Consider the following 54,024-nt stretch of genomic DNA (forward strand, 5'->3'; position numbering starts at 1 on the left):
CTGAAAAGTACATATATAAATTAAAGGATTACAAAGACATAAATACATTAAAAATTTCATTTATTCAATGTATTACCCATAGATTCAGGTGTGATCCCGAACAAACTGGAAGCACATGTAGCTTGAGGTGTTTGTTCTTCATAGATCATTGAACAAGAAAATAACTTAAATTATTACAAAGTCATATAACCATTACCCATATAAATTGTAATCACAAGAGGCATGGGTCAGGCAAATATTACAAAGCCATATAACCATTAAACATATAAAATTCTAAATTATTGAAAAGACATATAATCATATTATACATACTTTTATTTTTTAATTTGTTTCTCACAGATTCAGGTGTGATCTCAAATAAATTATTGGAAGCACATATAGCTTGAGGTGTTTGTTCTTCACATGTCACTGAACATGAAAATAACTTAAATTATTACATAGCCATATAACCATTACACATATAACATGGAATCAAAAGATGTTTCGATCAGTCTATTACTAAGAAGCTATGTAATTTTTACACATATAAAATCATCAATTATTGAAAAGCCATATACTCATATATATATATATATATATATATATATATGTACTTTTTTTCATTTTGTCTCCCATATTATCAGGTGTGAATGCCAAAGATTGACTGCTCGCAAAATTAGAATTATTATCATAATTGCTATTCATATCGTTATCATTTTCATGAATTGCCGAAGGCTGCATCAAACCTGATGACACAAAAAACAAAACCACAAACAAGTGTTCTGTAATTTTTTCTTGTCTTATACTATATGAATATATCCAAGATACTTACCTGATGATGGGTCATCATTGACAAGAATTGTATCTACCATGCAGGACACTTTCTGGACGGGCATTTCTGGATGGGCACAGATATGAGAAATAAATCTTCATCATCTTCATGGATCGGAAAAAGTTGTGTCAATCCTATCAGCACAGAAAAATAAATCAATACAAATCAATCATATTAATGGACACTTGTTCGTTGGACTAAATATTTATTTGGTACAAACAGCACGCACCTAGATGCACAAAGCTAAAGTAAAGAACCAATTATGGAGCGATATACCTTTTGATCCACAGATTTTCCATCTTCATTGAGATCAAGATGTCCATTCACGGCCATAGGTGTTTTGATTGGTTTAGCATCGGCCATATCAAACTTCTTGAGCATATCACTTATATACTTGGTTTGACATATAAAAGTCCCTTTCTTCAATTGCTTGATTTGAAAATTAAGAAAGAACTTCAATTCACCCATCATGGACATCTCAAATCTCTTGGTCATGATCCTACCAAACTCTTCACAAAACTTTTCATTAGTAGAACCAAAGATAATATCATCAACATAAATTTAACAAGCAAAGAGATCTTTTTCTACTTTTTGAGTAAAGAGAGTAGAATCGGCTTTGCCCATTACAAAGTCATTCTTGAGAAGAAATTCCTTAAGGCATTCATACCATGCTCTAGGAGCTTGCTTAAGCACATAGAGCGCCTTATGGAGCTTGTACACATGGTTGGGATGCTTGGGATCTTCAAAACCCGGGGGTTGCTCAACATATACTAGCTCGAATAGAGGTCCACTCAATAAAGCACTCTTGACATTCATTTGATATAGCTTGAAATCATGATGAGCGGCATATGCTAATAAAATCCTTATTGACTCAAGCCTAGCCACCGGAGCATATGTTTCTCCAAAATCCAAGCCTTCAATTTGTGTGTAACCTTGAGCAACCAATCTAGCCTTGTCTCTTGTGACAACTCCATGTTCATCTTGTTTGTTCCGAAAAACCCACTTGGTTCCAATCACATTTTGCTTGGGTCTTGGCACTAATTCCCAAACTTCATTTCTTGTGAAGTTGTTCAACTCTTCTTGCATTGCCATGACCCAATCCGGATCACCATGCGCTTCATCTACCTTAAGAGGTTCCAAAGAGGAAACAAACGAGTAATGTCCACAAAAAGTTGCTAAACGAGAATGAGTAGTTACCCCTTTTCGAATACTCCCAAGGATGTTGTCAACAGGGTGATCCCGTTGAATACTTTGATGAACTCTTGAATGAGACACTTTGTGTTGTGGTTGAATAGGATCACCATCATCATCATTTTGAGGTTGAGGTGCTTCTTCTTGAGTTTCTTCACCTTGTGCTCCCCCTTGATCCATGCCATGATCATGATCATCACCATGAGCATGACCTTGATCTTGAGAGACTTGAGAACTTCATGCTTCAACTCTAGTCGATGATGATGGATCCTCATTTCTTGCTTCAACCGTAGCATGATCCCCTTCTTCTCTTGGCTTCACTTCACCTAAGCCCATTCTTATGATTGATATACTTGGTTCTTCATCATCTACAAGGTTCATATCAACTTGTTCTACTTGAGAGCCGTTGGATTCATCAAATTTCACAGCTACCGTGGTCTCAACAACACCGGTGATTTTGTTGAAAACACGATAGGCGTGCTCGTTAGTACCATAACCAAATAGAAAACCTTCATCAACCTTTGGTGCAAACTTTGAGCCTTTGATTTTCTTGTTAAGTATGTAATATTTACCTTGTTTCCTCTTGTAAGGCCAAATCCATCACCAATACTTGGAAACCATCTAGTCGTGTCATAAGCCGAGTGTGACTTAAAGTCACTTTTTGGCCTAAGATTACTCTTACCAAGTAGCATGTTAACTTGTGGATTTGATCATCCTTGCTCTTGATTGCTTCCTCTAGCTTGAAAAAGTTAGTGACACAAGCATTTATATCATGATCATAACATTTTGAGCACCATTTACTAGTGGAGGCATTAGAGTCAAGCTTAGCCTTAGAACTAGATTTCCCAAAGAGTGTTATAGCTCACTTCAAGATCTTTGTTTATATCTTCAAGGCATGAATGCCTCTCTTGAAGTTCACTATGATCATTTTTTAGGCTAGCTAGTGAGTCCTTTGCTAAGGTATGATCCTTTGACATCCTCATATTTGAGTCATTGGTAAGAGACAAGTCCGTTGTCAACTTCTCAACCTTATCTTTTTCCTTAGCTAAAGATTCTTCTAGAGAAAGGTTTCTCTCCTTCTCAAAGACGAACAAGTCTTCTTTCTCTCTAAGAATCTCTTTCTTTTTCTCTAATTTCTCCACAAGCTTTTTAATTTGTTTATAACTTTCTTTGCCAAACTTCTTTATCATGTTTTCTTTGTGTTGGGCCTCTTCTTTATCTAAGTCATCTTCTACTTCACTAGATGTGGAGGCAGGAGAGGATGGAGGATTTGAATAGTTTGATACCTTATTCCCCTTAGCCATGAGGCACATGGGGTGATCATCATCATCATCATCGGAGAGGTTGTTGAAGAGTTTTGGTGTTGATGAAGTGGTGAACAAGGCAAGTGATGACGTGCCCTTATTGTCGGAGTCGTCACTTAACTCCCATCCTTCACCAATATGAGCCTTGCCATTCTTCTTCTTGTACTCCTTGCTCTTCTCCTTGTACCTCTTCTCCTTGTCATAGCTCTTGTCCTTGCCCTTGTCCTTGTACTTCTTGTCTTGATCTTCATTGTTGTTGTTTTGAGGACAATCCGCTACGAAGTGGTCTTTTTTACCACACTTGTAGCATCTTCTTTGTGAGGTTCCTTTCTTGATGTTTCTCTTCTTCATGAATCTCTTCAAGTTCTTTACCATCAAGGCAAGTTTCTCATAGGTGCTTTCTCCATCACTTGCTCAACTTTCTTCTTTTGCTTTGTTTTCTTCTCATTTGTTTCTACCGTCTTGCTTGGTTCGGCCTTGAGAGCAATGGTCTTGACTTCTTCTTCTTTAGCAATTGACTTGGCAACATCTAGGGCATTCATCTCATGGAATTGCAATGTGTTCAATAAGTTGATTGGCTTCATCTTCTTATAGTTATCTTTGCCTCTAATGAAGGTTGCCAACATAGAATTCTTGAGTGCATAAGCTCTAAGCATCTTCTTTTTGACCTTGAAGTCATCCCAATCCTTACTATCAAGAGCCTTGATGTCGGTGACAAGAAGAGTGAGCCTATCATGCATTTGTTGAACGGTTTCATCCTTCTTCATGACAAATGCTTCCAACTCTCCTTGGAGAAGATCCATCTTTCCCTCCTTGACTTCCTCATTTCCTTCATGTGACATCTTGAGGGTGTCCCAAATCTCCTTTGCACTAGCAATGCCTCTAACTTTGTTGTACTTCATTGTGCAAAGAGAGCTTCTAATGACTCTCACGGCTTGAGCATTGTGAAACATGTCATGTTCATATTCTGGAGTAGCCACTTCATCTTCTCCAAGTTGAGGCACACCTACACACACAACCGTCCAAAGATGTGGGTTAAGTCCATATATATGCACTTGCATATCTTCGCTCCAACGGGCATAGTCGGTTCCATCAAATGGAGGTGGTTTGCCCATTGGAACGGTAGAGAAAGAAATATTAGAAGAGTTAGAGGATTGTGTAGTCTCATATGCATGAGACACCGAGTTATATCCTTGTTGAATCTTCTTTTCTTTCTCCAATCTCATCTTCTCTTCAAAAAGCATTTGAGCTTTCTTCTCAAGTCTTTCGTTCATTTTCTTCTTAATCTTTTCTCTTCGCTTGGCCATCTTCTCTTGTTCTTCCATCTCTCCTTCAACATCGCTCACTTCAAAGTCACTATCATTGACTTCGAAGGTAGCGGAGGTGCCACTTGCACTTTCATCATTTTCTCCGGCCATAGTGCTTTTCTCTTAGCGGTTAAGTCTTAGTCAAGAGATTAGGCTCTGATACCAATTAAAATGATCGACACTAGGCATAAAGGGGGGCTGAATAGGCTTGTTCAAAAATTTCCTGAAAAATTTGGCAGTAAAAATGTCAGACCCGGATGATCCGGCCCTAAGTCGGATCTTCCGGACTTCCCAGGTCCGGATGATCCGGCAGGCGAAAGGAATCTTGTACGAGATTTGAAATCTACTTACCTTTTGACAATTCCCTTTGAATATAAAGTTGACAAATGAAGTAAACAAGCCTGCAAACAAGTTCTACACAAGAGGTATACTACTAAAAAGTAGATCGGGTCAAAACGAGCTCAAGAACAATATGAAAAACAATATGAAGAACAAAAGTAAAGGAGACACAAGATTTATCCCGAAGTTCACTCCACGAAGGAGCTACGTCTCCGTTGAGGGGCTCACAAAGAGCAGGATTTCCCTATAACCCTTTTTCCTCGCCCAATCAACCACGTAGGAGGATTGAGTCACTTACTAATGTTCTCACAAAGAGAGGGGAAATACAAACTTCTGGAGGATCAACCACAAAGGAATGGGAGCTCACCGGCACCTCTAACCGTCTAGGAGCAAAGCTCCAAGAGTAAAGAACACGAATCGACAAATCGAGGTTGCTTCAAGTGCTTCTTGAGATGAACAAGTAAAGGCTCGTGAGATGCTCACAAACCAACTCCCAAATCTCACTTCCTCTCAATCCCTAGGTGAATCCTTGCAAGAATCTAGCTTTTGGATGGAGGAGAGTGGGGGAATGAAAGCTTTTGGGGCTGGCTTGGTCGGGAGAGAAGAGAGAGGTAAAAGAGGGGGGTGAAGGGGTATTTATAGCCCCACCCCCGCAGGTGACCGTTATGTGTGTTTTCTGTGAGTTTCGGATCATCCGAGGTGCACTCGGATCATCCGGGAGGGTAAAAGAATAGGCTAAAACACACTTGAAAACTCCCAGGTCCGGATCATCCGGCATAGGTCGTGATCATCAGGTCTCACTCACAAAAACCTTTTATTTTGACTAGAAAATATGTCCAGAAAGTTCCAGGTCCGGCTCATCCGGGTAAGGGCCAGATCATCCGAAAATGGACAGAGAGTTTTAGGCGTAGGGGCCGGATCATCCGGTTGTGGACAGAGGGGAACTGGCTGGGGGGCTGGATCATCCGGTCTAGGGCCGGATCATCCGACCCAGTGCTGAGTTTTGTGCACAAGTGAAATGTGAGCGAAACATGTGACTCTCAAGTGTAAATTTCATCTCAATAAAGCACTTTAACGACCTAGAACAATCGAACGCACCCCCCTTGATAGTATGGTGGTCCTATACTCAATTTCAAGCCGAAAATAAGAATTAAAACTTCGATATGATCCACCAGGTATTGAATTTGAATTGGGGGCCTTCCTTTCATCTTTTTCTTAATTATTTTCATTCATTCCTGCACACATCTTATTGAAAGCATCATATCCCAAATTGTGATTGTCAAGAATCACCAAAATCAATTTAGGGGCCTAGATGCACTTTCAATGAGGTATTGATTTTCCGGTTCCAATTGGAATTTGGATTGATTTTTTCGGGTTCCAATTGGGATTAGGATTCCGATTGACAAATCAAAGAATCATTGCTTGCTTTGGAAATATATAGATGTAGAGAAGAGATAGAGATAGAGATTGATCGATCAATTTTGTATTCTTGTACGTTGCAATCTGACTATCAGAGCGAGCAAACACGGCTCAGGCTCTGATAAACTATCTACGCAGAAGTATTTGCATTCTACTTTTCACTTTGTAGCCAGTTGTGTTGCGTAGCATCATCTCTTTTCCCAAGTGAGCTCAAGAATGCCACTCGGTCCATCTCATATCCATACATGGCAAGCCACGGCCTACCACCATCGCTGTTTTTCCGTTCCCAACAATTGATACGTGCAGCCTAACCTCACCGAGGTTGCAGCTAATAATTCTGGCACGAGCACCGACAGGGGTCGTTGGTAGATAAGCCAGGGACGACCATGGTGTTCGCCCTAGGACCCAGGGCAGTCGCTACACGAGGGGGTTTGGGCCTGCTTTTCTTCTCTTTCATAGAGGGATGACTATGAATTAATCAATCCTAACTAATGACTTCTCTCCCTAACCTAAGAATGGCTCCCCGCTCGTCTCCTCTTCTCCCCACTGCCCTCCCCACGGCGCTCACCGCCAACCCATGCTGGAACTCGCCCCGAGCACGGCGGCCACCCCTAAACCCCCACCTCTCCGACGTCCTCAGTGGTGCGGGCCTCCACTCCAGCCCTTTCCTCCATCAACTTCGAAGCCACTGTGCCGCCACCACTGGGTCCGCTCGGAGGTCCACCACATGGCTCCCTCTCCCACGGAGGAGAAGGGGTGGCACAAGGTCATGAGCCGGAGGGAGCAAAAGAGACGCTCTTCTCCACGGCGCACCGTCAGTTCGATTCTTGACGAGCTGCGCGACCGATGATTCAACTACCTCGTGCGTGGCCATCGTCGTGCCCATTGCCGACGCTCATTCAGATGCAATCGCTGCCACAAGCTAGGGCGCATGACCTACAGCTGCAGTCGGCCGCGTCAACTGCCCTCCAAGGCGACGCCTTCCATGGCGAAGGTGCCCAGGTGACCCGACCGGCCGTCCACAGAGGGAGTTGTGCATCTTCGACCGGTCGACAAGCATCGTCCAGGCGGAGACAGAGCTGCACCGACAGAGGCGGAGACAGAGCGCATACCTGGGACTTGTCCACGGCGAAGCAACTCTTGGCACCCTACTGCTGGGTGCAGGTGGTCCATTCGGACACAGCGGAGTGCGCGAATATGTCGAGGTTCAACCTCACAGCATGGATGTCGCGCTCGGAGCCCATCCCCTGGAACAAGGACCTGCTCATCATGGAGTTGTACGACTACAACGACCCTTCAAACAAACTGGGTCTAGTCTACGATGTCAATATCGACATTTCCAGCATTGAGGATCATCGTCCTCCCTCGCAAGTGCTGCCAGACTCCCCTCGGCTAGACGGGGAGTTGCCAGACCCGTCGGAGGAGGACCACAATGACAGCGATGAGCGGCCGCGCACTTCTGTGGCAGCACCGCCCAAATTAATTCGGCTCAAGTGCGCTAACCATCACCCTAAGGGTAATCCTGGCTAACACGCACTTCAAACAGAGTAATTCGGCATGGCTGTCGGGTAAAGTCCCGAAGAATCCACCTGAGCGTCGATCGAACTCAAAGCTTACATGTAACCCACACGAGGGTGAGTCCAGAGAGTACAACATTTCACCAATACATTACATTACAGAGTCTTAACTTAATTATTACAAACCAAGTTCGAAATCTCATAAAGGTACTTGAAGTTCAATTTGAAAGTAGTTCAAAGTTCAACTGCAGCGGAAATAAAGCGAGATCTAAACGACGATACACGATGTCATGATGAAGCCCGTACATGACATCACTCGGCATTGACATCGTTGGCCGGAGTCGAATCCCACTCCACCGACCAACCAGGGGGTAAAGTACACGGCCAAGTCAAGCTAGCTATCTAATCTTCAAACACATCACCTGAAACAAAGTTGAGCCACAAGCAAGGCTGAGTATACTAATACTCAGCAAGGCTTACCCGACTAGGATATACTTAGCCCTCTAACTAGACATGCAAGGCTTTTGGCTTGTGGGGTTTGTTTTTACCGAAAAGCAATAAAGAGTAAGTCCTTATTTTCAGGTTTTAGCTTTCAAGTTCTAGTTCGATTAACCATTCTACATTAGCATCTATCCAATATCATACATGTGAAAAATAATTATTTTTCATCATTCAACCATATTCCTCATCATCATTGTTCTACTTTTTACTCTATGTGGCAAAAGGGTTAAGCAGTCCCAATATCCGTGAGAGGCGGACGATTCGAATCGAATTTGTTAACCTGGCCAGGCAGACCTAAACACACGCATGGGAACCGAGTCCCCACGCAACATTTCCCCTTTCTTTCCGGCTTGTGGATCAGGGTCACCCCTTCGACTACAAGAGCCCCACGCCACGGTCGACGCCGGATCATGACCACGCTTGCACCCGCATGTGGCCGCATGAGAAACAACGTTCAAAGAGGGTGAGGGAAAAGTCCACTCCCCGGGCCGATCAGGTACTTAAGCTTACCGGTTATCATATTTCTCGGCATGTGGTTAGTACGTTCAAACGCTTAACCACCACTACCACACACTGCGGCCTTATCCATTTTCACTAAACAGACGGGGTATCACAAGTACCACAACCCTGCCCGTGAACCTTATAGTTGCAGTATGTAGTAAACATTCAACTCCTATAATTCTCGCGAGTGACAGGAAATCACTCGACTTCTACCGAACCCTTAGCATAGCCAACTAGCGACCTATACATACTAGTGTTCAAGCATAGGTACCTAGGATTATGCAACTAAGGTTCCAATCAACTCTTGTAAACATAAATGCACAAGCATATAGAAATATAAGCAGTTGCATAAATCTACAATAGATAGGACATGCTCCGGGGCTAGCCTTCCTGGGCGGAGCTAGCCTTGGGCTCTTCTGAACCTTGGTTCAGGTCTTCACTAATTTCAGTTAGGTTAACTTGAGGTTCACGCTGCTCACTCTCGGACTCCGGCACCAGCTCGTACGTACCGTCAGCGAGAGTAGTCAAATCTATATGGTGAGACGTTGATTCTTCTAGTGATTCGCCATCTTGATCTTGAGCTTGGGCTTGTTCACTTGTGATGTGCGTGTCATCAAATGGAAGTTGTTCTTCAACCACTTGTTCATCTTGGGCATCATGGAAAGGAGGTGAGGCATCATCTTCTTTATCGGATGACTCATCATGGTGATGTGATGGTGTAGACTTGTCTTCATCCTTTGAGTCATCCTTGGAAGTGCCTTCAACTTGAGTGGATGAGGCTTGTAGCTCTTCTACCTCCTAATTTGGCTTGACTTGCCCAATAGTGATGTTCTTCCTGACTTCTCGAAGAGATTCATCACGTACATCATCACAAGAGAAAACTTTCCCTTGGGAGCCATTAGTCTCATCAAACTCCACATCACAAGTTTCTTCAATCTTGCTAGTAGCACTATTGAATACTCGATATGCTTTGGAGTTTGATGAATAACCAACAAGAAAACCAACATCACATCTACTTTCAAACTTACCTAGGTGCTTCCTTTTCTTGAATATGTAGCATTTGCAACCAAACACCCAAAAGTAGGAGATGTTGGGCTTCCTCCCAATGAGAAACTCATAGGGTGTCTTTCCCAAGAAGCGGTGGAGATATATTCGGTTGGATGCATGGCATGCGGTGTTGATGGCTTCCGCCCAAAATCTTTGTGAGATGCCATAGTCATCCAACATTGCTCTTACAAGAGTGATTAAAGTCTTGTTCTTTCTTTCCACCACTCCATTTTGTTGGGGTGTGTATGTTGATGAAAACTCATGCTTGATCTCTATGTCGTTGCAAAGCTCTTCTACTTGAGTGTTCCTAAACTCTGTGCCATTGTCACTCCGGACCTTCACAACACTTGACTCAAATTCATTTTGAGCTTGCTTGACAAAAATCTTGAAGATTCCCAAAGTCTTGCTCTTGTCCTCTAAAAAGAAAGTACAAGTATATCTAGAGTAATCATCAACAATTACAAAACAATAGAGATTACCGCCAAGACTTTTGTAGGTGGTTGGCCCAAAGAGATCCATGTGTAGTAGCTCCAAGCTTCTTGATGTTGACAAATAAGCCTTCATGGGATGTGATGATGCAAATTGCTTCCCGGCTTGACAAGCACTACACAATTTATTTTTGTCAAAAGTAACATCGTTGACACCAACAACCATACCTCGTTTGAAGGCCTTCTTGAGTTGGCTCATGCCAATATGAGCAATGCGGTGATGCCAAAGCCAACCCATGGAGTTCTTGGAGAAGAGACATTTTGCTAAACTTGCATCATTAGATGAGAAATCAACAAAGTAAATGTTACCATGTCGAAATCCTTTGAATATTAAGCTCTTGTCCTCCTTGCTTGTTACTACAACCTCTCTATCACTAAAGGTGCATATTAGTCCTAAATCACAAAGTTGAGCAATAGATAACAAATTGAAACTAACCGACTCAACAAGCAACACATTAGAGATAGAAAGATCCTTGGTGATGGCTACCTTACCCAAACCTACCACTTTTCCTTTTGAGTTATCACCAAAGGTGACATGTTCATAATCGCCCACATCTTCATCTAGTGAGGTGAACATCTTTACATAGCCGGTCATGTGTTGTGTACATCCGCTATCAAGCACCCAATGCTTGCCACCGGCTTTGTAGTTCACCAACACACAAATGAATCACTTTTGAGGTTTGGGAACCCAAGCAAGTTTGGGTCCTTTGACATGAGTCACTAAAGCTTTAGGAACCCATAGTTGGCGTGGTAGTTTTCCCTTCATGTGAGTGACAATAAATTTTGCCTTAAGCTTGCTTAACAAGAAATGATGTTCATTGAATTGAGACTTGTAATTAGGAGGCAAGGTAGGAGGTGAACGAGTAGGAATTGGACACTCCCTTGTGTGATGCCCGGTGATTTGACAATGTTGACAATATGAGCCAACTTCCTTGTTGAAGCATGCCTTGAGCTCCGGCGACTTAGAACAATTTTCCGAAGGCTTGGGAAATGATCCAAGTCCATTTGTCCCAAAGTGCCTTCCATTGTGGAAGAGAATCTCCTTATGCAAGTATTCTCCTCTTGTCACATTGAACATGCATTTGATCATACTTTCAAGTTCCTCCTCAAGTTGTTTCTCCCTATCATGGTTAGTCTTTGAACAAGAAGGAGAAGCATGATGACAAGTAGTAGGGTGAGGCAACTCCATAAGATCATCGCAAGAAGTAGCTATATTGACTTTGATGACTTTCTTTTGTGTTTCTTTTAGTTCTTCATCCAAATCATCAAAGGCAAGGTCAAGTTCTTGATACTTTATATTTAAGTTAGCATAATCAAGCTTAAGCTTCTTGTTGCATGAAGTAAGTGACTTGTTAAGCACAACAACTTCCTCATATTTAACACTCAATTCATCTTGCTTAACAAGTAACTTGTCATGCTCCTCTCTAAGTTGCTTGCTAGGAACAATGCTTGTATCATGAGTTTCTACTACCTCATTGTGCCTAACAATCAACTCATCATTTGAGACCTTAAGCTTGGCATATTCAATTTCAAGAACTTTACATTTTGATTTGTACTTCTTGATCACATGTTGGTACTCATCTAGGATGTTTTGCACTTCATGAGGAGATAAGCAATGTTCACTTTCATCACTAGAGGAGTCGTCATTATCACTCACCTTTGAGTTACCTCTTGCCATGAAGCACATGGGTGGTGGAGGTAGAGGTGTCTCATCACCATCATCTTCATCATCATGCATGGCAATCCCAACAATCTTTTTCTTGGATTCTTCATCACTTGAGTCATCATTTGAGGATTCACCATCCGTGATCAATTCTCCAAGGAAAGCCTTGACCTTCTCTATTCTTGTGAAAGACCCTTTCTTCTTGTGGTCCTTCTTCTCATTACTTTTCTTTGAAGTCTTGTATTGATTGTCATCATCTTCTTGTTTCTTGTTAAGCTTTGAAGGCTCCGGACAATCATATGAGAGGTGACCATATTTGCCGCAATTGTAATACATTTTCCTTGCTTTTCCGGGTACGAAATTTGTTTTTTCTTGGGGTCATAGTTGTACCCTCTCTTGTTCAACCTTGACATCATCTTGGAGGTCTTCCTCATGAGAAGTGCTAGCTCAACATCACCATCTTCATCACTTGAATCTTCATTAGCTTCATCTTCGCTTGAGCTTGGTGATGGAACTTTGCACTTGTTCTTTTTCTTGGACTTATGATCACTCTTAGCTTTGAGTGCAAGATCTCTCTTGTCTTGCGCTGGATCAACTTCTCCCAAGAGGAACATCTCATGAGACCGAATCTTTCCAACAACATCACTCACTTCAAGTGTTTCAAGATCCTTCTCATAGAGCAATGAGGTGACGATGTTGTACTTGGGCTTCTGTAGACAATGAAGGATCATCCGGATGATATCACTAGTAGACAAAGGAGAAATTTCAAGAGTGTTAATGTCCTCAATAAGCACATTCAATCGAGCATACATTTGTTCAACCAATTCATTTGGAAGCATTTTGAATTCATTTAGTTTTTCCTTAAGCACTTGATATTTTTCTTCACGAAGCTTTTTAGAACCAACATAAATAGCTTCAAGTGATTCCCAAATTTCATGAGAGGTCTTTTTGCTGTGAACACGAGCAAAGATCTCCTCACTAAGAGCATCAAACAAAGCATTCTTCGCTCTAGCACCATATTTGACTTGATCTTCATTCCATGGACCAACAATAGGTTTTTCCGTGAGCGCCCAAGTGATGGGATTAATAGTCTCAAGGTAACCCGCCATGCGAGCTTTCCAATAAACATAGTTTCTCCCATCGAGCTTGGGTGGACCACCACTTCCCCCGGCCATTCTCTAGGATTTTAAGCCTAAAAAGAGAGTCCTAGCTCTGATACCAATTGAAAGGAACGTGGCCCAAGAAGGAGGGTTGAATTGGGACTTTTTCAATTTCTATCTAGTCATTAACCTAGACTAATATTGCCCAATCTATAAATTTGAAACCCAGTCACTAGAGCATGCTGGCACAAGGTCCTTAGGTAGGTAAACACACTATCATGATCATTTTGTCTAAAAGGTTTCACACTAGCAAGATCAAAACCTAAGCAAAAGATCACACTACCAGGCAAGTTGTCCTAGTCAAACTACAAGCAATCAAAAGCAAGAATAACAACAAAAGGATTTAATTGCTTGAAATAAAAGTAAGGGACACGAGACAACCGGATTTTTTCCCGTGGTATCGAGGAGTTGACGCTCCCCCCTAATCCACGTTGGAGCACCCACACAAGGGTATAGCTCCCTTGCTTCACCAAGGAGCAAGTGATCACTAAGAATGCTCCTTCTCCATCTCCGGAATGGCGAGCTTCACACCGTGTACAATCTTCTTGTCTTGGGGCTCCCACAAACTCCAAGAGCTCACCAAGAACCTCCCGATCACCAAGACCGGCTAGGTGCCGTCAAACACCAAGAGTAACAAGCTCCTAAGCCTTCACTTGACCTACACTCAGTTGGCCCTAGCTCAAGCACACTTGCTACACTTGCAAAGGATGAATTCTTCAAGGTTGAATCACAAACAATGTACTAGATCTTCTCTCTTTTGCTCAAAGCACTTTCTCTTCTTCTCAAGGGTGGCCTCAAGTATTCAGGGTGTCAAAGGCAACTGAAATGAGCCAGGGGGTGCCCTTATATAGAGTGGAAAGAGTTACATAGCCGTTGGAAGTCAACTGCAGAAAAAACCGTGACCACCGGAAGAACCGACGAGATAGAAAGTGTAAGCATCGGTTCAACCGGTCTCTCTATGTCCAATTAGTAGCCGTTGGAGTTCTGACACAGTATCCAGGCTTGCGTCATTACACCGGTGCATGCTCCGTAGGGGCATCGGTTCAACCGGTGCTGAAGAGATTCACTCGTCAACTCAAACAAGCGTTCTGGAACATAATACATCCAATACACCGGTGCTTGATTCTGAAGCGTCAGTTCAACCGGTGCTGAAGGGGAGTTGAGGTCTACCAAAACATACTCTCTGGAACAAAATACTTCCATTGCACCGGTGCTTATCTTTTGAGCATCGATTCAACCGGTGCTATAGAGTTTTTGACTTGATTCCTGCCTGCATCCAGAGAAGATAGACCGACAGGGCATCGGTCCTTCCGCCAAGCATCGGATGCTCCGATGCTAGGGCATCGGTCCTTCCGCCAAGCATCGGATGCTCCGATGCTAGGGCATCGGTTCAACCGGTGCTGCTGATTTTCTTTGTTTTCAGCTGAATTGACTTGGATTTGAATGTAACTTCGATTGTTTCTTCTTCCAAGTGTTTTTGTTGATTTCTATTGACCATCTTGGGTTGTTTTTGAGTGAGTGTGCAAGATTTCTAAGGCCAACTCAATTTTAGTCAAGCTACTAACTCATGAACCCCTCTTAATAGTATGGTCAAGAACTAGAAACTATAAAACCTAGCTAAATCAAGTGTCCTTCATCTCCTTGTGACACTTGAGACTAGAAATGTCCTTAATCTTTCAAAATGAGTCCTTGGCACGTATGATTGTTTCGAATTGAGGGGGCTTCTTTCATATTTCATATGAGAATAATCCAGTCATTGATTTTTCCTTTAAAACACATGTTAGTCGCATACAGTTGTCATTAATCACCGAAACTTACCATTAGCATCTATCGGTCTAGATGCGCTTCAGTATGCATCCCGCTTCAAATCTTGGTTTGGGCTTCCAGTACAACAAGTCCATGGCTCCATGCCTCAGTTCACTACAACAAGTCCATGGCTCCATGCCTCAGTTCACTCTAAAATCTCACATTAAAATATATCAGTAGAAGACATATATCAATATATGCCCAGCTAGAAGCCTAGGACTAGAAGCATGGCTGCAGTGGCTGCAGAGTTGCAGAAACATTATTGCCGATTTGTCGCCTGGCATCTTGCTAGATGCATATTTATTAGGAGGATCCGTACGTCTGGTTGGGAGCCTTGTGCGCAAGATGAGTTTCTCATGACTGTACTTTGATTGATCATGGGAATGGTGCGGCAAGCAGATCTATCTGATCTTACAATTTTTTTTAAGCATGATTGTTCATGCGTTTTGCTAGCTAGCTAGTCTTTGTAATATACTATAAATTGTAATTAAAGAGACAACAGATTCTGCTAATATATATGATTTGCTTTTCCACATCATAATAATCCAGATATATACAGAGAAAATTAAAACCCTTCCTATCCCTCCCTTAACCACGCCATGAATTAAAACCCCACACCACTGTTCAGCTTCCTCCTCGCGACAGACATCCACTAGGTTCGGGGAGGGGGGGCTGCTAGTGCTGGGTGCGGAATCCGGCACCATCGGACATATATCCTAAAACGTATGCCTTCTGTATCTTTTTGGTGATCTCAATCTCAATTGTGCTATTTTTGAACTAACCTTTAGAGTTAGATGATGGATCTCATAGGGTAATTAAATTAGCTAACTTTCTTGCAAAGCAAAATGGGCAAAGAGTTATTGTGCCATAAAAACTACACTTTTTTAAGCCTGATTTACAAATAACTTTTGTTTAAGTATAACGGACTCATCAAAAACATCGGCCAAATTAAAGCTGTATTTGCTTCGATTTCGGAGAGGAACTTTTTTTCTTCTATTCGTACAACATTTTAGTGAAGGCACGAGAACTTTTTTTATCATTTAAGCATCAACCTCAGTCCTTTGCGTTGATAAGTACAGCTGCTGCACTGGCGTAGGGCATATATAAATTAACATAATTAATTAAGTTTCTTACAAAAGATCTACAGATTCTAATAAGATGGAATCCTCGGCATGCATGATCGGATCTAACAGCATCGTCAACGAGCAAAAAGGATATTTTTCTAGCAAGAAAAAGTACAAGGAGCCAGAAGTCAAAATAATTAACCAAAGATATTAATGACAGTAGTACATATGGAGTACGGCATAGTGTACCAAAGTCTCTAGAATTCCATTGTACCAGCGAACAAGTAGTATGCAAATGCGCGTTCTGTCAAGAAATGCCAGCCCCACAAACCGTTGAACACACGCCAATTGTGTGGCACTTGGTTTTTGTAAGTAGAAAGATCATCTAGGTTGGATGGATTTTGTATTTATGTGAGCGGGATTTTCACTATGATGTCTATGTGCTGCAAATCTTTTCATACGATTTGTTGAGTTGTTGAACCATTTCTGCACTCCCTCATAGGAAAACAGAAACAGAATAGCAAATGAATGCATGTGTCTTGTTTGGATCCATGAGTTATTTTTTAGTCCACCTCCAAATAGCACCAAATAGTCCAAAAGGAGCCAAACAGAAGGGCTATTTGTAAATAGCCTACCCAAAAAAATATCTCCCCCAAGGGGTGCTATTTGGGGCTATTTCGTGTGGGGCCATTGGTTCTCTCACTCTCACTTTTGAAAAAGTAACATCCTAATGATTGGAAAAGTGATTTATGAGCCAAATAGCCCTTGGATCCAAACACCTCAAGGATTATTTCATTGAAGGGCTATTTTCTTGAGCTAAACTTTAGCTCTCAAAATAACTCTTTGTTATTTCTCCAAACATAGCCATGGTACCGCCATGCTATATGGTCATGCTTGTTGAGGAATTAGGCAATTAGAGTATTAAATTTCCAATATAAATTAAATAAAATGAATTTAGCATGCAATTCTTTAACATAGTAGGCAGCAGAAATAGTAACATAACCATCTCAGAAGAATATGATTAAAGATCGGATATGAACACGGCATACATGCTAAGAGTTTGCAGATGGAGGTGTCGTGGCTGGTGTTGTTTCGATGACGTTGACAAAATTGATGACAACATGTCGTAGGAGCCGGCGTTGAATATATCCCTTGAATATAACCGGGTAGTGCGGCGCATGAGTTGACCGGAAGACATACGGCGGTGTGAAGATCTTGAGCAGTCTTGTGCAGCGTTTCCTAAAAATCTTATTTGTTCTACTTGTGTAGGATCACAAAGATGGAGGGTTCCGGTGCCTGCCGGCGCTCGAGATGGAATAGACTATAGTGGCAACACAACAACGAGAAAAGAAAACCCCTAACTCAAATCGATTTCTTTTAGCAGCAGCCAACAATGTGTATGTCTTGCTGCGTCAGATCACCCCTCGGTGCAGACGGGCTATGGACCAAGCCCCCATGTGGTCGCCCTTTGGGCCCCAGGTGATCGTCTTCCCTCTCCACGCACACACCTTGATGAAGTGGAGACAGCCTCCAAATTTATGATGGTCATCCTCCACCTTCACTGACAAGGTTTGCGTGTAAAGGTTCCACGACTCCCACCATTCTCTCGTCATACATGGGCTTTTTATATTTTTATTAGGAATTTTTAGATTAATAAATGGGCCAAGCCCATATTCCAACAACTACCTGATAGAGTTAGCTACACATGTAAATATATGGCATGCAAATATTGAATGTGTAAATTAGAAAACTTTACAGTGGACTATAGGCATGCAAATATTCACCTTAATAGCTTCATTAATTTTGCACCATTAACATTTTCTAAGGACAATCACAACACATAAGCGATGTTCTTTATTATTTTTGTGCATCATGGAGAGACCCAATATATAAACTATTTGAGCTGTTGCCTATAAATAAGTCCAGCATTGGGCCGTGCTATTATTGGACGGACTGCGACATGATATTTTAGCACGACTCAAAGCACGGTACGACACGTAAAATTTAGGCCCGTGCCGGCACAACACGAACGCGAGGATCGTGTTGTGCCTAGGACTTTAGCATGATGGGTTGTATGGCACGATCTGCATTTGGGGGCATGATTGGGCTAGCAGGGCACGAAAATAGCTCATCGGCCCGAGCATAGCCCACTGTTCTACTATAATAGTTAATATTGCTTCCTAATTAATTGAAGCGTCCCCTCATAAGAGAAGACTTAAATGTGATACAAAACATCAGTCCCAGGAGGCTGATGCCACATTTATTACATCAGATGGTTCAAAACCTTACAAACCTTGGCGGACACTCGATACAGATGATAACAAGGATTAACCAAGCTACGACAATACACCAGAGTGCTACTAATACGGGATCTAATTCAGGCTCAGAGTACTGCGACAGCGGAGGCATCCCGACAGGGCTGGTACCACAGGCAAGGTTGGGTGTAGAACGATAACCCTACTCGGCGTCGCCTGGCACGAAGTCTGGGTCTTCTTCTGTAAAAAGTAAGAGTGGGGTGAGTACAAACGTACTCAGCAAGTCCAACCACACCCACGGAGGGGGGGTTATAACAGAATAATATGCATAGGTAAATCAAGGGTAAGGTTACGGTTTAATTTGCAGGAAAACGACATTTTATGCAGGGGTTCATTTTTCAAAAAAAACCTTTTAGAAATCAGTTTTTGTAGTAAAACAGAGTTCAGGTTTTAAACTGCTACCGGACTCCCCGTCCGTCGTAGCACGCGGCACAACTGCCGGAACCAATTCCAAAACAACTCACACCAGCCCATCCCAAAGAAACACTAGTTATGTGACCACACCATAACTCGCCCAATACCGTGGGCACGGACTATTCGAATAGATTCTTAACTCTGCAGAGATGTGCAACTTTACCCACAAGCAGGATACCACAACTCGAACACCGTCGTGTCGGTGTAGATCCCGACATAGCCATTACCCACCATAGCTAAGCCTGACTAGCCATCACGGGTTGTACCAAGGGGTCATTGACCGTTCACTCAGGTATAACCGGGCATAAGTCGCTCTGGGCTTATCCCTTATCCTTAGTCACCCGTTGCTCTCAGCTCTCCTGATGGCTATCACACCAACTAGTGGGATTTATGCTACGCCGTTGCCCATACAACGGTCGAGTGGTTTGCACGATAGTGGAGTTAGGTGAGATGACACACCAACTCGGTCCTTACATGCGACAAGATGGATATCTCCCTTCTTTGCCCTGCCACACAGGCATAAGCACACCAATCGGCAATTCGCACAGAAATGCCGTCCATCCCGTCCATACTTATCTTTCGAAAATCCACAATTTATCCCTTCCCAAACACACACATTCTCTTTATAAAACAAATAGTATTTATGAATAAAGTTCTAGCGCTCTAATAACGATTAACGTCCAAGCAAAATCAGACATTAATCTAGGTGGTCAAGGAATGGTCATCACAAATCAAGGGGGTGGCTATCCAACCGTGTTTTCATGCAAGCAAAACATATGCAATTTTATAAAGCAGGCCATTGGGTTGTGTTTATAAAAACTAGGACAGAAACATGCATCAAAGGATGGGATTGAACTTGCCGTCTTCAAAGCCTTCAGGGAAGTCCTGTCCTTCGGGCTCGGGGTCGCGGATCGGGTCCTCGTTCACCTGCTCACCGTACTGCTCGTCAACGGGTTCTCCTTCGTTCACTCCGTGGTCTACAGCGCACACAAACAAACACACAATCAGAACAAGGATTTGTCGTCGAGCTTGAAACGGGAACACATGAAATATAGAGCATAGAGTATTATTTTTGGGCGGTTTCTGAATAGTATGGCCAGAACTGAGTTAGGAGAGGCGAGGTAAAATTTTAGGTTAAGCTGGGGTCGTTAGGCACATAAAATGATAGGTCAGGGGAGCGTTTAGGCCCTAAACAGGGGTCCAGGGACCTAATTGTAATTAAGATTAAGCAGGCAGGGGCTTGGTTTATACTTTAGAAGTTTCTTGGGTTAATCTGAAAGAGTCAGGGGCTTAGTTGTAAATAACTTTATATGGTGGGGGTTTATTTTGGAAACATAACAAGGGTAAGGGTTTAATTGCAAAAGGGTTTAAAAGGGCGGGGTCTCTTTACTGATTAAAGGAAAGTGGAGGGGGGTATGGGCAAAAACGCCCTTCTTCTTCCCCCTCCTCGCGGCAGAACAGGGGAAGGGCCGAGCGGCGCCGGCGGCGGCCGATTCGGCCGTCCTGGGCCTCGACGGCGGCCCGGGGTAGAGGGGAAAGGAGGTGGGGGCCCTGCGGGGTCGATTCCCGGCCTCACCTTGGGCCGGGGCGGCGCTCAGAGGCGGGGCGACGCGGGCTGGCGGCGGCGGCGCTACTGAAGCGGGGCGGCGGCGCTAGCGCTGGGAGGGGGAGGCAGTGGTGGCCAGGGGGGGTTTGAGTGTGAGGGTGTGGCGCCGGTGGGGAGGCTTTTATAGCCGTGGAGAGGCGGTGGCGGCTTGGCGGGATGCGGCGGAGGCCGGCGGCCGGAGTAATGGCGGTGGGGGCCGGCGTCAACGGTGGTCGGGGCTCGGCGAGGCGACGTGACGCCTCAGGCAGGCGGCGACCACTGCAGGCGTCACTGTGCCGAGGTCGCCGCCGCCTGTACGGCGTCAACGGCGGCGGTGTGCGCGCGGCAGGCGGGCCGGTGCAGTGGCCCGACGCGTCGCGACTCGGCGAGCGCGTGCACGCGCGCGCGCGCACGTCCGGCCCGGGCGCGGGCACGCGGCCGGGGAGTGGCTCGGGTGCAGTAGGGCGCAGGCGAGCGGGTCCGGGCGGCGGTGTGCGCGGCGCGGCGGGCGCGGGCTGGGCACGGCCGGGGCGCGGGCTGGTGCGCGCCGAGCCGCTGCAGGGCGGCGCGTGCGCTGGGGGTTTGGGGAAGGCGCGCGCGCGGGGCGCCCGGTGGCAGGCCGAGCGGGGTAGGGGTGGCGTGCCCGGGGGAAGGCGCGCGTTGCGTGCGGCGGCGTGGCACGGTCGCGCGGCTGGCGTCGCGGCGTGCACGGCCCGACGCGCCGCGGCGCGGCTAGCGCGTCCACGCACGCGTGGGGAGGTGTGATGCGTGTGCACGGGCGGCGGTGAGCTGCTGCAGCTGCGAAGGGGGGGGCTCGGTGCGGCGAGCGGCCAGCGCAGAGGGGTGGTGGCGCGTCCGTGCCGTGCGGAGCAGGGGAAGGGGGGGCCGGGCCGGTGCTCTGCCGCGATCGGGAAGGAGGGAGGAGAAGGGAGGAAGGAGAGAGAGGGAGAGGGAAAAGAAAAAAAAAGAAAAAGAAAAAAAATGGGAAAAAGGAGATAAAGAGAAAAGAAGAAAGGAAGGAAAATGGAGAGAGGGAGGGGCGGGAATCGCGCTGACGCGATGCGGCCCCGGCCGGCCACGCGCGGCGGTCGCGTGCGACGAGAGCAGGCGGGATTCGCGGCGTGGTCTACGGCTGGTCGGCCACGCGCGTGTCGCGCGCAGAGGAGGATGGGACAACGGGTGTTCGGGAAGGAGAAATTATCTCGGGATTTGGGTTTAGGGTTTTGGAAGGATCTCGAGCTCAACGACGAAACACAACATTAGCGCATGATTTATTTTAGTCAATTTTCGGGATGTTACAAACCTACCCCACTTAAAATGAATCTCGTCCTCGAGATTCGACTGGTTCCTAAATAGGTGGGGAAATTCCTTCTTCAAAGCATCTTCGCGTTCCCACGTAGCTTCTTTTACTCCGTGTCTGCTCCACTGAACTCTGCAAATTCGTACTTCGGAGTTTCTGGTCCTCCTGGTGACGGTGTCTAGGATCTTCACCGGTATCTCCTGATATCGCAGGTCTGGCTGCAGATCTATCGTCTCAACCGGCACATGCTCTACTTCGGGTATCCTCAAACACCTTCTCAACTGCGAGACATGGAATACTGGGTGGATATCCGACATTTCTTCTGGTAGCCCCAAACGGTATGCTACCGCTCCAACTTTCTTCAAAACTCGGTATGGTCCAATATACCGAGGGGCCAATTTTCCTTGTACTTGGAATCTTCGGGTTCCCCGAATAGGCGATACCTTGAGATACACGAAATCTCCTGGGTTAAAACTTATTTCCCGTCTTTTCTTGTCCGCATAGCTCTTTTGTCGGGACTGGGCTGCTTTTAGCTTTTCTCGAATCTCGGCGACTCTTTCTTCGGCTTCTTTTATGAGGGCGGGGCCGACTAGGGCTCGTTCTCCAACTTCTGACCACATCAGAGGGGTTCTGCATTTTCTTCCGTAGAGGGCTTCAAACGGTGACATACCCAAGCTTGCTTGGTACCCGTTGTTGTATGAGAACTCGGCATAGGGTAAGCTTTGTTCCCAATCCTTGCCATAAGTGAGGACACATGCCCTCAACATATCTTCCAAAATCTGATTTACCCTTTCTGTCTGACCATCAGTCTGCGGGTGATAGGCGGAACTAAAGTCCAGCTTGGTGCCCATGGCTTTATGCAAACTTTTCCAAAATCTAGAGGTGAACTGGGTTCCTCTATCTGAGACGATTCGGCTGGGCACACCATGCAATTTCACTATGTTCTCTATATAGAGCTTAGCTAGCTTCTCCCCGTCATAGTTGGTCCGTACGGGTATGAAGTGAGCTGATTTAGTAAGGCGATCCACTATTACCCATATGGAGTCATGTCCTTTCTGAGTTCTGGGCAAGCCCACCACAAAGTCCATTCCTACTTCATCCCATTTCCACACCGGGATGGGTAGGGGTTGCAGTAATCCTGCCGGCTTCTGGTGTTCAGCTTTGATTCTCTGGCAAGTATCACAACGGGCGACAAATCGTGCAATATCTGCCTTCATCCCATTCCACCAATACTTTTGTTTTATGTCCATGTACATTTTGGTGGATCCTGGGTGAATTGAGTAGGCCGAGTTATGAGCTTCATCCATGATCATCTGCCTGAAATCTCCTTTCTGAGGCACACAAATTCTGTCTTTATACCACAACGTTCCCTTATTATCAACTCGAAAGTCTGGGGCCTTATTTTCTCCGGTTTGCCTCCGGATTTCCATCAGTCCTTTGTCCGATCTCTGGGCTTTCCTGATTCTTTCCTCCAGAGTGGATTGAACGTTCAGCACTTGGCTGGAGCCTCGAGGAACAATGTGCACATTTAATCGTGCCATTTCCTCTTGTAGATGGTCATTCTTGGGCCCGTAGGATTTCCGACTCAGGGCGTCGGCCACTACGTTTGCCTTTCCCGGGTGGTAATGGATTTCCAAATTATAATCTTTGACTAATTCCAGCCATCTTCTCTGTCTCAAGTTTAGGTCTGGTTGGGTGAAGATATACTTCAGACTTTTATGATCGGTAAAGATTTCACACTTATTCCCAATCAAATAATGCCTCCAGATCTTAAGTGCGTGCACTACGGCTGCAAGTTCCAAGTCATGGGTCGGGTAGTTTTGCTCATGAGTCCTGAGCTGTCGGGAAGCATATGCAACGACTTTCCCATCTTGCATCAGCACACAACCCAATCCTTGTCGGGACGCATCACAATAGATGACAAAATCCCGATGAATATCCGGCAGGGTTAGCACTGGGGCTGTTGTCAATCTTCGCTTCAACTCCTGGAAGCTCCTTTCGCACGACTCCGTCCAGGTGAACTTCTTTTCTTTCTTGAGCAGCTCTGTCATGGGCCGGGCTATTTTAGAAAACCCTTCAATGAATCTCCGATAATACCCAGCTAATCCAAGAAAACTCCTGATCTCACTCACATTGGTCGGCGGCTGCCAGTTGGATACTGCTTCGACCTTCTCGGGGTCTACTGCCACTCCTTCTGCGGTCAAAATGTGACCAAGGAAGGCTACTTTCTCCAGCCAAAATTCACACTTGCTGAATTTGGCGTACAGCCTATGCACTCTCAGTTTTTCCAAAACTACCCTCAGGTGCTGCTCGTGCTCCTGAATGCTCTTCGAGTAAATAAGTATGTCGTCAATGAAGACTACGACAAACTTATCTAGCTCGTCCATAAACACTTTGTTCATGAGGTTCATGAAATAGGCAGGTGCATTTGTCAGTCCAAAAGGCATCACTGTGAACTCAAACTGTCCGTATCGGGTGACAAAGGCTGTCTTCGGGACGTCGCTTTCCCTAATCTTGAGCTGAAAATATCCGGACCTTAGGTCAATCTTGGAAAAGTACTTGGCTCCTTTTAATTGATCGAAAAGATCATCGATCCTGGGAAGGGGGTACTTATTCTTGATAGTGACCTCGTTTAGTGCCCGGTAATCTACACATAGTCTCATACTTCCGTCCTTCTTCTTGACGAATAGAACCGGGGCTCCCCAAGGAGACGAACTCGGCCTGATGAAGCCAATTCGTTGTAGTTCCTCTAATTGTTTCTTTAATTCTGCCAACTCGGTGGCTGCCATCCTATAAGGTCTCTTGGCTATAGGGGCAGTCCCAGGGACAAGGTCAATGACAAATTCTATGTCCCTATCTGGTGGCATACCGGGAAGTTCTTCGGGAAAGACATCGGGATATTCATTCACTACTGGGACTTCTTCCAAGGACTTGGCTTCCATGCTGAATACCATCGGGTTTGCTCCACATTCCCGGGTATGACAGGTCACTTGGACTCCCTCTGGGTTTGTCAGATGTACTACTTTGTCCGTACAACCTATGAGGCCATTGTGTTTGCTTAGCCAGTCCATTCCGAGGATCACATCTATCCCTTCTGACTTAAGTACTACTAGGTCTGCTAAAAACTCTACCCCACTTAAATTGATCCTTACCCGTAGACAACCCAGTTGACACTTGATGTCTCCGCCGGGCGTCCGGGTTAATAGGGGTGTTTTTAGTAGTACTGTAGGTATTTTATGTTTCTCCACAAAACTTGAGGATATGAACGAGTGTGATGCTCCAGAATCAAACAGTACTGTTGCAAGAGTTGAGCTGACTAGGTACTCACCGAGTACTACGCCCTGGGCTCCTTGAGCTTCCTGTGCGTCGATGTGGTTGACACGGGCTCGTCCAAAAGACTGTTGGGATTGCCTCTGCTGGTTGTTGTTGTTGTTGCTGTTGCCACGGAGGGGCACTCGGTTGGCACCGGTCAGAACTGGCTTGGGTCCGTTCACTGTGTTGGAGAAAGCCGAAGTAGCAGGCTTGTTCTTGGCGTAGGGGCAGTCGGCGATGAAGTGACCCGTCTCACGGCAGTTGAAGCAGGCTCTCACGTTGCTGTTGTTGTTGGTGACCTGGCTCGCATTATTCTGTGAGGCCCTCATGGTGTTCTGGCTTCTGGGCTGTGTGTTAGGGGCCCGTGGTCCTATCACTTGAGACTGAGTTTTGTACTGCATTGGGGCTTGGGACCTTGGCGCGTTGTAGCTGAGACTTCTGGTTTTCTGGAAACGATCCTGCTGGCGTGACTTACTCTCCAGGAACTTGCGCTTGTTCTCTTTTCTTTCCTCAATCTTAGCCCTCTCGGTGAGGATTGCCTTGTTCATCAAGGTGTTGAAATCAGGATAGATCTGAGGAGTGAGCAGGGTCCTGAGTTCTGGGTTTAGTCCCTTCTTGAACATGTCCTGCTTCTTCTCGTCGTCGTTCACTTCGTCTGGCACATATCGAGACAGCTCCATAAACTGGTGAGTATATTCTTCCACCGACATACTCCCCTGCTGAAGTGCGCGGAACTCATCTGCCTTGCGCTTCATGGTGGCCGAGGGGATGTGATAACGGCGGAACTCCCTCACGAATTCATTCCAGGTGATGGTGGAGGCATCTCTGGCAGCAGCGCAATAATTCTCCCACCAGGCTAAGGCAGTCCCGGTGAGTTGATGTGCAGCCAGACGAACTTTGTCTCGATCCTGGCACCCAAATGGCTCGAGCTTCCTCTGGATCACGCGGAGCCAGTCATCTGCATCCAAGGGATTGCTAGATCCAGCAAAAGTGGGTGGCTTGGCCCTCAGAAAAGCTGTCAGCTTGTCATTAAAGGTCTGCTCTCGTGGCTGCCTGTTCACTAGAGCATTGGCCAGTGTCTCCAGTATGAGAGTCTGGTTATGGATTACTTGTGCCAGGTCCACGAAAGGTGGTGGTGGTGGTGGTGGCAGCTGTGCACCATGATTTTCTCCTCTGCCCTGACTCACTTCTTGTTCCTCCTGAGGATGGTTTTGCCCGTCAGGGTGTATTCCTGCATCAGCAGCTGCAGGGTCCCTGACGCGGGAGGCCCTTGTGACGCTCCGGGAAACCATCTGCAGAACGAGTGGATTGGGACTAAGATTAGGTGATGTTTAAGTTGGTTAAGTCGTATTTTCGAAAAGGCAGTATCTATTTACTGCCGGCAAGCACACAATCAACACGCAATCATCACAAACAACAAGCAACTTGATTACAGCAAGGGGGTACAACACAGGGGACACGACTAGAACGCGTACTACACGTCCGGGTACACACTTCAAAAGAAAAGGGCACAGAACTTCTTCGGACCACACGGCTTCATCCCTTGACGGTCGCCAGCACTTTAGGCTGTCTCATCGGCTTGAGTGGGTTCCTCCCTCGGAAAGGAACTCACGATCTCCGGGGAAATGAGTGGTCCCGGTTCGCCATTCTCTAGACCTCCGTTTTCCCGGGGTGGTGCCGTGGCTTCTCTTGCGGCAGCGGCCGTAGACCTTCCAGGGTTCTCGGGTGGGGCTAGTGGGTTTCCCACGAGCGGTCCCCATCCTAAGACAGGCGTTCCGAGTAGCACATGGTCTTCTCCTATTGCCGGGACTGGGGTCCCACTACTAGTCCATTCTTGCATACGCCGGTCTCGGGCTTGCCTGAGGCTCTCCTGAGCAACTGCTTCACTGCTGACCGCTGCTGCGGCTCTTGCCTCGGCTTGGACTGCTCGGATCTGCTGCAGTCTTAGCGCGAGCTCTGCTTGCTCGGCTCGATGGGTCTGTTCCCTCAGCAAGTTGGCTTGCTCGTCAAAGAGCTGATCCAAGGAGGCTAGGTAGGTGGCTACATGGTACAGGAGGACTTCTTCATGGCGGCGCCGTTCCAGGCTTCTCATTCGAGCTTCCCAAACTGGAGTCCTGATGGCTGGTGGGAAGAACCTCATTGGTGTGGGGGTGAGGTGTCCTTCGAAAATCCGGCACAGGTAACGAAGTGCCTTCCTGACGGCTAGGGGATAGGTGTCCTGGTGCCTAAACCCTGTAGCAGTCACTCGCCATGACAGGATGTCGGGGTAGCGGTTACTTCTGGCGACGACTAGGATTACCCTGCAGCAGAGAGTACCATGATGCTCATACTCTCGGCTGTAGTACCTTGGGCGTTCCGTGACGCCAAGGCTCTCCAGGGCGTTGATCAAGAGGCTGGGGAAGCCAGGTGCATCTTGGCAGTCGCCCTGGGTCCATCCTTCCTCAGCCATCTGAAAACAAAGATATGGTGAAAAACTTGCACAATTATTTGAGGTACACAAAGGGGTAGGTGATTTTTATTCATGGCATCATGGTGGGGTACAACTTCATGGGTACATGATTATTATTAGAGCAAGGGTTCTAGTTTGGAGACAACTCCTATCATGGAGACTCTTCCTCGAACCTACGAGAGCGCTTCTTCAGTGGGAGATACTGATCCGTGGTGTCATCGGTCTGGGTACCCTTATCCCAATGGGTTTCCTCGGGCTCTTCCTCCTCTGTCTGAGTACCTACGTCCCAATGGGTTTCCATGGGTTCTTCTTCTTCAGGTTCTTCTTCTGCGTCTTCTTCTATCCATCCGCCTATTCCCCAGCGAGCCTCATACCTCCGCATGCGAGCTTGGAGAGCGGCTAGCGAGTCCTCGGCGCGTGTGGCTCTTGCCCGTTGTTCTTCCAGTTCTTCTTCCTTTTCATCCATTTGAACTTGGAGGGCGGCTAGGGAATACTCGGCATGGAAAGTCCTCGACCGTTGTTCCTCCATCTCCTGGGTTGCTTTTTCTGCCCTGTGGACCTGCTGTTTCAGTTGTGCTGCTTGCTCGCGATAGAGCTCATCCAGGCCGGTGAGATAGATGGATAGGTGAGAGACCGTGTCTTCCAGGTCTTCTTCTTCTCTTCCAAGTCTTCTCATCCTGGCAATCCATGTGCGTCCTCTTCCTTCAGTCGGCGGGAAAAATCCCATAGGAGTACGCTGGAGGTGATGCCTATAGATCACACGCAGACGCCGCAGGGCTTTGCGGGCGGCTTTCCGATAGGTATCCGGGAAACGGAATCCAGTGGTGGAGATGAACCAAGGGTCCACATCTGGGTAGCGGGTGCTCCTAGCTATGAAGATCATCAAGTCACACCGAAGAGTGCCCTTGGAGTCGTACTCCCGGTAAAGAAATTCTGGCGGATCCACAACTCCAATGCGTTCCAGGCTGAGTATCAACAACTTAGGAAGGCCGGGCTCTGCGAAACAGATTCCGCCGATCCATCCATTGTCAGCCATCTGGAACAGGGCAAGAATCAAGGGTAAGTATTTGTGTGAGAAAAGGATTAAGGATAGAAAAGTCTTAAGGTGAAAGGTCCTGAAAACGGGTTTCGCTCCTAGGGTCACGTCCTACGGCCAACCTACGGCTCTGATACCACCTGAAGCGTCCCCTCATAAGAGAAGACTTAAATGTGATACAAAACATCAGTCCCAGGAGGCTGATGCCACATTTATTACATCAGATGGTTCAAAACCTTACAAACCTTGGCGGACACTCGATACAGATGATAACAAGGATTAACCAAGCTACGACAATACACCAGAGTGCTACTAATACGGGATCTAATTCAGGCTCAGAGTACTGCGACAGCGGAGGCATCCCGACAGGGCTGGTACCACAGGCAAGGTTGGGTGTAGAACGATAACCCTACTCGGCGTCGCCTGGCACGAAGTCTGGGTCTTCTTCTGTAAAAAGTAAGAGTGGGGTGAGTACAAACGTACTCAGCAAGTCCAACCACACCCACGGAGGGGGGGGGTTATAACAGAATAATATGCATAGGTAAATCAAGGGTAAGGTTACGGTTTAATTTGCAGGAAAACGACATTTTATGCAGGGGTTCATTTTTCAAAAAAACCTTTTAGAAATCAGTTTTTGTAGTAAAACAGAGTTCAGGTTTTAAACTGCTACCGGACTCCCCGTCCGTCGTAGCACGCGGCACAACTGCCGGAACCAATTCCAAAACAACTCACACCAGCCCATCCCAAAGAAACACTAGTTATGTGACCACACCATAACTCGCCCAATACCGTGGGCACGGACTATTCGAATAGATTCTTAACTCTGCAGAGATGTGCAACTTTACCCACAAGCAGGATACCACAACTCGAACACCGTCGTGTCGGTGTAGATCCCGACATAGCCATTACCCACCATAGCTAAGCCTGACTAGCCATCACGGGTTGTACCAAGGGGTCATTGACCGTTCACTCAGGTATAACCGGGCATAAGTCGCTCTGGGCTTATCCCTTATCCTTAGTCACCCGTTGCTCTCAGCTCTCCTGATGGCTATCACACCAACTAGTGGGATTTATGCTACGCCGTTGCCCATACAACGGTCGAGTGGTTTGCACGATAGTGGAGTTAGGTGAGATGACACACCAACTCGGTCCTTACATGCGACAAGATGGATATCTCCCTTCTTTGCCCTGCCACACAGGCATAAGCACACCAATCGGCAATTCGCACAGAAATGCCGTCCATCCCGTCCATACTTATCTTTCGAAAATCCACAATTTATCCCTTCCCAAACACACACATTCTCTTTATAAAACAAATAGTATTTATGAATAAAGTTCTAGCGCTCTAATAACGATTAACGTCCAAGCAAAATCAGACATTAATCTAGGTGGTCAAGGAATGGTCATCACAAATCAAGGGGGTGGCTATCCAACCGTGTTTTCATGCAAGCAAAACATATGCAATTTTATAAAGCAGGCCATTGGGTTGTGTTTATAAAAACTAGGACAGAAACATGCATCAAAGGATGGGATTGAACTTGCCGTCTTCAAAGCCTTCAGGGAAGTCCTGTCCTTCGGGCTCGGGGTCGCGGATCGGGTCCTCGTTCACCTGCTCACCGTACTGCTCGTCAACGGGTTCTCCTTCGTTCACTCCGTGGTCTACAGCGCACACAAACAAACACACAATCAGAACAAGGATTTGTCGTCGAGCTTGAAACGGGAACACATGAAATATAGAGCATAGAGTATTATTTTTGGGCGGTTTCTGAATAGTATGGCCAGAACTGAGTTAGGAGAGGCGAGGTAAAATTTTAGGTTAAGCTGGGGTCGTTAGGCACATAAAATGATAGGTCAGGGGAGCGTTTAGGCCCTAAACAGGGGTCCAGGGACCTAATTGTAATTAAGATTAAGCAGGCAGGGGCTTGGTTTATACTTTAGAAGTTTCTTGGGTTAATCTGAAAGAGTCAGGGGCTTAGTTGTAAATAACTTTATATGGTGGGGGTTTATTTTGGAAACATAACAAGGGTAAGGGTTTAATTGCAAAAGGGTTTAAAAGGGCGGGGTCTCTTTACTGATTAAAGGAAAGTGGAGGGGGGTATGGGCAAAAACGCCCTTCTTCTTCCCCCTCCTCGCGGCAGAACAGGGGAAGGGCCGAGCGGCGCCGGCGGCGGCCGATTCGGCCGTCCTGGGCCTCGACGGCGGCCCGGGGTAGAGGGGAAAGGAGGTGGGGGCCCTGCGGGGTCGATTCCCGGCCTCACCTTGGGCCGGGGCGGCGCTCAGAGGCGGGGCGACGCGGGCTGGCGGCGGCGGCGCTACTGAAGCGGGGCGGCGGCGCTAGCGCTGGGAGGGGGAGGCAGTGGTGGCCAGGGGGGGGTTTGAGTGTGAGGGTGTGGCGCCGGTGGGGAGGCTTTTATAGCCGTGGAGAGGCGGTGGCGGCTTGGCGGGATGCGGCGGAGGCCGGCGGCCGGAGTAATGGCGGTGGGGGCCGGCGTCAACGGTGGTCGGGGCTCGGCGAGGCGACGTGACGCCTCAGGCAGGCGGCGACCACTGCAGGCGTCACTGTGCCGAGGTCGCCGCCGCCTGTACGGCGTCAACGGCGGCGGTGTGCGCGCGGCAGGCGGGCCGGTGCAGTGGCCCGACGCGTCGCGACTCGGCGAGCGCGTGCACGCGCGCGCGCGCACGTCCGGCCCGGGCGCGGGCACGCGGCCGGGGAGTGGCTCGGGTGCAGTAGGGCGCAGGCGAGCGGGTCCGGGCGGCGGTGTGCGCGGCGCGGCGGGCGCGGGCTGGGCACGGCCGGGGCGCGGGCTGGTGCGCGCCGAGCCGCTGCAGGGCGGCGCGTGCGCTGGGGGTTTGGGGAAGGCGCGCGCGCGGGGCGCCCGGTGGCAGGCCGAGCGGGGTAGGGGTGGCGTGCCCGGGGGAAGGCGCGCGTTGCGTGCGGCGGCGTGGCACGGTCGCGCGGCTGGCGTCGCGGCGTGCACGGCCCGACGCGCCGCGGCGCGGCTAGCGCGTCCACGCACGCGTGGGGAGGTGTGATGCGTGTGCACGGGCGGCGGTGAGCTGCTGCAGCTGCGAAGGGGGGGGCTCGGTGCGGCGAGCGGCCAGCGCAGAGGGGTGGTGGCGCGTCCGTGCCGTGCGGAGCAGGGGAAGGGGGGGGCCGGGCCGGTGCTCTGCCGCGATCGGGAAGGAGGGAGGAGAAGGGAGGAAGGAGAGAGAGGGAGAGGGAAAAGAAAAAAAAAGAAAAAGAAAAAAAATGGGAAAAAGGAGATAAAGAGAAAAGAAGAAAGGAAGGAAAATGGAGAGAGGGAGGGGCGGGAATCGCGCTGACGCGATGCGGCCCCGGCCGGCCACGCGCGGCGGTCGCGTGCGACGAGAGCAGGCGGGATTCGCGGCGTGGTCTACGGCTGGTCGGCCACGCGCGTGTCGCGCGCAGAGGAGAATGGGACAACGGGTGTTCGGGAAGGAGAAATTATCTCGGGATTTGGGTTTAGGGTTTTGGAAGGATCTCGAGCTCAACGACGAAACACAACATTAGCGCATGATTTATTTTAGTCAATTTTCGGGATGTTACATTAATACTTAATAGCCATCATGGAAGTAGTAGAGATTACCTTTGTAACGGTACATTATTGTACTTTTATCTTTACCGTGGAGCCCTATTATGAGGTGTAGTGTTTTTAACGAGGCAATATACTAATGCAAAATTAATTAATAAATCATATTTTCCTCAATTTTATCTTTTCTCATTTTGTTCATATTAGTTTGACTTTTTCTCATCGTTGGTAGTATAGCGACCCATAGGCATGGTTGGTTAGTTGTGACAATCTCTTCTCATACGACAAGTACAACTGCAAGTATTTGGAGAGCTGTGCTTTGGCCAACCCGGCACGAAGGTGTGCCGGCGTGCCATGGACCATGCTTAGGCCTGGTAAAAGACTTGTCGTGCCGTGTCCACGGCACGATGTGTCGAGCGTGCTTGGAAGTCTAGACCTGACATGGCACGAGGCACGAGAGAGTCGGGCTGAGCCAGCATGGCACGACCCAAGTCCCACGCCCTTCACCTAGCCCGAGCTCATTGAGATGAGCGAGCACGCATGGGAGCTTTCCTTCCCTTTCCTCCCACACACACCTTGACGAAGTGGAGACAACCTCTTTATTTATGTTAAATCTTCACTAACAAAGTTGTCTTTATTTATGTTAAATCTTCACTAACAAAGTTGTATATAAAGTCAGCCTCAACGAGAGTTTTATGGTATTAAATTTTATGTCACATCATCAATTTTACTGACATGGCAAGGAGAGAGAAGGGAGTTTCATAGGATGTGAGAGGAGTTTCGTCACCATAAAACTCATCTGGCACAGTTATCTAGTTTTCAGTCTTGGTAATTGGGCCATAAAACTATGCACTGAGACAGCCTAAAGGTTCCACCACTTCCACTATCCTCTTGTCATTAATGAGCCTTCGAGATTTATTAGAAATTTCTGGATTTATTAAACGGGCCAAGCTCATATTCCAACAACTGGATAGAGTTAGCTACACATGTACTCCCTCCGTATAGGAAAACAATGTCGTTTTGAACAAAATTTGGGTCAAACATTGGGAATATAAATCATGAATAACTTTTAAGTTATTGAGTTTGAAAAAGTGAAAGTAGATTTGTCTTAAAAAGCACTTTCATAAGAAATATATATATATATATCACTTTTTAACAAGTATTTTTATAAAAATAAGCAGTTAAAGTTATGCTTTGGAGACCGTGTCGCTATCCTAAACGTCTTCTATTTCCTATATGGAGGGAGTATATGGCATGCAAATATTAAATGTGTGAACTAGAAAACCAATTGAAACTCCCCAAAAAATCTATCTATGTCCTAATTGAAAATCAGCAGTGTTAGGTCCTAATAAGTTGCTAGTGCCTTATGAGTCCATAAAAAACAAATACATCAACTTCCAAATGAGCACATGAGAACAAATTTATAAATCAAACAAGTTAGGTAACATGTTTCCTATAGAAAACAACAGGAGGAAGGAGGACTGACCTAGCCAGCGACGCGTGATTTGTACTTTAATTTCCATAATCTCGGTGGTTGTAATCACAAATTGATACAACCGCTGCATTTACTTTTGAATGCAACATACACGCCACGCAGCGATTAAGACTTCTGCCATGGCCCCCACTCGCTAAGACGCTAATCCTAGTATTTACGCACTGCTATTAGTTAAAGCACAAAGGTTTGATCAATTGTAGAAGGCGAAGAATAATATATTTGAATTGTACATATGGTGTAAATAAAAGTAACCAACTAACTTGCAAGCTGCACACATAGTGGAAATGGTGGTAGAGTTAGATGACAATGACTTCATCGTAAAAACAATACGACGAGGGCCAATATGTTGTTTGTGCGATGTGCTGCTAATAATAAACAAGGACTGAACACTAAATGTTTAATAACCTATTTTTTGAAACATCAATGTGTGCAACTGTGCATATATTCCTCCTGATTTATGCTAATTATCATATTTTTTACAATATAGATATTTTATTTAAAGTAATATAATTATATTTTTAGAGATTGGAATTAAAACAGTTCCACATATAACATTGATGTTTTTCTCAACGCAATCTTCTCTTCTTTAAATCCTTATCTACTATAGCACATAAAAATTATATATGCGCGCATGCTTTTCCATGGGCTCCCTCCATAATATGTTATAGTCAATTATTAAACTGGAAACTTGCCCCCCAAATCTGATACATCTTGGGGCAAAATGGCCTTTGGGTGGTTGAAGAGCCGGTTTTGTAAGTTGAGATAGGAACTACCCTACTAAGATTCTCATTTTGGATTTATTTTAGTCATACACACATTATTATTATCTTTTAGTTTGGAATACATATTATCCTTATAGATGTTGATCACTTCATGAACTTCCCCAGCTGCAACCTCAAAGGTATTACACAAAATAGTATTATTATTTTTTGTCCATGCATATCCTAATTAATTGGTAGACAAAGAAACGTTTGTCCAACATGCTTGTAATGAGCTCTCACAATGACATTAGGGCAAGGAAGCAAGATTATATTTTTCTCAACAACATGCCTTACTGACGTGGCTTTATATTTATCTGTTTATTTCGTAAATGTACACGTCATCAATGACACGATGCAACTCAAATACAAAATCCTTTTAAGGCAATATTCCGACAGATATGGAACCCTGAGATTCTTGATTACCATTTCATATTGAGCCTGGCTATATGAAACGGTTGTCCCAATTCTCTGATATATATATTACTTCGAGCACTTTGATTTTATATATTAAAGTTTGTGCAGCGCATGGCTTGTCGAATTATGTCGTTTATTTTGTAAATTTGGTTATCACCATTGTTTTCACGCTTCATCTACGTATATGTTGTATAGACGCTGATCGATCAGATACGTAGATCCATCAGTTAGCCCAGCCCCAAGTGCATGTACAGAAAAAAAAATGAAAAAACTTTGATCCAGTAAACATGCATGATCAGGCCACATGTGATTAGTTTTCTCTTAAACTTGCTGGACAGGACTGTGACACTGCACAGTGTGTCTACACTAGTAATAGAGAACCTTACCTTCAGAGAGAGAGAGAGAGAGAGGCTACTTATTATGTTATTGGTAGTGGTAAGTACTGTGGACAGGATCTAGATAGCATATTCATTTGACCCACGAACAAGTGGATCACGAGTTAATTCAGATAGAAGCTAAGAAAAGTATATATATATTAGCATTAGAGGAGGGACAATACCAGCTAAGATAGGAAGCGGCGGCGGATCAACCCATGTTATGTCATCGGGTCAATTTATCGGCTAAGGGTCCCAATATATGGTAAAAACATTATGTTAATCCTTAGTTTTTTTAACTTAGGCACATGCATATATATAGTCATCATCTGGTTAAACCACATAATAAAGATTGCATGAAAATGAAGAAACAAAGCGGTTTGATTTATTAGCAAATCTTTGGCTCTCAAAAAGTGAACCAAAACTAATCTAAAAAAAAGTGAACCAAAACTTTGTGTGATAAATGTACATTGTTTGTTTCCTTTTTTCGTCTGAAATGGGACATATGGAGGGAAGGGATGGTTACTCTCAAGAGTTGGGACTGCTCGTCCTCACGGGTCCAAGCCAGGGAAGGTGTCATCACCACGAAGACCTGCTAACCCAGCTAACCAAACTAACAACACCGTGTTTACTATTTTCAATTAATTAGGAGAGAATCTTCTGTATTTATTATCCTATACTTACTGCTTGGCTAATGTCCTTTTGGTCAAAAAAAATAACTGTTTGCCACTATAATGTATAGCATATTTTTTACTATATTCATATAGGTAGCTTGGTACTTTGGGGCATGCATTTCTTAGAAACTTTTAAACCCCTACATCACATATTCACTTTTTTTCTTTTCAAAACACATATTCAGATGACCTACCTATCAATATAATGCACCTATACCTACCATGCCCTTCATGGTATTTGTACGATCATACTCTGTATCGAAGTTTGTCGAGACGTCATTCTCAACCGAGTTGTGGCTGGTGGTGAGCATCACCACCGTGTAGACATGGTACGGTGGGGTTTTTTTTTTTGATGGCATGGTACGGTGGCTTTGCCTGCATTGGAGTTGGAGCTGTCAATGGAGCCAAACAGGGAAAAGGGGGGCAGTTTTGACCTTTTGTCTCGACCGTGTGTGTGTTTTTTGCGTGGTTGAGTGCAGATCAAGGCCACCTTTTTGTTGTTTGTGTGCGTAATGAGGTGAAACAGATTTCTTTTTTTTTGTTGGCATGGTTTGCACGTTTTGCTTTGATTTTGCAGTATATATCCACCTTCTAGATATAGAGGCCGGGTTAATTCTTCATTTAAAAAAAGCAAGAACGACTACAAGAGAGAATCCCGTCAACATATTTTAATCACGGCTAGCTTCCGTTTCTTTTTTCTACAGAATTTGTGTGATTTTTTTTGGTTTATTTATGCGTTTTCAGAACAGATTAATTAGCTCTGAAAATTGAGGAATTATTACATGTTTTCTTCCATGCTGCAACAGCTTTGACAAGGAATGTTTGAGGAAATTAATAAGGGGTAGAATCGTGGTAACTCTACCGTAATTTATAGCGTCATGCAAGGGGTAAATTAGTTGTCATGTGCCATCTCTTACAGAAATAGAGGCATGGATATCATTAATAATTTATTTGATTCCATGCCATACTGGACCGTCATGTGAGAGCTTGGGCTTGGGAGCAGGTGATGAACAGGTTATTATGCAAACAAAGAACTCAACAAAGTCAAAGACAAAATCTGAATCTCTGAAATAAAAAAGAAATTGTAGAACACAGACTACACACTGCAAAGATATATAAAATAATGTTAATAAACGGTACTGTATCTCAGAAGTTGGATCCCAAAGATCTCAACCAAAAAAAAAGGGGGTGGAAAGTAATTTAGGAGGAAGGCAGGACCAGGGGACCTGCCAGCTCATCCTCTGCATCAGCAGGACCAGTGTGTAACAGACTTGCTGTTAAATTTAGCACCGGCTCTCTTTTGATTCAAAACCCGCAAGCAAAAATATTTACTCCTGTTGGAATTTCCAGTTGAAATGCCAATTCCAATTTGTTCTTCTTCTGGGCTCCCCACCTACCTCCTCCCGCAGTCTGAGGTCCAATTTTCAGCATCTAGCCATATGCTCCTGCACCTTCTTTCGTGAACGTGCAGAGAGCAGGCTGTTCTCTCTCTCTCTCTCTACCATAAATCATTCCTCCTCAGCCTAGACCCTGCTGTATTGCCGTGCTTTTGACAATTGGAAGGCGACCCACATAGCTGCTTGTCCCCCGGGTGGCGACTGTAGCAACAAAACTTTGATCTTGGGGGGTTTTGGGGCGGCGGGAGATTGGGTTTTCTTGGCTCTGGAAATCTGTCCAGGTTAGTCTCTGAAGCGTTTGAGGTTGGTTGGAGTGAAGATTTTCGGTTCGGTGGGCACAAATCCTCGGTTTGTGGCTCGGATTTGGGTTATTCTCGCCCCGATTCTTGGTTATTGGCTCTTGCACTGAAGGTTCCATTCTGGCTCTTGCCGAAATCAAAGGGGAAAGGTTCGATCTTGGGAGCAAGTTCTGTCTGAAGATTTGAGGTGGCATTCGGATTTGGGTTATCTGTCTCGCGTTCTTGGTTGTTCTTGAAGGACTTGCTGTTTGCTTTGACCAAGCTGACGGTCGGTCTTGGCCTCCGCAGATGTGCGGATTTGGGGTGGAACTGCAGTGAGAAGGCCAAAGAGTTGTTCCTGATCCTGGTTTTGGTGATTTAATTTCCGGCGCTAAATTTGGGAAGTTCAGGGATTCCATTTTCGGTTGATGCGAATGGGGAGTCACTTTCGGCCGATGGGAAGCTCTCGGGTGTGAGGTTTTGTGGTGGGATTACGACCTGAAGGTTGAAGGAGATGCTAATGGCGTCGATATCGGATAGCGAGGCGACCAACCGGGGAAGCATGTGGGAGCTGGATCAGAACCTTGATCAGCCCATGGATGAGGAGGCAAGTCAGCTGAAGAACATGTACAGAGAAAAGGTATGACTGTGATCCTTGCATGTCGGACTCTGAATGTTTGTTGCACAAAAGTCTGTTCCTCTCTGTAGCTATCATCATTTCCAGCTTAGCCTCTGTGTTCATCTGAAAGAAACATGCTGGTCCTTTGATGTGAAATTGTGAATGGTGCAGTATTGGATTGATGGCTCAGGGGACCATTTTGATATAAAAGGGTGGGAGGAACCATATTTTAGATGTGCTGTTACTATTATTTTCCAATTGTAGGAACAGATTCTTACATCTTGTTCAGTTCTCTCATCTTAAAGTTGCTACAATATATGTGCTCTATGCACCTTGTATAGGCTAGTTCGTTATCGTGTTATTAGCTCAAAGAACTGGCATGATCTTTGCTTTTATTCATGCAGAAGTTTTCATCAATTTTGTTACTGCGGCTCGCGTTTCAGAGCCTTGGCGTAGTATTTGGTGACTTAGGTACATCACCATTGTATGTTTTCTACAATATCTTTCCACATGGGGTTGATGATGATGAAGATGTTATTGGAGCTCTGTCCTTGATCATTTACACACTTACTCTCATCCCTCTGATGAAGTATGTTTTTGTCGTTTTGCGAGCCAATGATAATGGTCAAGGTAAGATATCACATTCTTGTAATCTTACTGTTATTTGTTGGCTATTATGATTCATTTGGCGTTTGCAAGAATTATGAGTGCTGTTGTCAATGGTAAAAGTATGAGCTGATAGTTCGCATAGGTTCTGCAATTCACCATTTGGTTTGGTTGTGTGATGGATTTGTATCAACACGTTTTAATATGAGACGCCAGAGTGGTTGCTAGACAACAATTTACTAATCATGAAATTTGTAGAAGATGAAGCTTCGAAATCATTTTGCTTTGTGCTCAGACAAGAAATACTCTTGCAATTGGAATTTGTTTCCACGAATGTTCAGACAATATATTTTTATCTTTATTGACAGGTGGCACATTTGCTCTTTATTCTCTACTGTGCCGGCATGCTAAGGTCAGCACTATACCCAACCAACATAAGACCGATGAAGAATTAACCACATATAGTCGGCAAACTTATGAGGAGAATTCACTTGCAGCAAAAGTGAAGAGATGGCTAGAGGGACATGCATATAAAAAGAACTGTCTTCTTATTCTCGTTCTCATTGGTACATGTACCGCCATTGGAGATGGAATCCTTACTCCTGCTATATCAGGTATCCAGAATCATAGTTTTATGAGTAAATCTAAAATAACTGTGATCTAACCTGCATATTTATGTGTTATGTAGTTCTCTCTGCATCAGGTGGAATAAGGGTTCAGAATCAGAACATGAGCACAGGTGCCCCCCCCCCTCCTGTATGGTCTTTTGAAGTTTGTTCTGAACTCCAGCGCGCTGCATTATTCATTTTCCTTGATCTATTGAGGATCATAACATCTTTTGCATATGCTGCTTTTTCTAATATCTTGTAAATCTGGCAGATGTGGTTGTAATTGTTGCTGTGATCATATTAATTGGCTTATTCTGCATGCAACACTATGGGACAGATAAAGTTGGGTGGCTCTTTGCACCTCTAGTGCTCCTTTGGTTTATTCTAATTGGGGGTGTTGGGGTAGTGAACATACACAAGTACAACAGTTCTGTTCTAAAAGCATATAATCCGGTCTACCTCTTCCGGTATTTCAAACGAGGGAAGTCTGAGATTTGGACATCTCTTGGAGGGGTCATGCTTAGCATCACAGGTCATTGGCTATTCAACTGTAACTTTAGCATCAATTGTTAGATGAAACAGAGTTAACTATATGTCTTTTTCTACTCAGGAACTGAAGCATTGTATGCTGATCTATGTCACTTCCCTGTATTGGCTATTCAGGTCAGTGGTTTCAACCAAAAAGATCATGAAGTATGATATATTTGCCTCAATGAATTAATCATGTCTATGTCCAGATTGCCTTCACCTTAGTGGTGTTTCCATGCCTTCTACTGGCATACACTGGGCAGGCTGCTTACATTATCGACCACAAGGACCATGTAGCTGATGCTTTCTATCGCTCCATCCCAGGTTACTGAACTCTAAACAAATTTGATCCTTCGTATCTCAAGATACCATACCACCATATCATGTCCAATATGTACGAATTGGCATAGTGCTTGTTGCACTACTCTTATTGTACATTAGTGCTGTGTGCACTTTGGTATACTCAAGTTGAGATGCTCTATCACTGCAGGTGCCATATACTGGCCAGCCTTCATCATAGCAACTCTTGCGGCTGTAGTTGCAAGTCAAGCAACCATATCTGCTACCTACTCAATAATAAAGCAAGCTCTTGCACTGGGTTGTTTCCCCCGTGTCAATATTGTCCATACCTCAAAGAAATTTCTGGGGCAGATTTACATCCCTGACATCAACTGGGTACTTATGATTCTTTGCATTGCTGTGACTGCTGGATTCAAGAACCAAAGCCAGATAGGAAATGCATACGGTGAGCTTTTCTTATTGAATTCCCTTGCTTCTTCCGATGCAAAATGATACTCCCTCCGTCTCAAATTAGAATTCATTTTGACTTTTCTAAATACATAGCTTTTGCTATGCATCTAGATATAAGGTATGTCTAGCTGCATAGGAAAAGCTATGAATCTATAAAAAGTCAAAACGAATTATAATTTGGAATGGAGGGAGTACTAAATAAGGAGGAACCAATATGTGGATGTCGTGCTTTATTGCACTTTCAGCTTTAAAGTTTACACAATAGTGCTAAGTAGAAGGTGGCTACCAATAGTTCAGTACTTGTAGTTAATTGCTAAAAACAGAGTCATCTTTATCTAATAGGCAGCATTAGCATACCCTAACAGAACACTCAAATTGTTCAGTGGCATACCTCAAATCGTAGACTAAGATTCTAAATACAATTTACACTGTACCTTCAGGAAGCACTTTGCAGTCGCAGTCCTTGACATGATACTTATTTTTATATAATTTACATTGAACCTTCAGGAAGCACTTTGCAGTCCTCGACATGACACTTATTTTTATATAATGTTGTCTGAGCAGGCACTGCGGTGGTGATTGTTATGCTAGTTACAACATTCCTTATGGTCCCAGTTATGCTGCTTGTATGGAAGAGCCATTGGATCCTTGTTGTCATCTTCCTTGTGCTCTCCTTGACGGTTGAGCTCCCATACTTCACAGCCTGCATTAATAAAGTGGACCAAGGTGGATGGGTTCCCCTAGTCATCGCCATAACCTTCTTCATCATCATGTACGTGTGGCATTTCTGCACTGTGAAGCGCTATGAATTTGAGATGCACAGCAAGGTCTCTATGGCCTGGATTCTGGGACTAGGGCCAAGCCTTGGCCTTGTCAGGGTCCCTGGGATAGGCTTTGTGTACACTGAGCTTGCAAGTGGTGTCCCACATATCTTCTCTCATTTCATTACCAACCTCCCTGCCATCCATTCGGTGGTTGTCTTTGTCTGTGTGAAGTACCTGCCGGTATATACAGTCCCTGTTGAAGAACGGTTCATCATGAAGAGGATTGGGCCAAAGAACTACCACATGTTCCGCTGCGTCGCAAGGTATGGATACAAGGACATCCACAAGAAAGACGAAGACTTTGAGAAGATGCTCCTCGACAGGCTCTTGGTCTTTGTCAGACTAGAGAGCATGATGGATGGCTACTCCGACTCTGAGGATTTCACCATGATGGAGCAAAAGGGTGAGAGGTCCACCAGAGCACTGCTGACTGAGAAGGCTGGAAGCAACACAATGAGCTCGATTGGTGACATGAGCTACTCATCACATGACTCCATCATGCCGGCCAAATCACCTTTGACAGGGAACAGCCTGACAAGGTACTCGAGCCAGACATTCGGTGACGAGCAGGAGTTCCTGAACCGGTGCAAGGATGCTGGCATTGTGCACATCCTCGGGAACACGGTCGTGCTGGCACGCAGGGATTCGGGGATCGTCAAGAAGGTGGCTGTGAATTATGTGTACGCCTTCCTTAGGAAGCTGTGCAGGGAGAACAGTGTGATCTTCAATGTCCCTCATGAAAGCCTTCTGAATGTAGGCCAGATATATTACATATGAACAATTTTTTCTTCTTCTTTTGATTGGGTTCAGAAGTGAGTAGTTCTGAGCTGCTGCAATCTGTAGGGCAGGTGAACATTGTACATGATCAGTCCTAGAGTAAATGTTCATTTGTCAGTTTCGTTCCTTTCTCAGGTAGTATTACTGATGTTGCTGGTGGCACGTTCTGCATGAGGTTTGTGGGCTGCATCCAAACAATTGCCATTTTTCCTTAGTAAGGCGAACGGGTTTTGCTTAACATGATGTCAACAATTGCTGCTGCATACATCATGTAACTGTTAGTCTTAGAAAAATGTAATCTGCTGGTATTTCTTCAGATCATCTTATCTGTCACACGCGGATGGTTCGTCAATACAATTTTTCTAATGAAAACAGGAAAAGAGTATGCTCCTGCAAAAGCTTGAGAAAATGATACATAACACAAAAGTAGCATTACTGGGTTCATATCATGAAAACAGCAAAACAGTATGCCCCTACAAGAGCTTGAGAAAACAATACATAACACAAGGGTAACATTACTGGGTTCATAGCCCAACAACAAACATGTCAAATCTGATAACGACCCGCTCAAAAAGGTCTAATTGAGTTCACATCCCTAAAATCACACAGGAATTCAGGAAATGCAGCACAATAAGCTCAAAGGGGCACCCCATCCATTTTACAAAATGTTCCATCCAAATCCAAATTAAACGACCTAGCTCAAAGGCTAAACCCAGTAACCCCTGACCTCGCTAGGAAACTAGTCATACCGCTCGATCTCACTCGGCTTGTCGACCATCAGAATTCTGCTGTTGGCGTTGCTGCTGCTGCTGCTGCTGGTACTCCGTCGGCGGCCACATGAACGACGCCGCAGGCTGCTGGTTTGCATACATCGGAAAGGCCGGGACGTGCTGCATCGGGAAGGTGGCCGGCATGGTTGCCGTCTGAGGTGGCGGCGGCGCGCCCCCGTTCTGCTCCTCTGTCGGAGAGACATCCATGAGGAAATCAAACATCTCGTTGGCGATGATCGCCGCGGCGACGTCGCTCCGCTGCAGCGTCCGGCGCTTGGACCACTCGGCTTGGAGCCAGGATCGCAGCGTGAGCTCCAGGATGAACATCTCGCAGGCCTTGGCGAACACCACGGGCACCTCGGCCGCGATCATCTTGACGTCCTCGTCGGCCTTCATGATCTTCTTGATCCGCGCCAGGGGCAGGTTGTGGACCTTGAGGTCCGTGGCCTGCTCGGCCTCCACCAGCTGCCCCGTCCACAGAGCCTGGAGCTGCTGCTGCTGGTACTGCTGCTGGTGCTGCTGGAGCTGCTGGAACCTCTGGAACGCGGCCTGGTTCTGGCTCGACAGCGGCACCGGGATGGAAGCTTGGTAGGCGGCGCCGGCACCATGGGAGCCTGCAGCTGGTGGAAGGAAGAAGCTGGAGCCAGCTGATGACGACGACGGAGGCACTGACGCCAATGCTTCGGGTTGGTGATTGTATGGTGTTAGGGCAAATGCTGCAGGGGTGCCAACATTTGTAGCTGCTTGAAAAGCGTTAGTATGTGAGGATTGCTGGTTCGAGAACGACGACAACATGGTGGCTGGTGGGTAGGATGCAGCGCCCTGGGAAGCTGGTGGAACTGGAAGGAAGGCGGCACCGGCTGCTGACGATGGAGGCACTGATTCCAGTGCTGCAGGCTGTAGGTATGTGGTTAGAGGATATGATCCAGGGGTAACACCACTTGTGGCACCTTCATCATTGTTGATCATCCGTGAGTATTGATCCATGTCCGAAATGCACTTTTGGTCTGCCTACTGTTGGACCTGTGATTAAAAATAACATCTTAATTAGACCATTAACTTTCAAATATGGCATAGAATTAAAGGTCAAAAGAGATAAAAAGAAACATTTTATTCACAAGGTCCAGGCGTCCAGCAAAGAGAACTGAGAAAAAGGAAATAAACATTTTTAAAAAAATAGGCCAGCAAGATGTGTACTGCATGAATCGCGATATACATACGTTCTTTTTCTTCTTCTTCATTGTGTTATTTTAAGAAAAACGTTTTGCAGCTTTATTTTGTGGTAAAGGGAAGTAAAGAGCTTGTGGTCAGTTAAGCTAAGTAGAACATATACAAGTAGAAAATAGGACAATGATTTACCCCCTTCACTAACAAGTGCTAGAAAGAACATAATACATTGTAGTAGATTGTTCAATTATAACGACGAATCCCTGAAGTTAGTAGAACGATTTCCTAACTCGAGACTTCTTTGGCTAGTATATTGCCCACCAGCAGATATGAAGTTGATCAGCAAGTGGCAGGACAGGCCATTGCATAATCTGCAAGATCTAAAACATAGGCTGCCACTGCCACAAGACAATTCCCAAAACCTAAGAATACTCTAAGAGAATCAGTAGCACGAAAGAACTAACAAGAGGACAAGTTCTACTGCCAAGACGACAGATTCATCAGAAAACATCACTGGCCGGCCAGTCGTCGTGTCCATCAGCAACACGCGGCCACCGCAGCGGCCATGTCGTCTTTGGCTATAGCTAGTATTTTGTCCACCAGCTAGCAGATACGCGAAGTTGATCCGCAAGTGGCAGGACAGCCAGTAGCACTCAGGCCGATAATCTGGAAGATCTAAAAACATAGGCTGCCACTGCCACAAGATCAAGACAATTCCCTAAACCCAGTAATGCTCTAAGAGAATCACTACGGCACGAAAGAACTGACAAAGACGACAGTTTTACTGCCAAAGAAGACACAGATTCATCAGAAAACATCACTGGCTGGCCAGTCGGCCATCAGGATTCAGGAACGCACGGCCGCCGCAGCGGCCATGTCCGACCGTCGGATCCACCAGTCAGGACTGACGGATCGGAGGTTTCAAAGGCAAAACCCATCGATCCAGTCGACCCCGCGGTCGCTCATCCTCTACAAAGAAACCAACGAAAACCCGATCGAGCAGGGATCTCTATCAGCCGGCAGCGCCGAAACAGGAGCAGGAAGAGCGCGTAACGAAGAGAAAAAAAAATCGCGATCTTTGCGGGGCAAATAAATAGATCGCGCGAAAGGGGGAGCCATCGTCGCTGCTGCATGGATACCTCGGAGGGAGGGAGGGAGGGAGGGCAACACCTGTCGGGTCGGAGGGGAGGAGCCCGGCCTCGGGGGGATCGGAGGAGACGACGGCGGCGGAGTAGGAGGGGAACCGAGGGGTGTGGATGCCTAGCCCTAGTCTCGCCTGCGCCGTGCGCGTGTTTTATGGCGGCGCCGCGGGGCACCTGAGGGCATCGAAGACCGTGCCCGTGGGCCCGGCTGGGGTGGGGTCGGCGGTTCCGGCCGGGGCGCTGGCAGGTGGGCCGGGGGGAAGCAAGTCCATCCGACGATGGAGACATGTAGGCCACCAAATGGTTGGTTTTGGAATGGAGCAACTTTCATGGTCATTGTTTATGTTTGTTTTTGAGCATGGTCATTGTTTATGTTGTGAGTGGTCAGGCACTAGTTTTTTTTTAGATCAAGAGTGGTCAGGCGCTAGTTTGTAGCAAAGGGAGAAGATTTTGTGGAGGGAAGAAAAGGAAAGAGGGAGGGTTGAGTTTAGGGTTTCTAAGGGTGGTATAGCTGCCGGCTGTAGAAGAATCGTCGGGGACCTTGCCGAACGGGCGCGGTGGTGAGGCACCGTGCACGGGGCGCGCGGATATATGACAGTCACACTTGGTGTAAGATTGGATGGTGCTGGCAGCGAGGGAAAATGATGAAGAGAAAGGCGGCAATGGCGATGTTGGCGCGGGGTAGGATGGTGGCGACAACGAGGGTGTTGTCGTTGCTGAGTAGGGTGAGGGCGGCGGTCATGAGGAAAAACGTCAAAGAGATGGGATATGGAAGGGACCACGGAGTAGGGTGGCGGCAGCAGCAGCAAGGAAAAACAACGAATATATAGGAGTAGCCCGTTGTCCTGCATTCACGTGGCACCGTGAGTGGCGGTCTATATACGAGTCCAAAGAAAAGTGATTGCGTGTGCCTCAAGAAAAGGCACGGAGTAGGGTGGCAGCTGCAGAAAGGGAAAATGGTGAATATATAGGAGTAGCCCGATGTCCTGCATGCATGTAGTACCGCGAGTGGCAGGCTACGACCTGATGCCGTGTAGCTATATCCGAGTCCAAAGAAAAGTGATTGCGTGTGCCTCAAGAAATAATGTTAAGGTAGCAAAAGAATGTAATGACTTCTATCTGGCCGTCCACGTATGATTGGAGAGACTTTTCGTTTTCACCGCTGGCTCACCCCATGTGTGGGCCTGGCAGACTGTAGAACACTATCCCCTTTTCTCCTTCACTCTATCAACGGCCTTTTCTCTCTCCGATGCGCAACGACACGTCCTGGTGGTGATGGCAGCATGGGGCATGCTGCCTCACCGACGACAAAATCCACCAACACTCCCGCACACCTCAGCTCCCCGCATCGCCTCCCTCGAAACCTCCATCTCGACGCGTTGGGCACAGCTTGCAACGCTAATGCCTTGCCAGCCTCGATCTGCTCCAACTCCAGTGGCTGATTGTTGAGGTGCGGCGGTGATTGCGCTCGTGCTCGGGCAATGGGGCCTACATGGCTGCAAGGCTGGGGTGTGAAAGGTAGCCGCTTGTGCGGTGGATCTGGGCGGTCTCGAAGATAAGGCTCGTAGCCGCCGCGTTGCGGACGAGGGCATCAATGGGAGCAGCGTAGCGCCAGTGCCCCGCAGATGGCTACATACATATATGGTGGTCATGACACATCTCTCCCGCAAGTCTATGTGTGTGTTATGCTCTCTCTCTCTCTGATTTCCGCCAATTTGATTTGGTCCCTAGAACCTTTTCTAGGGTCTAGGTTGGGACTGGGTGACATTGATGGTTTTGATTAGGCAATGATATTATTATGGAATTAGCCAATCAGTATATTTTTTTAATATTCTATCTTTTTTGTTCTAGTGATCAAATTTGTGGAATTCGTTTGAAGGCAAGTTACACAAATAAAAAGCAAAATACTCATTTATTAGGTTAACTTTTTCGTTCGAATTTCAACACAAGTTTGCGAATTTCTAGCAGTACTTAGTTGCATATTTAATAGGCAAAGAATTTATCTCTGCAAGGAAATATGACTTTCAAAATATAGATAAATGGACCTTGTTTTTCTGGTAAAAATCTATTCTAAATGGGAGATATAAGCGTATCAAGATAATTTAATCTGATAATTTTTTCTTAGTTGTTGGGGGTGAGAGCAGACTCATGCAACCCAATGTTGCAACCAATCTATGTTTTTTAGTTTAACAAATAATTTTTTTATGTTAGAGAAGTATGCAGTTTTGGCAAAACTTATAAGCAAAATTGGGTTGGCTATATCTTTTTCCAATCCCGTATAGATATTTTAATGTTGGTTCTCAATAAAACTATTATAGAGAGTATAATATTGTTCCCAGTAAGCAATAATATTATTCTATCTCGATATAACAGCACAATTTATTAAGCAATTTTACTGAATATCTTACAACTCATTTTTTATATAATTTATGTTGTTTTAAGCAGTTGCAGTGAATCGTATAGGAAGTGGCGGGACATTGTGCAGATATTGAGTAGGAGAAAAGGATGATGCCACACAGGGAAAGAAAATACAAAAAAGTAAATTTACTAGAATTGAAAAACGGTTCTAAAAAAGTGTGCTACTAACATAGATTAGTTTCTTGATTGAGAGCGGCCTTAAAAAGGCCTATAACTTATGACCAGCTGTAGTTAGCTGGGTTCATCCATCCAATAGATGTTTGGAGGTTGAGCATTGACAGAGTGTGATGATCTTAGCGGATGAGAGTGGGCGTGCCATTTATGTATAATATTCGTTCATGGCATCTTTAGATATTATTTGTTAAGATTTTCTCCAAGAACGGATTTATATTCTCCTCTCTTTTTTCTTAAAGTTCCATGCAGTGCAACTTGTCAGAAAAAGGACATACACAAAGTTACAACAACAAAACGGGGCAACCCATTCCTTTGGAGCTGTCCAGCCCAGCCCATATTCGGCCCATCTAAAAAGCAGGGCCTCCCTTTTTGTCTCCTCGAATACACGTCCGCTGTCCAAACAGAAAAGGGACAAAGAGGTGCTAACAATTACGAGGATGCCACTCTATCTCGTCTCCGCTCCCGCCGCCGCCGCCAAGCTCGCCGCCGGGGCACGCGCGTCCCCTCGCCGACGCCGCCAGCTCCTCCTCCCAGCACGCCACTTCCACGTACTCTCGGTTCACCCTCTCCCCACGGTCCTCTCTTCTATCTCTCTCCCTCTCTTTTGTTTTGGTGCTTTGCGCGTTCTGCTTGATTGCTGAGCTTAATCAGTGACCGGTGTCGGTTTCTAGCAGAGCCGCCGCGCCTCCTTGTCTTCGCTGTCTTCGTCCGCAGAGCGTGCGGCGGGGCGAGCCATGGCTGCTGCGGAGGCCGGCGCGTCGACGGCGCCGGAGGCGAGCTCGAGCGGTGGGTTCTTATGCGTTGTCTCCGCACGTGTTGGGATCAATTCTGATGCTTTTGTGAATTAGTGTAGAAGTAGAGTCGCGTTTATGTTTTCTCCGAACGTGGCGATCGTGTAAATATTTTTGGAGCTGAGTTTGCGTTGTAGATGCTGAGGCACCGAGCGACTGGCAAGTGGGCATGAGTTTAGATTTCTTAGGCTTGGGCTATGCTTTTGGAATCACTTAAACCCTTCCAAAGCCCTAATATGGAAGTTTCAGGAAATGATGCAATAGTGTCCGATTTTTTTTCTCTCGAACCGAGGCTAACCCCATTTCCATATTTCCATTACGAATAACAGAAATAAATATTGTCCTATTTGGTACCACTTTACCAGTTTAACTTGTTCAGAAGTTGTACCCGATATATTTTTTTATTCAAGTGATGCTTGCCTCACGATGCAAACTATTACTTACTTTCTTCATTTAGATTTCTGTTTTGTTTGGTCCAAGCTATGGGGATTTTTTTTAGAAGCTATGGGTTGAAGACATCACATGTCAAGACAGTAGTATTGGTCCAGACATGTCGATGCAGTCTTACCATGAGTTGGTTTTGGTGCTCCAAGGACTTGTGGTGTATGCAAAGTATCATATAACTCACCAGAGAGTAAATTACCCCTTTGGCAATGTAATTTAAACTTCAAACACATATGCGCCATCACTTTGTATTGGGCATAATGGTCAGTTGTTCTGCGTTCAGACAGCCTTTTGTTATGGTTGATTTGTTTCAACATGAAGTTCATATAGATATGTCTGATTTGTTACCTTGTATACATTGATTTTACATTATCCAGGATTCAAGTGTTTGAATAAATAAATTTGTTTTCTGTTGCATGCTTGTGTTCCACGATTTTTTTGCATATTCTCTTTCAGTTATCTCATTCAAAACTGATTATAAGTTCCTACAGCCACAGGAGTGAAGCAGGCACTGATTTCATTGTCAGATAAAACAGACCTGGCCAATCTTGGAAATGGTCTTCAGCGCTTGGGGTAACCTTTTCATTTTCTTATTCACCCTGCTTTTGAATTGTGTGACTGACAGTTGGCTGCTTACTTTTAAGTTCATGATAAATTGTATTGACTGTCGAGTTTTCCTGTACTTGATGTATTCATCACGATCAGTTTCTGAAAAGTGATCCTACCTTAGATGTGTCTAATTTATTGTTTGTTGCTCTTTCTCAAAGTCAGTGTTTGCTCCTGATAGTAAGCTTCATGTCTTATGAAGCATTACTCCACTTAGGAATTCAGGATCTGGGTTTAGTAATTATTTTTTTCAAAAAAAAATGATGTTTTACAATATGAACCATGAATTGCTTTCTTTTTTCGAATGTTGCTATTTTTGTTCCACTTATACAGAGATTTTGCTCCTGTAGATTTTCTATTATTTCCACCGGTGGCACAGCATCAAGCTTGGAAGCAGCTGGAGTTAATGTTACAAAAGTGGAGGAAATTACACATTTTCCTGAAATGGTAAAGCCTAATTCATGTTTAATTGTTCCCGGCATTTCTTGAAATATATGTTGCTATCACAGTCAGTTTACCGATCCCTGAATGAAGTTTGTCGGAAATGCTTGAAATTGCATTATTCTAATGTTTTAAAAAAAACGTAATAGCTGTAACCTTTACTATTGCCAATTTTCAAAAGTGCATCAAAGGGTCAGATGTAACAATTATCCTGTACTATCCAAATTCTCTTCAGTGCAACCTGAATCCTCATAAAGGTTGTTGGAATGGATAGTAGAAACAGTACATAACTCTAATTTTCTAACTGTACACTCACTAGATGTTGCTGTTCCATTTCTTAAACTGATAATTCTTTTTTACTTTACACTGATAGTTTAAAGGGTGTGGATTGTCATGTTAAGGGCTTTTGGCAAGCAGTATAAATTCTGCATTTCCATCTCCACTTACTTCTTTTGGGGTCATTTCAGCTAGATGGGAGAGTAAAAACATTGCACCCTAGTATACATGGTGGTATTCTTGCGCGAAGAGACCAGAAGCATCATCTGGAAGCATTGAACAAGCATGGCATTGGTAAGTTTTTTCTGTTCATCTGTGGAGACTCCTCTTAAATGTTGCTAAGGTCTAACAAGTATCCTGCAATGAGAAATCATAAGACTCAGTTGACAACATCCTTTTCTTTTTGCCACAGGGACATTTGATGTGGTTGTAGTGAACTTGTATCCATTCTACGATAAGGTCACCTCAGGTGCAATATCTTTTGAGGATGGTATAGAGAATATTGATATCGGTGGACCTACATTGATCCGAGCTGCAGCCAAGGTAACTGTATTGAATATTCAGTGATTTGATTTGTTCAGGTACCAAGGCATAATGAAGTGTCACTTGCTATATTCATGCAAAGGTTATTTCCATTTGCATATATCATTTATACAAGTAATATTCGTGCAGTACACTGATAGGAATAGTTGTACGCTTGCAGTTTGCTTACTTGTGCTGTATTTGTTATGACTGACAGAACCATAAGGATGTTCTTGTCGTTGTTGATCATAAAGATTATCCTGCTCTATTGGAATATCTGGATGGGAAGCAAGATGACCAGGATTTCCGCAGGATGCTTGCATGGAAAGCTTTCCAACATGTTGCTTCTTACGATTCAGCTGTCTCAGAGTGGTTATGGAAGCAAACAAATAAAGGTATTAGCCCTACTTTGGTAGATGATATGCTTATTATAGTGGGTATGTCAATATTTTTCATATATGATGGTATCATGATCTTTATGCAGGAGAAACATTCCCTCCTAGCTTTACCGTGCCCCTGTCGCTGAAGTCTACACTTAGATATGGTGAAAATCCTCATCAAAAGGCTGCATTCTACAGTGACAAGAGTCTTTCTCTAGTAAATGCTGGCGGTATTGCAACAGCAATTCAGCACCATGGAAAGGTCAGACAGTCATGTTTCGTTTAGTTGCTGCTTCACTAAAATGGAACACAAATCATTGTAACTTGTTGACGAAAATCTCTTTGAACTGGATTAGACGAGAATCTCTTTGAACTGGATTACACTCCATACATACTTTTCTTTTTCACTATTCTTTTGTGAACTCAAACTGCACCAATACAGTTGGGATTATTCAGGGGTTTACACATGACACATTTGTTTACAGGAAATGTCCTATAACAATTACTTGGACGCAGATGCCGCATGGAACTGTGTCTCGGAGTTTGAGAGCCCAACCTGTGTTGTGGTTAAGCACACAAATCCGTGTGGGGTAGCATCCCGACAGGACATCCTTGAAGCATACAGGTTGGCTGTGAAGGCAGACCCTGTGAGCGCATTCGGCGGCATAGTCGCCTTTAATACGACGATCGATGAGGTGCACAAGCTACAACTCTTCTACCTTCGCTGCTATCAGTCATCCATTAATGTTGACACAATCATCCTATACTCTTGACACAATGAGATGCTACATATTTTAGGATCTCGCAAGGGAAATCCGCGAGTTTAGGAGCCCGACGGATGGCGAGACGCGGATGTTCTACGAGATAGTGGTCGCACCCGGATACACTGAGAAGGGGCTCGAGGTCCTGAAGGGGAAATCGAAGACACTGAGGCTACTTGAGGCGCAGCGGAGCGGGAAAGGGATGCTGTCCCTCCGGCAGGTGAACGGCGGCTGGCTGGCTCAGGAGTCGGACGACCTGACCCCGGAAGCCATCACCTTCACGAAGATGTCGGAGAGGGCCCCCGAGGGCAGCGAACTCTCGGACTCGAGATTCGCCTGGCTCTGCGTCAAGCATGTCAAGAGCAACGCCATCGTGATCGCCAAGGTGAGCAGTGCCCGTACACTTGCTTTTCTCTGTTCCGCAAACTCAAAAGAGAATGAGATCGCTGGAGGGTCTGCTGATGCTTGTGTCCTGATGGTCGTCGGTGCGCAGAACAATTGCATGCTGGGCATGGGCAGCGGGCAGCCGAACAGGCTGGAGAGCCTGAGGATCGCCTTCAGGAAGGCCGGGGAGGAGGCCAAGGGAGCTGCTCTGGCCAGCGACGCCTTCTTCCCGTTCGGTGAGTAGATAGAAACTGCGTGCTGGTAACGAATGCTTGAAATGGTGATACGATGATGTCGCTGATGAGCTGATGGGGTCGCGCAGCCTGGAACGACGCGGTGGAGGAGGCGTGCCGGAGCGGCATCGCGGTGATCGCGGAGCCCGGCGGCAGCATCCGGGACCAGGACGCCGTGGACTGCTGCGACAAGTACGGGGTGTCCCTCCTCTTCACCGGCGTCAGGCACTTCAGGCACTGACCGACACTGAAGGTGGCAAACAGAGCTGGGGGCTGGGGGGCAGGGAGGGAGGATTCTGACTGGAGGCAGGCTGCAACAAAGCTGCTGCTGCTCCTCCTGACCGAGGGCATGCCTGGGTACAAGAGTTTTGAATTCAAATCTTGTTGACTTCAGTTGAAAACTTGCACCGGATCCTCCAAAATATAAAATGTAAGAAAAGGATGTCCTGAGTCAAAGCGCGACTCTGGAACAAAGGTGTCGGAAGGAAGACGTGCGCTGGATTCGTTTCTATTCCCTTGTGTTTTGGAGCGGGACGAGCCGGCCGACCGATCCTTTTTCCCCGCTGCCGTCGGGCCGGCCGGCGAGGGGGTGGACGATGATGATGAGCTAGCAGGCCTTGTGGCAGGTGCAGAACCTGTGGTGGCAGTAGCCGGCGGTCCAGCCGCCGCCCTCGCTGACGCAGTTGCGGGTGCAGAGGCCGGGGGAAGGAGTGGTGCTGGCTCTTCCCCGTGCCTCCACCGCCACCATCCCGCCGCCGTCTGCGTAGGATACAAGCATGTGGTAAGCTTACTAATTAGAGTCGTCGTCCATCAGCAGCGGCGGCGATCGGAGTTAGCACAGCAGATAAGTGCGTGTGTACGTGTGAGGACGAGCAGCACGAGCAGGAGAGCGCACGCGGCGGCCCTGGACTTGACGAGCTCCTTCGCTACGTTAGTTGTGTGTCAATGGAGGGAGTTCGCCGCCGACGATCTGGATGGGCTGCCGGAGATGAGGAGGAAGCGCGCGCGAATAGTTAGTTAGTTATAGTGGACGGTTGTACATGTGTGGTGTGAGTGAGGTGTGCGTGTATAGTGTTGGGTGTGCGTACATGTATGAACAGATACTACAGCTGTATCCAGATGAGAGGCTTCAAAAAAAAGTTATAGTGGACGGGGGCGGCGCGGGAGGCGGGCCCGTGGCGGGGCGCCTCCTGCCACGTGCGGCGCTGGGTGGAGGACGCGTGTGAAGCGGAAGCCACGGGTGATCTCGATCGAGCAAGCTCGGATGCGTATGGATCAGGTAGCTCGCCGGTCGTCGTTCGTCTGCTGCCTCGGCGACTGCATGCTCTGC

General features: G+C 46.0%; 5 protein-coding genes across 13 annotated transcripts; 4 read left to right on the forward strand and 1 right to left on the reverse strand.

Moving 5' to 3' along the window:
• Window positions 1-20,636: 20,636 nt before the first annotated feature.
• LOC120713234 (glycine-rich protein 1-like) lies at window positions 20,637-21,197 on the forward strand. Its single transcript, XM_039999229.1, has one exon. It carries the CDS (start codon window positions 20,637-20,639, stop codon window positions 21,195-21,197), a length of 561 nt encoding a protein of 186 aa, XP_039855163.1.
• A 9,804-nt stretch (window positions 21,198-31,001) lies between these two features.
• LOC120713235 (glycine-rich protein 1-like) lies at window positions 31,002-31,562 on the forward strand. Its single transcript, XM_039999230.1, has one exon. The coding sequence runs from the start codon at window positions 31,002-31,004 to the stop codon at window positions 31,560-31,562; it is 561 nt and encodes a 186-aa protein (XP_039855164.1).
• Window positions 31,563-37,104: 5,542 nt separating this feature from the next.
• Window positions 37,105-42,396, forward strand: LOC120711756 (putative potassium transporter 12). 3 transcript variants are annotated; one of them, XM_039997385.1, is made up of 10 exons: window positions 37,105-37,476; window positions 37,783-38,113; window positions 38,497-38,722; window positions 39,067-39,312; window positions 39,387-39,437; window positions 39,578-39,838; window positions 39,917-39,969; window positions 40,044-40,158; window positions 40,325-40,579; window positions 41,149-42,396. In XM_039997385.1, exons 2-10 carry the CDS (start codon window positions 37,988-37,990, stop codon window positions 42,183-42,185), a joined length of 2,370 nt encoding a protein of 789 aa, XP_039853319.1. In that variant the 5' UTR covers window positions 37,105-37,476; window positions 37,783-37,987; the 3' UTR covers window positions 42,186-42,396. The 3 variants fall into 3 exon arrangements, with proteins under 3 accessions (XP_039853319.1, XP_039853318.1, XP_039853320.1); XM_039997384.1 differs by having other exon boundaries at window positions 37,105-38,113; XM_039997386.1 differs by lacking the exons at window positions 37,105-37,476; window positions 37,783-38,113 and having other exon boundaries at window positions 38,619-38,722; window positions 39,067-39,110; window positions 39,196-39,312.
• Window positions 42,397-42,693: 297 nt separating this feature from the next.
• LOC120713922 (nuclear transcription factor Y subunit C-2-like) lies at window positions 42,694-45,397 on the reverse strand. The gene is made up of 2 exons (XM_039999880.1): window positions 45,293-45,397; window positions 42,694-43,978 (listed from the first exon to the last, which is right to left on the reverse strand). Exon 2 carries the CDS (start codon window positions 43,940-43,942, stop codon window positions 42,944-42,946), a length of 999 nt encoding a protein of 332 aa, XP_039855814.1. The 5' UTR covers window positions 43,943-43,978; window positions 45,293-45,397; the 3' UTR covers window positions 42,694-42,943.
• Window positions 45,398-48,241: 2,844 nt separating this feature from the next.
• LOC120711757 (bifunctional purine biosynthesis protein PurH-like) lies at window positions 48,242-53,197 on the forward strand. Of its 7 annotated transcripts, none has more exons than XM_039997393.1 (12): window positions 48,242-48,404; window positions 48,531-48,642; window positions 49,583-49,664; window positions 50,048-50,144; window positions 50,606-50,708; window positions 50,827-50,957; window positions 51,154-51,331; window positions 51,421-51,578; window positions 51,802-52,011; window positions 52,115-52,462; window positions 52,571-52,697; window positions 52,784-53,197. In XM_039997393.1, exons 1-12 carry the CDS (start codon window positions 48,294-48,296, stop codon window positions 52,933-52,935), a joined length of 1,809 nt encoding a protein of 602 aa, XP_039853327.1. In that variant the 5' UTR covers window positions 48,242-48,293; the 3' UTR covers window positions 52,936-53,197. The 7 variants fall into 7 exon arrangements, with proteins under 7 accessions (XP_039853327.1, XP_039853321.1, XP_039853324.1 ...); XM_039997387.1 differs by having other exon boundaries at window positions 48,252-48,431; window positions 48,528-48,642; window positions 52,784-53,150; XM_039997390.1 differs by having other exon boundaries at window positions 48,252-48,431; window positions 48,528-48,642; window positions 49,589-49,664; window positions 52,784-53,116.
• The last annotated feature ends 827 nt before the right edge of the window (window positions 53,198-54,024 follow it).

The sequence above is a fragment of the Panicum virgatum genome, chromosome 6K, assembly GCF_016808335.1.
Source record: "Panicum virgatum strain AP13 chromosome 6K, P.virgatum_v5, whole genome shotgun sequence".
Lineage (NCBI taxonomy): Eukaryota > Viridiplantae > Streptophyta > Magnoliopsida > Poales > Poaceae > Panicum > Panicum virgatum.

What these genes read in the sequence shown, in the direction of transcription:
- LOC120713234 (XM_039999229.1), top strand. Translation starts at nt 20,637, where the DNA reads ATGGCGGTGGGGGCCGGCGTCAACGGTGGTCGGGGCTCGGCGAGGCGA.
- LOC120713235 (XM_039999230.1), top strand. Translation starts at nt 31,002, where the DNA reads ATGGCGGTGGGGGCCGGCGTCAACGGTGGTCGGGGCTCGGCGAGGCGA.
- LOC120711756 (XM_039997384.1), top strand. Translation starts at nt 37,988, where the DNA reads ATGCTAATGGCGTCGATATCGGATAGCGAGGCGACCAACCGGGGAAGC. An exon ending in GAATCAGAACATGAGCACAG is followed by an intron (nt 39,438 to 39,577) that starts GTGCCCCCCCCC and finishes TAAATCTGGCAG; the next exon opens with ATGTGGTTGTAATTGTTGCT. An exon ending in CCAGATAGGAAATGCATACG is followed by an intron (nt 40,580 to 41,148) that starts GTGAGCTTTTCT and finishes TTGTCTGAGCAG; the next exon opens with GCACTGCGGTGGTGATTGTT.
- LOC120713922 (XM_039999880.1), bottom strand. Translation starts at nt 43,942, where the DNA reads ATGGATCAATACTCACGGATGATCAACAATGATGAAGGTGCCACAAGT.
- LOC120711757 (XM_039997387.1), top strand. Translation starts at nt 48,294, where the DNA reads ATGCCACTCTATCTCGTCTCCGCTCCCGCCGCCGCCGCCAAGCTCGCC. An exon ending in GCCGGAGGCGAGCTCGAGCG is followed by an intron (nt 48,643 to 49,582) that starts GTGGGTTCTTAT and finishes AAGTTCCTACAG; the next exon opens with CCACAGGAGTGAAGCAGGCA. An exon ending in TTACACATTTTCCTGAAATG is followed by an intron (nt 50,145 to 50,605) that starts GTAAAGCCTAAT and finishes GGGTCATTTCAG; the next exon opens with CTAGATGGGAGAGTAAAAAC.